The sequence below is a fragment of the Rhopalosiphum padi genome, chromosome 1 (genome assembly GCF_020882245.1).
Source record: "Rhopalosiphum padi isolate XX-2018 chromosome 1, ASM2088224v1, whole genome shotgun sequence".
In the NCBI taxonomy this organism is placed as follows: Eukaryota; Metazoa; Arthropoda; class Insecta; order Hemiptera; family Aphididae; genus Rhopalosiphum; species Rhopalosiphum padi.
This window is the reverse complement of record NC_083597.1, coordinates 54,815,853-54,878,636: the sequence shown is the minus strand read 5'-3', so window position 1 is coordinate 54,878,636 and position 62,784 is coordinate 54,815,853. Positions and strand designations below refer to the sequence as shown.

Here is a 62,784-nt window from a genome sequence, read left to right as displayed (position 1 = left end):
AGTGAAACTATATAGTCACAGGCGCCATCGCGTTAAGTCATTGTATTCAATATTCAGTGGCGTGGCAACTGATAGCAAGCATAATATTTCAAACCCTAAGTAAAGTATTTAAATAATGACTTACTCACTAACCCCTACAAATAATACTTAATTTAAGACTATGCTATTTAGAAATTGTGTTATATGACATACGCTCATCAATTATTTAATATTAAAATGTACATTGATAGTTAATTATACGTTTATCCGCGCAAATTTGATTTTTAAATTCATTAAGATAAATTTCTAGGGCTAAACAATTGCATTAGCAAATGTCGTTCACCATGTCACTGATGGTATTCGTACAGGTTAGGTGACTAGCCGGAGCTTCCGGTAACTTCCGGATTTGCACGTATAAACCTATATAAATATTATATGACTATACGGGTCTTGTTAGTTGTAACACCATAAAGGATACCAATCCGGGCGTATAACGCTGGCCTAAGAAATCGTCAGTGGCGCGTACATTTTGCACATATGCCGCATAAAACGATAAAACCATTTTTTAATCTCTGCAAGTAATAGGACTACGTGGAAGCACCGAGTTCCCAGCCGACATTTTATATTAAGATCAAGCCCAGCCGTCTCCGGAACCGGACGACACCAAGTCTCTACAGCCGCCGTCTGCGCCATAGTCGAAAATCTTCGGCGTCCGTAATTATTATTAATTATGTAATATTATGGTAAAAATTGACGCCAGCTAAAAGTTTCTATATAACATAAATATATAACGCCGTTGAATAAAAAAATTTAACGTTTTCGAGTTAAATATAAAGGAATATATTATTATAATAAAATAAAATTAGGTACCGATGACTAAAAAATTATTAATGTATGAGTAAATCTACGATTATTCCTGAGATTAAATGTTAATATTTATATTAATATTTACTCGCATAAAGTGGAATGGCACTTTGACATATTTTGTAAACACCTATACAAATACAATATGCCTATAAGATACGAATTTTTCTTCGCTCACAGTATACATAATATGCGTAAATCTGAGATATAATAATATATTATATTGTATCGTCGTCGTTGTCGTCGTTCGTCAAACCCGAGCGAAATATTATATTTAATATTCGCTTTTACTAAATCTACACTCGTCCGTGAAACTGTTTTCACTAGTTTTAATATACAACTTCGGGCATATATAGCTCAACATTTTTGCATCCATATCATTGCCGCATATAAAATTGTCTTACTTTCTTTATCAAAAAATATTTTTCTCTCATCCCACACACTTTCAGAGCAAAGCAAAACAATTGAAATAGTTTAAATATCATACACTAACAGCGATAAATGTTCAAAAGAAAAAACATGTTATAAAGCAACTCATAAGGCATAACAATTAACAGTATAACACAAATGGATACGGCATGCATATAGGACATATAGGTATATAAAATATAAAGATTGTAAATATGCACTTTATGAGCAGGAGAGAAGTCCATCCCGAAAATTTGCAAATTATTTTGCACTTAGAAATTAACTTTTCTTTTTATATTTTAAGACAAGATTCTAGATTCCTCATAGTTTTTCTATCTATATAATAAAAAAAAGTTTGCCGGAAGTCATATTAATTTGTTATCAACAATAATTTAAAATTTGTATGAAATTCAATATTCACCCATATAATAACTATTTCCTCTCAGACGAGTTTTGATATTTTTTTTAAATTCAAAAACAATAAACTATAGACTTAACATTTTCATCAAATGTTTATGTTATCATTTTATATATGTGATCCATTTTTCAAAATATACTAATTATTTTTAAGCTATTATAGGCATGAGAAAATTTTTTTTCAATCGCCGTTGACAAAAAAATTATTTGTTAAGTTAAAAACCTTGAAAATTAAATATTATAGATTTCTCATAAGTTACTATCATTGCAGGTATTTAAAAATATTAAAAATATATAAAATTAATATTTATTTATAAACATTAACAAGTTCAAATGTTGACAAAATTCGTAAATCATGAAAAAAAATAATTATGTAGTTCCGGCTTATTATCTTCTCAACTTGGCGATTTTGGGTATTAATTAAATTCAAACAAATTAATTTTGGAACAACTATCTTGTTAAACAAAAGGTAGTTTCGTTAGGTGATTCAGATAATCGTAGATAGAGATTTTTGGTTTTTAAATATATTCAAACCCAAAATGACGGTTCGAAAAACTTAAAAAAAATTTAAATATTTTTAATACATGAACTGTAAATGTACAATAAATAATTAAACACATAGTTTTTTGTTAGTTTTTGTTTCTACTAGGGTTTGAACCACAACCCCCACCCATGTATACGGACTTGAACATCACAGGCAAAATAAATAGAAATGCTTATTGATTAATGCTATCAATTTGAAAGAGATATAGTACTATTTTGAAAAAACTGCAATATTTTGTATCACCTGGGTGAAGGAGTAAGTTTTACATATTTTTTAAACTTTACATAAACGAATAGATATGTTGCCTAAATAATATACGCATATAAAAACGTAAAAAGGTCCCATTTTTTGTTTTTTTTTTATAGGTCCCACAGTCACCTGTTGATGGTTTTTTTTAAAAATAAACTAATTCCTAAATTCCTTCACCTAGATAATGCATATACAATATAGTTTTTTCAAAAATGTTGAAATGTTTATATTTTTGAACAAATTATTTAAAACGAAACGTATATAATGTGAATATGAATTTATTTTCATTACAATTGAATACTATACATGTCTACATGTATTATAAATATTTGTACAAATGTATATGTTACTGTGAATGTCCGCAATTGCTGACAATTGCCTAGTGAATGTCGACATACACCTACTAAATGTCTAAATTGGTGAATGTTGAATAATTAAAATAATATATAGACATGTACTAGTGGATGTTGACATTTACATTGGAATTTTGGTCAATGTTGACACACTACACAACACGGTTTTGGGTTAATGTTGACATAGGTTACGTATTCGCACATAATATTATAGTATAGTACTATAGACAGTGTTGAGTCATATCTAGATAAATTTATCTAGATAAATTATCTAGATGAAAATTAAGTATCTTCATCTTATCTAGATGAAAAAATAAATTAGTATCTAATTGGTATCTAAGATTTAAATTATGAAAATCTACATAAATATCTAGATCTTGTGTAATGCATGTGTATTTTTTTCAATAATTGTTTACTCATTTAGCCATTTTACATAAAATATTATGATATTATTATCTACAAGAGTACAAAATAATAATAACATTTGGGTGCTGTTTACTTGTAATAATTTTATTCTATCATGTTACCATAGTAATTTTTAGATTACAATATTGAATGTTCGATAAGACGAAAACGAATTAAAAATAGCAATAATGTACCCACCCGCCAAACGACCGACCATAACGGTTGTTTATCAATACAAGATATAAATATAACAATATAACACCATGTACCCGACACCTGTCCTGTCTATTGGTAAATAATATGAAATATACTAAAAATAGTTCTCGCACAGCATAGGCATAATAATAATAATGTATATCATATTATTTGTATACATTACTATATTATAATATTTTGTACAATAATTTAATTTTATCAGATAGTAAATAGTCACTACTGCGACTGCCTGCAGACTGCAGAGTAATTTTATTGTTAATTACAACTTCGTATACTCGTGTCGTGTACTTTCTTCATTTCTTGTTTACTGCAAATATTATCAATATGGATAGATTTTTAAGTACAACGTCCAACAAAAGAGTTTGTCTGGAAAAAGTTGATGACCCACCTGCTGTTGACGTTTCGGCACCATTGTCAGAATTTAAATTTCAATATTTATTCGATACGTTTTATAAACTGGTGTCAATAAATGGTGATAAAATCAAAGCTTCTTGTCAAAATTGTCATAAAGTCATTACTGCATATAAAACTTCAAGTGGCAACTTATTAAGTCATATTAAGGTAAGTTTTCATAATATATCTTCTTTAAAAATAATTTTTCACTTTTTTTGTTAAATGAGTAGGTACGTCATTAAAAACAAAAAGAACATCCACATTTTGTATATTAATCAAATTGGATTTATACAATTAAAGTTTTGAAATATGTTTGGTTTATTTTTAGATTAGTTAAGATTTGCTCAATTTTTTTTATACTTATTTTAATGTCTTTTAATATTGATATTTTAGTTTTTGGTTTGAATATTATATAAAAAGTATAAACCAGTTTTCTTAAACTAGAAATATATTTATGTATGTATTTTATACGTATATTCATGACACAAAATAATCCTTCCTGGTTTGCTTTCCTTTATCAACTACTAAACAATGAATCCAATAACATGTCAAGCATTAATAAAAAATTAACTATTGTAAGATAAAAATTTAGATGAAAAAGTTTTATCTACATATTTATCTAGATAAAAATTGAATATTCTATCTTCATATTAATCTAGATATTAATTTAGCTAGTAATCTAATATTTACCTAGATGTTATTTTTGCTATCTGAACTCAACACTGACTATAGAGTATAGACAATAATATAAAATAGAAATGATATGTTTAGTTAAAAATATTAACTATTACTTTTATTAATTATGATTATTATTATTGAACAATACTATACCTGTATTATTAATTTAAATTATGATTATTTTGCTATACAAAAATTATTTTAAAACAACGGCAAAAATTGTTCTACTATTATTGCAACATGACAAACTGTCATGACATTTTGAACTGCATAAAATGCCAACATTTCTACAACCACACTTTTTTGTGGTGCACTTTGTTTTACAATTACATCTTGTATAGGTAGGTACTAGAATTTTATATAAGACCAGATTAAATAATATCGGCATTACCAACATTCACCATTATCGTTATATAAATGTCGACATTCGCTAGTAAATGTTTACAAACAGTACAAATTTAATCAATATGCCAACATTCTCCAATGACTTTGGTGGTGTATGACGACATGTTGACATTAACCGGTGACTGTCAGCACTCAGAAATCGCGGACATTCGCAGTGACATATTACAATAATGCATAAATATTTATGCCACATAAAATATAAAAAATGATATACAATGATCAGGGTCGCCATTTCAATTTTTAAATAGGGGTGCCAATGTTTAAGGTAGGCCAAATCATTTTTTTCACTGGGTTACTTTAAATACACAATTATAGTTAAATATTTGATGTAGGATTTTTAACTATGTAATTATTTAGTACTAACAACTATTATAATATAATAGTAATAACTAGTTACTAGTACCATTTATGTGTGACGGGCAATGTTGACATTGACTGGCTATATTATGTAGGTACTACATTTTAGTAAATATTTAGTTCTAAAAGATTATTTTTGAACCATGCTTTAATGATACTTAATAAATGAGTAGATTTATTATGTATATGATTTTTATTTATATCACAATCAATAATTGATGTCATCAGCAAAACAAAAAATTGATCCATCACAGTTAATATTCAATAAGTCATTAATATTCATAATAAACAGTAGAGAGCCCAATACAGTACAGCAATTAATTATAAAAATAATTTTATACATTTCTGGTATTGAACACACGATTTATTTAATCAATAGTTGTAGCGGGTATTAACTTAAAATGTCAACATATTGTTATAAAAAATACAAGATTTAGATTTTAACATAAGGTATACTTATTAATTATTATTTTAAAATACCCAAGTGAAATATTGTAGAAGTTAATTAAATGTTAATAAATTTTAAATTTTAAGTGATATTTAAAGAAAAAAACTAAAAAAAAGAAATTAATTAATTTATAAATAACTAAATTAAAGTTAAAGTTTTATCATATAATAAAAATGATAATATAAATGTTTGGTTAAAATTTCAAGTATCTATTATTGTTACTTGTTTTTTTAAATACAATTAAATATCAAAAATTGTTTGAAGAGAAATAATTATTTTACGTGTGAATATCGAATGTTGTAAACATTTTTGTACTATTAAAATACTCATAAAAAATTAATTTAACCTTCCGGTAGAATTTTTCTTCATACGAGTAATTGGTTGAAAAACTAATAATGAACCGATTTTATTACATTTTTAAATCTTTAACTAAAAAATCATTTGTACATTTATAAGTTTTTATGACTTATGTCAAAATTTTAACTTTAAACGTTTATAAAAAATTATTGTGACTACTATACATTTTCGATATTTTTAATTGAGAAATTATTAACGTATGAGGAGCTTTGTATTACATTTTCAAAAATTTCTTTAGCAAATAATTTTTAAACGACATTTATAAAAAATAATTGTATGCATATAAATAGCATATCCATGGTCAACATTTTATTGTAAATAAAAAAAAAACAATAATATTTGGTGAACATTTCAAGAATTTACGGTTATTTGTTTTCAAGTTACATAAAAAAAAAACAAAATTTATTTTGTCAAAAATTAGATTTACGTACAATTTCCTGTTTTTTTTAAATTTTTTGTTTGTTTTTCCGATTATAAAAATAAATAAAATAAATACTGGGAATTTTTAAGTTTTACCTCTTCAGAGTGGATCTAATTTTATATCCAAAACCACTCCTATTTTTTTAATATATAGTATCGCATACTTATCAACAACAAAAAAACACATTATAGTAAAATCAATAGGTACATTCGTCGCTCCGCTGAGAATATAAAATAAATAGATAAAAGTATTGATTAATAATAAATTATTATTATTTAATTTATTAGTTTTCTTCTGTTAAATTGGTAATAACTAATAATATTATAACATGAATATTTTGGATTCTCACTGCAAGGCCTTGTGGATATGCAATTAAACGTACACTATATGTATAAGTGTTGCTCGTCATTCCCTTAATAATATTTATTTCGATTTCGGTCAACACACTAATGTCGCTTTCTCGATTCAACGACGAGTACCACGCACTTCACACGGGCGGACCGCATCGCGACGATGCGACGCGCTTATTCTTGTACACTCGTCTCGTTGTACCGGTTTTCGTCGTGTACTTTCGTCGCGCATACTCATCGACCATCGTACACTCTAACAGTAAATCTAGTAGGTAGTTAGGCATGGGCGCGGTAATGCCCGGATTTCGGTTTCCTGGATTCGACGAGACGGCTGCAATCTGGCCTGTTTCCGTGTTTTTTTTTTTAACCAAAAGTTTAATTTTTTACAGTTTAATATTTATAAAGACATATATTACAAGAAAATATTTAACAGGAGCAAATCCTTTAAAGTTGTTACAAACGACATAGACTGTCACTGTCATAATAATTATAATTTATAATAATTTATATAAGTAATAATACTGCGAATCTGCTATGATGGCGTCATGGCGTGGAATGGACTAGGGTAGTGGTCTTTCGAGTTTCTTTCCTTAAATTTTGATATTATTTGTCTTTATTTTCAATTTATATTATTGCAGTATGCCGAAAAGCCGTATCGTAAGGTATGGATGGCAGCAACAACCCAATAACTTGTGTGTTATAAATGATATTAATAATAAATAATAACTAATAAGTCGATTGTGTTTGTATCAAATAAATGCAATGCAATTTAAAAAAATTCTTAGAATAATAAAAATGGACTGCGTATATAAATACAATACGATAAGAAAATAATAACACGCATAGCGTTATCAATTGTGCAAAAAAAAATACTCTCAATTTATTAGTTTCTAGATATAAATCCAGATACTTGACTTTAAAGAGTTTGTAGGTACAGATACATTGTTTTAGAAAACATTTAGATACGATAGTATTTTACGAATAATCGTTGATAACTTAATGTATCAAGTTAGAAAATCACTCGTTCCATAATCGATATTATCCTAATAATCGAGACATCTGGATGAAAAAATTATGCTTTAATAAAGAATATCTCGCTTACACAGTTTTGTAATGCGTTTTAGTAGGTAATTTTTTATTGATATCCCCTAATTATTATGAAATAATAAAAATGTATTTCCAAAATGGATTTGAACAACTGTTTAGCAAATTTAAATTTAGCAGAACAGACATTGTGATCTTTTTTTTTCGTATAGGTTGAAATGGTTGAATTAGCATAATACAGCGGAACATCGATAACTCGAACTTCTATAAGTGGAATTTTCGATAACTCGAAGGAATGCCATGGCGCTGCATTTCAATTTATGATAGCTTGAACCTCTAAAAGTCGAATTTTCGATATCTCGAATTTTATTTTCGCCCCCAACCGATTTAAGTTATCGAAGTTCATGGTATTATCAAACTTAAAATCATGAATATTCTTTGTGTTTGTACGGTGGGATTGGGATATTCTTCGGTATTTCAGCTTTTATGCAAATTGTGAGCATGTAATATGTAAATTATTGCAATTTAAAAACGCTTATATTATCATACAAAATGTGTAGGTACTAATGGTACTATTATAAGATACACTAAACAGATAAATATGTTCTTATAACATTCGATGATAGACGCGCGGGTACACGGCCCGCATGGCCCATCATAAACCATTATAGAACTTTCATTGATAAAAACGAAATATCCTATAATTATTTGTAATTTTCGAATTCTAGATAATTTTTTGAAAACCAATAACGGCCTTTCATCTGCCTTACACCACATTACCACGATGCAGGCATTTCCGTATGGATATATTGAAATAAATACCGAAGACGTGAGATTGTTTACAATATGTCCTCGTCAATTTTCCGACAAAATTCGTTTCGATGACACGAGTTCCCAATACCCAAATAGAGGTACTGTAAAAGCGTGCGCACGATTTCTAGGTTTGAAAATTGGCGGGGAAAAAATGTCTGGGAGATATTATTACAAAGGGAGAGAGAAAAAAAGGACGAGAACGACACGTTATTTTCGCCTCCACGAGGTCGCCGCCGAACGGTAAACGCCACGGCCCCCCCGCCCGTCGATCGGGCCAACGACCTACCGCCGCCAACGCTGCATCGGTAGTGTGCCACGCACGCACGCGCACGACCACCGGACGCGGACTGACGACAATAACACCATTTTATGGTTTATAGTGTTTACACGATTTGTTCACCATTTGTCGTTTACTTGTTTTCGTCCGGTCCTATTCCGCCTTGCAACGAACGAGTCTCGTGATTTGATTTTATTTGTGTACGATTTCCCGGTTTACCGTTTTGTTTGTACCAACCCCTCCTCCGCGCGGCCAACAACGATATTATTATTATTATTATTCGCGCACGCGCGTTCGCGCACGGTATATTTACACTACTACGTACTGTTGTAGTGTGCACTACAATAACACACTTGCGTTCCACTGTAACTACTGACCACAGCGTCCACAGCTGCCATTGCTGCCGACTCGAGTTTATCAATAACGCCTGACCAGGGAATCCCGTCCGAAATCACGATCGCGTAGTGTTGCGTCGATCCTTCCGAAAAAATGGCGAAAACCTTCTCGTGTAAGTATAATATCATAGCAATAACACTAAATTATTACTGTCGGCCATCGCCGCTGTCGATAATGTCTGTCGTATTTTGACGCCGTCGGTTTTCGAAAACGATTTTCCGACTTGTTAACTGTGGTTTTCGACAGTTTTGGATTTTTTTATATTTTCGAGCGATCGGTGAACCTAAGTGGTATCTGTGGATTTTTGTGGATCATTCGAACTGAAGTTTTCTCCGTTTCTAAATTTCGCCGGCATAATCTTACAAGAATTCACTACACAACAATGTAACTGTTGTCACGTAGCTCGAGATCTGTTGTTGGATGTTCCTTTTAAATTTTTTCTAAGCTACCTACGGATTGTTACTTTGTAGGTACTTTGATGGTTGTCTCTGTCGGTTTTACTTCACAATTTTGTATATTAGCTTTTTCATGGCAAATTTTTACATTTTAAAATGAATAGGCTATTATTCAGTAAGATCACAGTTTATTATTTCAAAATAAAATTACTTAATAGTTTTTATGTTTTTTAAATTTTATTTATAAATAATTTTCTATATACCTTTTCTTAATTAGTCTAAACTAAAAACATAATATATGTTTATATAGTGAGCACTATATAGATAACAGTATTTTAACCTGTAGATAGACACTAGACAACCTTGTACCAACAAATGACATGCATTTTTTTTAATAATAGTATTATGATACAATTTAATCTTAACTTATTTATTTTTGCTTACTCGACAATAACACTATCTATTTGATAAGTAACTTTTTTATATTACAATGTTGATATAAAACAATCTCCAACGTTGCTGTAATATTAACAGATAATATTCATTGGTCTTTGATAAAAAATAATATTAAGATTATTCATACAGATACCATTATGTAGGTTGTATCAATCTTGGTATTATATTTGACGATTTGTTACATCTATAAGACTATAAACAGTTTTTTTTTTTAATTTCTCTTATAAAATAAATGATGAGTATGGCTAATTACTGTTAAAAATAATTTTTTATTTATTTTAAAAAGTCTTCTATATCACAAATCTCGTTTATTCAGTTTGGTTCTTATTATTATTATCTAATTAAATGCAAAAATAATTATTTCATATTACAAATAAATATTTACATATATTAATACGGAAGCATAGTTATACTTATAAAAATCTTATATTTTAATAAATTATTCCTAATTTTTTTTTAATTTTATTGATACAAATTCCTATTAATTAAATACTAATTTTAATAATAAATGCCACTTAGAATAACCTTAAACTCAATAATCATCTTTAATTACACTGCCAATTCTATAAATACTGTTAATTTTCACTGACATCCATTAAAAGATTCTTTATGTTTATATGAGACTACAGAAGTTTGATTATTTTATTTACCTACTTATATTTTAATATTATAAATTATTATTTTACTGGTATATTTTTGTTATTAAAGACTGATTATTTATGATACTGCTGCCCGACTATCCATGTTTTAGTAACTGTCATGATAATATTTTTTTTTACATTTAAGATGTATAATTTAATTCACAGCAATTGTTTTATGAAAATAACTACAACAAATAATCTAAATCAATTATCTCATAGTAGTAAACATAAAGTCACATGTCACAAATAAATGTAATTAAATTTCTTTTTTTAATATCTTATACATTTCTAAATGTAAATAACATGAAATAACATATTTCATCCCCATTTTATAGTATAGGCACTATAAGAAATTTATATTTGCTCATAAATTTCTAACATAATAGTTTATGATTGAGCAATAGATGAATACATTTGATAATAAAACTAATTTACCGTTACTGTGTCCAATGGAATACAGTGAACCAATAAAAGACATGCACTGGATGACAATGTTCATCGTCTTTGTTGAAAGTTTCTAAAAATACCATCCTTTTATAAATTGTTGGATTAGCTGCGCATAAATTCTGTTTTGTTATATTTACAAGGGTTCAAGGTGAACACTATACATCTATACATATTGTCCTCTCAATGAATTATGTCTTGGAATTCTTTATAATTTGTTTTCTTCATAGTTAAATAGCCAATAAGCTATACAGATACAATTATGTTAACTATCAAGTGTGATAAAATCATATAAAAAAAAAATGAATATACCTAATGAATAATTAATTATGTGGCATCCAACAGCCTGGTGCATTTGATTTATGACTATGCCTAATTAAACTAGTATCAATAGATAGCTTTCATGTGAAATGTGTATATATTGTATAACATTATTGTAAAGGTATTATACTTATTTTAAATTAAAAATAATAATAATGTTTTGTTGTATACACTTTCTGGAATATAAGGTTTTTATATTTTAGCTGTCATCAGTCCCAACAATGTATTAAAATTCCGTGACGCATTCTTCAGTGATGCCAAAAATGTGCTAGCCCAAAATGCTTGTTCTCGTGTCAGCCCGACAGAAGTGAGCACATCAAGAATTAGAGTACAAGAAACCCATCATTATTACACACACAAGGTTTGGTTGATTTCTGACTTTAAATCCAAATAACCTTTTAATGTATGTTTTTGTCTTGTATAGATTGAAACTGAAGGCAAACCAGTAACTAACCAAAGGAGTTCAGGTCGTTGTTGGATATTTGCATGTTTAAATGTGATCAGAGTTCCATTCATCAAACAATTCAACTTAGAAGAATTTGAATTCAGCCAAGCTTATATATTTTTTTGGGACAAGGTATGGTTTGTATAAAAATGTACTGAGATATTATTCTTTATGCCTGAAAAATATATACTTGTATGCTTATAATATGACCTTGGCCTGTTAGACTATGTTAACAATAGGTGGTCCCTTTTACACACCTGTTCTTCATTTATGATTTGTATTGTACTTCTGTCAATAGGACTGGTTTTTTTTTTTTAAGGGGGCTTAAAATTTCAACCCAAACACAATGGAGGTTTAGGTATAATAAACAGAATGCTGTTCAGATTTTTCAAAACTACAATCATTTTTCATGTGCAGTTGTCATTATTATTTGAGAGTATAAATGTTTATGAGCTCAAATATTGTACAGCACAAAATCTGTTTTATATTTATTCAGTTTTACCATTATTTAGTTACAAAATATTTGATAGGAGGATATAAAACTATTCTGTAATTAATAATTGTAATATTAGTTATTTATTAAACTATGCTGTTAGGATATAACAATAAATGTGATGTTGTATACATTAATTAAAAGAATAAATTATTTACTTTAGTTGATTAATATTACATTATATTAATTAAGTGTACCAAAGTAAAATTTGGAAATTTGTTTATTAAACAAAATAAAATTATATTCATAGTTAATCATTTTAACCTTAATTCTAAGTAAAACATGGAAAGTAATTGGTTATACAAACATTTTTTTGTGTGAAAACAACTTTGAAAAATCATTTATCCCTTTCTTAAAATCTAAAATGTTGTCAAATTAGTATACTTATATAATTTTGGTATTTAATTTATTCTTAGCATTCTTCAAAATTGTAATAAAGATAACGGGAAAGATTGTTAGTCTAATATATTATACGGGATATTATATATATTACCTTTTCCCATAGGAAGAAGTACTATTAGGAGGGTCGTAAACTCTAATTAATTCTTATAACATTTATCTAGGATGGATATAATTATTCTTCTAAAAAGTAATGCTTGCCAACTATTTGAAAGTAAGGATTGATTTGCCAATTTAGCTAAATGGTCTTATGATTTAATTTCTTACCTATCGCGAATAGTAACTTTATATTTGCTCTGCAATACACCAAAGATAAAACAATCCTCAGAGCTTTGGAATGTTGAGGAAACAGAAATCATATATTGTTCGCTTAATATTTTTAATATAATAATGTAAATATATATAACATTGGTATTACGACAAAATGTAGAAAAAAATTATAAAAATATAAACCAAAATATAATGTAGTATATTTATAACTAAATTGGGCTGATTAGTAATAATTATTTTTAAGCTTTAATTTACTTATATTTAGAAAAAAAACCATTATATTAAAGTTAACAATAGTTTGTTGTTTACATACATTAATGTTTTTAAATAGTTTTTAATTTATATATTGTATTTTTAGATTGAAAGAAGCAATTATTTTTTAAATGCAATTGTACAAACCGCTAAGCGTGGTGAAACTGTTGATGATAGAACCACTGCTTGTTTACTCACTGTAAGTGTAATTAATTAACATAATTATATTATTAAATAAAAAAACTCAAAATTATTTTTATTGGATAAAGAAACCTATTGAAGATGGAGGTCAGTGGGATATGTTGGTCAACATCATAACCAAGTATGGGTTGATGCCAAAGAAGAATTTCCCAGAGTCGTTCAGTTGTGAAACTAGTAATACTATTAATGTTATACTGAACAGCAAGGTAATATGTCGTAACTAACAACATATATATTAATATAACAAGATCATTTTTTTCATTTTAAGCTTCGAGAATTTGCCATAATATTGCATAAACTTGTCAGTGATCATGCTACAGACAATGAGATTACAACTAAAATTGAAGAGCAAATGGAGATCATTTATCGTATTGTTGGTATTTGTATGGGTATACCACCAGCCACATTTGAATGGCAATACTATGATAAATCTAAAGTGTTCAACTCTGTTGGACCTATTACACCATTGGATTTCTATTTGACACATGTCCGCCCCGTGTTTGATGTCGTAGAAAAAGTATGTGCTTAAATTACCTATAAACTGCGACATGTGAAAACTAGCCTCCGAGTATTGTGTCCCGCACTGCTTACCCCATCTGTTAGCCACAGGCTCTCAACCTATACCATTCATTGCACATATTTTCAAAAAATGCTAAGTATAAATTTAATCCCATCATGGTCGAAATGACCAGTAGGTTTCTGATGTTCAAGGGCCAGTTTCCATGTCTCAGACTTTAGAATTATTTTAATAATATGTAGTATATGTATTCAATTTTGTTATTACTTAGGTGTGTTTGATTTCGGATCCAAGACCAAATAACCGTTATGGTAAATTGTATACATTAGACATGTTAAATAATATGGCTGGTGGACGCAAAGTTCTCTATAACAACCAGCCAATTGAAGTATTAATCAAAGCAGCTCAAGAATCTATTGTAAATAAAGGTGAACCAGTATGGTATGGATGTCAAGTGAGCAAACGATTTTCTGATAAACTTGGATTGGAAGATTTGAAAATGTAAGTTTTTCAAAATAATCTATAATATACTCATATATGAAGACATAATTTATGAGTATATATGATTTTAGCCATGATTACCAGCTAGTATTTGGAACTGATGTATCAATCCCAATGACTAAAGCACAGCGTATGTTATATGGTGAATCTGCCATGACTCACGCGATGGTACTAACTGGAGTCAATGTAGAAGTGAGTGATCGTATGAACTGTATGAATAAAATATATAACGCAATGATCATTTTACATCTGTTTAGAATGGTAATGCAACAAAGTGGCGTGTTGAAAACTCTTGGGGTGAAGAACGTGGCGACAAGGGTTACTTGATGATGACCACAGATTGGTTTAAGGAATATGTGTTTGAAGTGGTTGTAGACAAAAGTCTTTTATCTGAAGAGGTATTATCTGTATTCCAACAAGAGCCTCAAGTACTTCCTATTTGGGATCCAATGGGAACATTAGCTTAATTATTACTGAATTATTATTTTTAATTTTTTTTTTTTCATACTTATCTTATTATGTATAAATATTATATAATATGCAGTTATTTATAATATAATAGAGTTTGAAAATGTCATACCATTTTTTTGTATTGACATTTTCAAACTTTATTTGTGTATTATATAATATTGTGTTCTATAACCATATTATTATGTGTGTTATTTGAATTAAATCGCATACATACATATTTTATACAATATACACAAAAATTATTTTTTTTTTTTTCACACCTAAATTCCCCCTAAAAAATCAAGAAATTTTGAATCACTTTTTATTACTAGATGGTCACTGTGAAAATAACAAATTTTCATACCTAATCAATTAAAAATAAAATAAAACCAATATGTTATTTTGTATCAAATAAAAATGTTCCTTTAATATATTTAGGATAAGGACAATCTACTGTTTGACAGACTCTATTGACAAAAACTGGTGAATGGAATTTATCACTGATAAACCCATCGAGTAGTGAAGTTAGAAGACTTAAGCACCTGCTGATCTGCATATTGAACTTTTATAACATAAATAATATGACAAGATGATGCTTTAATTGATTTATTTTATTGGTATTTAAACAGTTATACCAACAGTGGGCATGTAAATTAATATTTTTTTTATTTAGTCTTCACTCAGACTGACAACAAAGCACAAATTTGATAGACTTTATCTCTATCCTTCAAGTTTGTTAGTTTGTTAATAATTTCACCAAATAATCTGTCTAATCCTCATCTATTTTGGGATAGCCAATACCCATTTCCCAGAGAGGTGTATAGTGTCCTAAATGTGTTAATCAAATCTCAATAGTTATTTAGAAATTCTTTATTCATTAGAAAACTATAAACGTGGTTAGAAAAAATTTAATTATACTATTGACTACTAAGATGCTTAACAAAAGAATTCTTTACTATATGGATGTTAATATAGATTATATTATACATTTATAGAAAAACCACTTAATTTGATGTGGTAGGTTGTAGCCGTTGTAGGTATAGTTAATAGTGATACAATTGCCGTATTAAATGCTTCAATGTTGTATTCTTTTTACTGAATACTGTCCAGTGTCCGGACTATTTCTTCAATGGATACGTCTTTATTACTTTATTAATTAATTTATATTTTAACTTAAAATATTCAAAATGAAAACTAGTTTTCATATTACAAACGCTAAGTTATTTTCCTAAAAGCTAATGGTAACATCTTATTGTAATAATGTATATATTAGGAAGAAAACGTTTAATTTGTATATATTTTCGTTTTAGTATACGATCTTATATAATATAAAAATTAAAATGTGTTAAAAAAGTAGCATTAACTTTTTTGCTAAATTTCATCATGGGTATACTGTATACATAAAAAGGGGAATAAAGGTTTAGGAATTATATTAACAAAAAAGCACCCACTATAAACATATTCTAAAATCTAGATCCACCACAGGACCTATCCCACTACTATTATGTTTAATATTTTGGCACGATTTATTACCTTAAAAATTGTCAAGATTTATTTTAGTTTGTTAATATTATTTGTGATAATCGGTTTCAGGTTTGATGAGTACATTTTTGGAGTAGTAATAATGCTTTGACTTTTGACTTCAACCCCTCTTTGAAAAAGAAAATTCATCTAGTTGGTACTTTGGGGGATCAAAATTAAAAAATTTCCAGTAGTTTTCAAAAGCGTCATGAAAAACCCTGAAAAATAACGGAAAAACGGGAATTTTTACGCATAACCATTTTTTGACAAACCACTTTTGATTTTGCTGTAACTGAAAAACGAACCATTGTAAATACTTGAAATTTTCACAAAATGTTTATATAAGCGTTATCTATTTAGTATTTACGATTAAATTTTTGGAATTGAAGATACAGCGTTCACGAAGAAAAACATCATGTTACAAGTTACAATAGATAATATTTATTCAAATCAAATATATAGATATACAATTTTCATTTAGATCTAAACATTTTATAAAAAAAAAAAAAACAAAATAATACTGTGCAATATTTTGTACTGATTTTTAAATAACTAAAACATTAAAAGTAACTTTAATGTACAAAAAAGAAAATGTATTATTTTGATAGTATTTAATAATAACATACAAAAATGTAAAAAATGATGAGGCACTTTTTAGGTAACTAATTAACACAAGTAAGCACAAATGTGTGTGTACAATATTAATAATATGTAATAATATAGGTCCTATAACAAAATAATAGGCAATCGAGGCTGTAGACATGTAGGTACATTTATTATGTTTTCTATTCAGTAGAAAAACTGGATAATACAATTACATACGGCCAATCATTTTTTGGCACATCAAGTCTAAAGTTAATCAAAATTCTTAAAAACTAACAATTGAACGTTCCTAATATTTATGGCGGTGCTAAAATAACAGTCTATCGGCCATGATAATATTACAAAATGTCTTATCAGAATAATATTGTTAAATCAGTACATTTATTACAACGAAACAGAAGACAATTACAAAAAAAAAGGTAAACCTGCAGGTTCACAGCTACATCGTTTGTCGTGTCGTATCCATGGCAGTTTTAATCGTGGTATCGTTCATTACAGACGACGTAGCTGTGAACTCGGCCCGAGCTATAATATATTTTATGGTAATCCTAATTTTGAGTAGGTACCTACCTATAACATTAAATATTGACCGGAGCATAATAACCAGTGAAACTACTGTAAAATATTAAGTGCCTTATACCCCGAATTGATACTGAAGTCCTATACACATTGTTTTTCATATTATACATGTATATAAATATTGTATGCTTAAAATTAGCAAAATCTATGCGAGTTGTGTAACGAGTGTTAAAAAAAATCATGTTACCATTCGTAGTACACATATATAAAAATAAAATTGGCACAAATAAATAAATATTATAAGGTAACGATACTAAATTACGTGCGCGGAAGGTGTCCAAGTAAAAATCAAAGAAACCGGGTAAAAACATTTGACCCTGTTTGTAGTACCTATTATATATTATATTTTGAAGACTGGCGAATCACGGCAATGGAATATGGCGTATAATATAATCCTGGATGAAACCCTCATTCCCGAATTATTACAAAGATATTTATAGGTATCAAAATATTTGCGTTGGTCAAAACAAAAGCAATTTTTGTCAAATTCTAATATGAACGAAAATTTTTCGAAATCGGTTAACTCAACCGAAAGAATTTTAGAACAATATCTGCAATAATTCTTCCCTCTCCCCCCCCCCTATTAGTAATGACTGGCAATACATTTAAGGTTTCTTTCTTTTCCCCAAAACCGTCATACTTGACACCCTTCTTCCCGCTAGTATATAATATATATAAATATAAATTATAATAGAAAAACATTTCGTAATGATATTTTTGTGTGTTTTCGTATTAGATAAGTACTAAATAATGTTTGTATTGGTTTTGACATGGTTGGTTTTTGATTTGGCTGTCTTCGCGGCGGCGGCGGCGGTGGCTACAGCAGACGGCGACGCGGAGACCGACATGAAACTCGGTGGCGGTGGCGACGAATACGACGACGTACCGTTAGTGCACCTCGTGCAATTCGGTTTGTTGGCAGAGGCGACGCTGCCTTGCGACGGCTGTGTCTGTTCGGAGGACGAGGGCAGTGGCGATGGCTGGTACGGAGGCAGTGGCGGTTGGTACGATGACGACGCGGTGGCCGCGGTGGCGGCGAGCGAAGACGACGCGGAGCCCACCGTTTGCGTGGCCTTGTTTTCGGTGACGAGGGCGTTGGTCTGTTTGAGCAGCGTCTGGTCGTTGCACAGTGCCGATATGAGCGGCAAGTCCAAGTTACGACTTTTTTCCCGCAACGACTCGATGTCCAACACCGTCGTGGACGACGCCGGAGCGGTGGCAGCGGCGGTAGTGTTGGTGGTGGTGGAAGCGTCCACGGCCGCTGTGCGACGAGGGTGGACGACGGCCGCGGGTTTCTGGAGTCCGGTTACGGGTGGCGGTGGCGGCGGCGGTCGTCGGCGAAACATCTGCACTTTGGGGGGCACGGCTGGCGCCGACGTGGTGGCCGCCAGCAAGTCGTCGTGCGAGTACGTCCGGACGGGCAGTGGCAGTGGTAACGGCTGTAACCGGTGGTGGCGGTGATGATGGTGTTGCGCGGCGTAGTCGGCGGCCGCGGCCACGGTGGCCGGGAACAACAGGTTTTGATTGGACGCGTATTTCAGGTGCGGCGGTAATGGAGGCAACGGCGGCGGCGGTTGCTGTTGCTGACTGAGTAGGTGATGATGGTGATGGTGGTGGTGATACTGCTGGTGGGACAACGACGACGAAGACGCGGACGACGACGACGGCGGTGGCGGGGGCGGCGACACGGCGGCTGCCACGTTGGGCGTGCTGCGGTACAAGTGCGCGTTGGCCTGGTACGACGGCGGGTCGCGGCCGTAGTACCTGTGGTACTGGTGTCGACGGCCGCGGGCCAGCTTGGCGTCCACGTACTCTTGGCGGCTGACCGCGGGGTCTTGGAGTGGGTACACGACAAAGTCAACGTCCGATCGGAGCTGCTGTTTGTATTGCTCCAGCTGCAAGTCGAATCGCTTGGGTCGCGGCGGCGGCGGGGGCGGAGGTGGCTGTCGGGCGTGCAGCATCGGCGGCGCTACGGAGGCGACAGCCGCGGCTGCCGGGTAGATGTGGTGGTAGAACGCGGCGCCGCTCTTGTGCACGTCCAGGTAATTGTTGCTGTTGACCTGCACGCACTGGTGATGGTGATGGTGATGATGATGGCCGCCGCAGAACTTGACCACGTTGGACAACAGGTCAAATGACCGACGGACGTCCCAGTGGGCGGCCGCGGTGCCGGTGCCGCAGTCGAAGTTCGCCAGCGACAAGTTGGACAGTGACGGGGCACCGGTAACGAAATTCATCGGCGGCGGTAGCGTCACGTAATCCGAGTCCGAGTCCAATGTCGAGCTGGTGGTCGGCCGGGACGGGTAGAAACCTTTGCGCGGCGTCTGCAGCGATTTGCGGCCGACGATCAGGTCGGACAGCTCGACGGCGGATAGGAGTGCGCCGCGCCCGCCCTCGGACGGGTCGCTGCCGTCGCCGCGAAAACTGCCCGAGTTGCTGACCACCGAACCGCTGCGGCTGCGCCCGCCGCCGCCAGTCGCCGCGCCACTCGCGTCCGCGTAACCGTCCAGCGCGCATCTGTTACCGCAGCCCGTTTCGCCGCACTTGGACGACGACGCCGACGACAGAGCTACGTCGGACGCGGTCGTGGCGCCTCCGATGCAGTACGAACTGTCGCTGGTGGCCGCGGCCGACAGGTCGTACAGCTCGTCGGTGCCACCGCCGCAGCCGCCGTCGCAGTCGTCGACCGCGGCGACCTGCTGACCGCCGCGGCTGCTCGTCATGTCTTCGTCCGCGGACGTCGTGGACGCCGCAACCGTTTCCGGTGGCAGCGACGCGCTGTACGCCGAGTCCGCGTCCGGTTGCTGCGCCATCATTGACGACTTCTGCATGACGGCCGCTGAGGTGGTCTTGTAACCGCCGACACCGCCGCCGTGATTGCAGTCCACGCTGCAGCTACAGTTGTCTGTGGTGTACGACGCGGACGCCATTTCCTTAGACGCTGTGCTGTAGCTGGCGCACGTGTACACGCCGCTGCTGGTGTTCGCCGATTGGTTGCTGTTGTCCACGTACGCCGCCCTGGCCCTCGGGTGCCTGTACATCAGGTAAGCGTCGCTGCTGTCCTGCGCCGACTGCACCGAGTAGTCCAACTCGGACACGGTCGAGTTCTGCGCCGTGTGGCTGTATCCAAGTTCCACGCTGGACGATATGCTCCCGTTCGGCACCTGCGACACATTCGTGATGTATGATGATTAGCAAATACTAGGCTATAGTAAATCGATTTAAACGTTTAAAAAGTTGATTTCTCTATAAACCGTTTAACTTGACCAGTTGGCTAATTTAATAATTTACTTCGTATCATATCTCGTTATTTATAAAATTTATTGAATCACTACTTGACTATTTTCAGATAATTTTAAAAATAACATGAAGTTAAATTTATGTTTATACGTGTCTATAGGTAATATTTGAAGTAGTTAAAACGAATTAGTTATCATTATCTTTTTTTTTTTTTGCTTATTTTTTGCATATAAAATTATTTCAAACCCATAAACTAATTAAATTAAATACTTAATTTAATGTATTTTAAACAAAATGTTTAGTTATAAATACTTATAATTTTTAAAAAAGTGTAATTCATTTTCATTGAGTTAAGTTAATATTTTCATTTTATTAACTTCAAATGTTCATAATTAAATATATATTATTTCTTAACTAATAAATTATAACTTTACGTTCTTAACGTTGATTTAACTATAATATAATTCAAGTTAATTAGTTTCATTATCTTGTCTGACACCGGATGTGAGTTTGTATACTGACATAGATGCAGTATAATTGTGTACAAAATATAATACGTATAATGCTCTCTAGTTTGATTGGAACACAACTACCTAAGGTAATTAAAAAAAAAATTAAGATATGCAATAGAGTGCATTATGTGTTGTATGAAAAGGTTATAAAAATGTAAAATATCCGTTATAAAACAATTTAAAATTGTACCCTACTTACATTTTTCAATTAAATGTGCAAATAATATACATTTTAAGAGTTGAATAAATTTATTTTTTGAAAACTAGTGTACGTCATCATATCAAAAGGAATTTTAAGATTGCGAGATGATGATAAAACTTAAAACGCGTATGTACCCATTGGCCATTATATAATATAAATACCTTGTCCTTGGAAATAGAGGTCTTCGGGTCGGCCGTCGAAATACTGGAATCGGAGCAACCGCCATTCTCACATTTTTTCTTTTCGATGGCGTCATCGTCGTTTATTTTTATTGATTTTGATTTCTTCTCGTTGGTCCATTTCAGCCCATCGAACGCGTTTTTATCTGCATAGCACAAAAATCAAAAATATTAGGTAATCATTAACGTGTATAGACACGGCGACAGTTTAGAATTTTATTAATTTTCTCGATTCGTCTCGCGCACTCACCAGATGTGTTGTTGTTCAAAAACGTGTCCAAAAGCCTCGGGTGTACTGTCATACAAAATTGATGCGTGTCTCGACACAGTGCCAACAGCCTCTTGCTCTTTTCGTCCGAATTTGTGTAGTACACCAGCCGATCAGCGTTCGACGGTCTTAGTTCGAATTTTTTACGCTACAACGTCAATACCATTTCGTTAAAAACCAATTATGATTTGCACATATAATTATATAATTATATGCTATTATATAGTATATCGTTATTATTGACTATTTTCTACATAGTATACGTAATAATGGCTAAAAACCATATTTATGTAGCTTATTATTGTTATTTATTATTATACTCACGTCAAAACACAGCTTGACGATGTTGTTCCACAAGAACAAACAACTGAGCGCTTGCGATAAGCTTTCCTGTTTATAAACATTTATTGGATCAATTATTATTAAAATACATATCACAATATAGGTCGTTGGTGGAAATTGGGAATTATCCCTAGTCAAAAATAAGTTTTTCTAGTTCAGTTAGAAATAATTTGAGTACTTTAGATTTACGAATTTTGTCTATAGAAAATGGTAATAAATATTTATAGTTGAATTATAATAAAAATAATATGATTATATTGACTATTTAAATAAATATTTTAACGGGAAAAAATTGCCTATTTTCCACGAATAATCAATGTGAACCACAACCACTAACTAATGTACTCTAAAAATAAATTGAAATACATATGAAACCTTATCACTACTAATCATCATAAAGGTTGCGAACTACTTATCGGAAAGTTTGAACTTTTAAATATTTTGGTTATTCAATTTAGGAATTATTAATAGGAACCTAAACATAAGCGTGTAAGTGTTAAAATCAATTAATATTTTATGAATTTTTAATTACAGAATATTTTTCAAATTTTTGTGATTAATATGAATATCTATTCACAAAAAAAACTTAAAATTTTCGAAATATTAAATTTTTATAATTTATTATGAAATTAACCGTATTGGTGAATAGTAGAAACGACATAACTATGAATTTGAATAATTTTTCTACAGACCCGATATCACAAAAAAGATTAAAAATAGAAAACTAATGTGGCAAGGTCATACGAGGTGAAATATAGGTTTAATAGATGAAACAATAATTATAGAGGAGAACCCTGTCGATAAGATGCTATTGAGAAGACCACCACCACGGCGGGAACACTATGTGAAAGCGGACGTAGGAAATGGGACGGATTTAACCAGATTTTACCATGGATGGTAACAACAGAAGACCAAATACATTTTATTTTCAACATATTTAGGTATTTTAAGTTCATAGCTCCCCAATAATTTTACTTAATTTCTGCCTATATAATGGGTAATAGGTATTATTGCATTAATAAAATAAGCAATGTATTGGTAAATATCATGAATGTTAGATTTTTAAATGAAACTCACGTGGAACAACTGTACGCCGTTGGTACAAATAGCCAGCCACACGCTATTGCATATGGACAGCGCGCTTCCCTGTGTTTGTTTCGGCTGCGACTTGTTCAACCGCAACCGGTACAGATGAGACTTGTGCACCGGTCCGGCCTCCTGGACGAACATTGTCTGCGCGCAAGTCTTGGACATTCCTTTATGGCCCTTGTGCAAAGTGCACAACGTCTGTTTTACCTTGTGCTCGTTAATTTTGTATACCTGAAACAAAGAAGTGTACACGATATAATATTAGTATACATTCAATGATGAGTGATGAATCAAACATCGTTTAGACGAGATGATTACAGTATTATAGATCTCGAAATCTTACCCAAAAGTACCTTTGCGGATTACATTAACCATAATAGATATTTTTAATAATTATCATAAGGCTTGGGAGAATTCTATACATATGTATCTCAATGTTTTTATTAATTATTTTTGAAAATAATTCTCAAGATAAACTATAAATATACATAGCGATTCGTCGTACATATTTACCTCCATTTTTTCCTTTAGTAATAAATTTAATCAAATTCTAACTTGAAAATTCTTAAGTATACTTCTTGATAGACTAATATTAATAACTATAATAATTTCAAATCATCATAGCTCTCATACGTTTCAAACCTATATTACCGTGTATCTGCGTTACACTTACGTATTGCCCACCTTTAGTACACAAAGTTAAATAACTTGAAAACTTCTTGTTAAAATTAAGTTAAAAATATTAATTTATAATTTATTTAAGTCAAATCATGATAGAATTTTGTATGTTTATTGAAAACGTACTAAGTTTATACAATTATATAAATAAAAAATTAATTACCTAACCATTAAAAAAAAATGTTCTCAAAGGGTTAGTAAAATAGGGGCACAAAATGTCCCATATTCTAGCTCAACGATTCAATGGAGAAAATTATAATACACTGTAGCAGTGTAGCAGTACCTATATAATATATAGGCAATGCGGTGAGTTACGCGAGTGATACATATTTTTACTAGTCAATACCTTCGACGGGAGGTACTGTTCGAGCAGCTCGGACGATATGTCCGTGTCGGCCGTGTGATCGCCGAGGTCTGCCTGTAGGCCAAGTGCCACCAGCGGCAGTACGTTCTGGTCGCCGTCTTCCGTGGTGCCGCCCCTGTCCGCAATATTTTTGCGCAGCTGAAGATAATAATGTTGCCGGGTGATGTCATCTCTGCAAAGCAGACGTATCTAATTTAATATATATTATATGACAACAATTCGATAAATTTACGCATTCACATATATTAATTAAATCTATGCCTTTCTCTTATTTAAAAAATAATCACGATCTATACATTTTTATGTACAATAAGTAATTTTGGTAATAACGCATTTATATAAGCAGAATACTAGATGGGTAAGCACCCAGTGCCCAAAAAACAGGTAAATTGGGCAAGACTAGAGAAGTAATTTATTCTCTGTAAGCCAGCAGAATATTTTTACCTGTCTGTTAAGATTTTGGGTAATAGTGTGAGAGGAAAGAAATATTTAATTAGTGAATCTTAGCGATTTTGAACTCTTTGATGAAGTGACTTGGGTCACGTGGATTTAGATATTTAATGTTTGAATTTTGAGATTATATGGAGATTATTATTAATCATATAATTATATTGCAATTCACGGACACCGCGTTTAGGTGCATTATTATTATAATGTATAGTAGTGTAGTGTTTAGCGAAGACGAGATGAATGAGAGGTATAAGATGGGTATTATCACATGGTATGTATGGACGATCGTATGTCCGTACTGTATCACAGCTATATATAATGTTCAACTACTCAAACGCACTTCAATATTAATACCGAAAGCAGTGGAAATAGAATAAGTGCGCAGTTCAACCTCATCCGGCGCATAATGTAGCACCGATATCTATAATTGCCGAGATCCGAAAAAAGCCACGGGACCCTGCCGAATGGCCGCGATTATCGTTTGATTAGGTCAGAAATTAAATAGTATGCGCGATCTCCATTTCACGAAATGTAGCGTTGCCATCACACTTTCTATTGATGGCCCACGTGGCATGTGGTACATGTGTTTATATAGTAATTAGGTATACCTATATTTACGCGTGTATCTATGTTTAGATTTTGTTTTTAATCCGACATTAACTCGTTCGTTAAAATCACGCCCGACGACACATGGATATTATATTATTCATAGGTAGCTAAATATCGTCTACAATGTCTACATAGTTAACGTGGTATAAGGATTAATTCCACGCTTCTATAATAACCTATATATAATATACGCATTACACATTATATGAAAATATTCGAACGATTTAAAAGCCTTTAGCCTGTATTTCATAATTATACGCACTACTGTTTATCGAAAATATTATTAATTTTGTTTCTCGAGCAATAGCAGTGAACCGTGAACGCATTTGTTCGAATTTTCATCATTGTCTTATACGCGAGATTCTCTTCTCCGCACCCATCGCCGTCGTACCGAATTGACGTCGGGAAAAAATTCTACGCGCAGTGACAGCTAATAAGTCGTAAATATTTTTATAATTATTTTAATGCATAATTTACTGTCGATCACATGGTATTTATTTATGTATATACTACGGATACACGAATAATGTATATGTATATATATATATATATATAGGTACACATACGATATACGTATACAAATATAAAATGTATATAAGCGCTCGCATAACTATAACTATATGTACATAAATTCCACGAATGCATTAAACTGTACGCACGCAAACGCTTCGTGCTACCAGTCGAATAATATGACTTTTAAATAACTTAATGACTCGTTTAATATTTATTCAAACATTTTTGTCCGGCGAGTTGAATAAGTATTAATGTATAATGTAATAAAATATGTGCACACACAAACATATCATATATTCTCGGCGGCTATTTAAAAAAAAAAAAATACGAATTAAAATTATATATAATATATCTATCGCTCTATATAATATATATGTGAGTGTATATATGTGCGTATACGTTGTAATTACCGCAGAGATTTAGTAGTGTCGACGTAGAACTTGACGCGTAAATGCAACTGGAGTAGAGGTTGGCCGTTTTGATCGAGACCCTAAGGCGTGATAAAACAAAAAAAAAAACAAAATTAAAATACCGATGTTGACTTGTAATCAAATACACGAGTGTACGTTATAAATATAATATGTAAATAATAAACGAGGAAGACAAAGAAGGGATTAAACCCGTTTTCATTTGGCATTATGTAATACTTTCTTGCAATCTTGCACAGGTATACTTATGTCTTTAGCTGGAAGGAACACAATAATCTAACGTGACCTTGGACTGAGACGAAAATCTACAGATATTACGATAAACTATATATATAAATATATATATATATATATATATATATATATATATATATATATATATATGTATTGTATATGTATATGCGTATTTGTTGTTGTACGTATCAAAACAACATATCATTTTGACAACTTAAAAACCAATTATTGTGTATGCGCGCATATATATATATATATATATATTCGTCTGGAATAAATTGAGACAGTTACATAATAAATTTCCCTTCTCGCACGGGTTGCACTCATAATTATACATACGTATACTAACCGACATGCCGCGGCAGCCTGAACGGAACAACAAATTAATATTTAAAAAATAAAATTCCACTTTTAAGTATTCTCTCTCAGTCCACCTCACTTGTAAGAGTAACAACGATGTTAACCAACTACGAATCCGTGTTATAGAATAACAAAATTATAAATAATTATTAACATTGCACAACTATAAATATGTTTGGTATATTATAGCGATCTCAAATTAAATTGTTTTTAATTAATTTCAATCGTATCGCAAGACGTCGGTTAACACGGGGGTCTACAGTTTTCTTCGTAAACTCTAGAGCGCAAGGTAAAGTAGCAATGAATAAATTAGTTTTTAATAACTTTTTATTAAAAAAAAAAAAAAAAATACTTACAAATGTCGAAGAGGATTTCCAACTTTTTGGCGAATACTTAGACAGTTTACTTTCGGGGTCAGTGAAAAAATATTCTTCGTCTAAAACATAAAAACCAAAAAACATCATAATCATTCAACTGCAATGGTAATGTAACTATGCGCTTGAATTGTCTACACGATGCGCCTTAACATATTGTATTATTTTAGCTTATATTAAATATATATAAATAGACGATCTACATTACTATACTATATTATCTATTATTATTATCGTTATAACATAATATTTGTTGAAAACTTATATCCGTTGGTCACGTTTATAGTTCTGTACAAAAAACACGTCATATAAACTTTAATTGAATTTTTTTTAAATAAACCGGTAAGTAGGTATTGGGTATTAAAATATAAGATCGGATTTATTTTCAAGTATAATAATTAAAACGATAAATAACATTATTATGCATAAGATATTTGTATATAAATTAATTCAAACACTTATATACAATCGAAATACACATGTATTATAATATACACACAGGTAAATTACAGACTACCGTATACTGGCATCCATAACGGATTTGTACATATGTATAGTATAAACGGTATTTGTGAAATAATAAAATTAATTGAAAATATTATCGCAACTGTAGAGTAATTAAATAATTATGTTCTATGGGCATAGAGGTAAAAAAAAATGTATTTTATTTTATTTTAATATCAATCATCTATTCGATTATAAAAATATCGAAATCAAATTATACAATAATAATACATGCGATAAATCGTGTTACATTCATCTTATTAAAAACGCATTTAAATTAGTAATTACCATTACTATACTTTTCAGTTTTGTATTATTATTTATTTAAATGGTAAGTATGCTTACAAAATTGTTTGAATAGCGTATTATACACATTTATATATATACATCATTCATACTGGTATAGTAAAATGTGATCGTGTTTACCGTGTGTAATGTGGTCGCAGGTTGTAAGTTATATATATATATATCATTAAACACTGGTCGTAGAAACAGAAAATTTATAATATTAAATAGACTACTATATTATAGTTTATATACTATATAGTATACATTGTATTAAGTAGTATATAAATGTTAAGTACAATTATGCAAACATTAATTACATTGCAATATAATTATATTATATCTTCCCACAGGTAGTAGGTACCAATGCACCATTAAACTATCGACATAATATCTATGTATAGTGTATAATATTAGACTTACCTAGAATAAATGCCAGTGCGAACAATTCGACGTCCTGCATTCCTTGAGCAATCATGTAAGTCGTCAGCTGTGAGAAGACTTCTTTCACCCGAGATTTACCCTAATAACATCATAAATATACTAAACGTTCACATACTTACATATAAAGTTTATGTTATAGTACTAGAAACGAATATTGTATAATCCAAAAAAAAAAAAAAAAAATGATTTATCTTATACTCTGTGTTTATACGAGGTGAACCATTTAACGTAGGTATATAAAACACTCATATAGTTAAAAATTTCAAGAAATACTAATGTTTACGAAAATATATTTATGTAATTTTTAGTCGTCATATTTTCTGCTATTTTAAAGTTTTATTTTGAACTAATAAAATCCAATTTCGGACAAGTTGTTTATTGTAGTTATACGTATTCTATGTTTATATAAGCGGAGGAATGAACCGACTTTTTATGGGTTTTCCTTGTTATTATACCATTCCACTTAGCTCATTTAAACTTTTAACATATCTCATAAACTACTAGTCCAAAATTCGTTTTTTATACATTAAAGTAATCCAAAAATTATTCTACTTTAGAACAAGGATTTCAAAATGCATCTTGTCATTGAAAAAGGCAAAAACTTGAAAATATTTTCAAAAACGATAATAGTTTTTGAAATAATGTGCCTTACGTTAAATGTATCACCCGGTATAAATTTCTTTCTCTCTCACTCACACTCTCTCATGCATATACACGCACTAACACTTTTTTATTATACACACGAAGATAAAATCGATTTGTTGAAATATGTTTTGAGCAATCCAAACGTCGGCCACGACCAAATATAATATTTTTATACATTAGTATTTATATTATGTAGGTCGGTCGTATATTACAAAAAAAATATTTTTGTTTTTTTATTGTTTTATATTCACGCACTCTGACAATATAATATTATTTATTCTATCGTGGATGTACCCGAATTCCATGCCGGTTTCCAGTGATCCAGTTATAACACGTCTACCACAAAAACGCATATTGTTATATATTTTAGTGTTATACGCATGTATAGGTATAAATAATATTATATTTTACGGTATGTACCTACTATGGCGGCCTCATAAATCGTGTGAGACATATATAATATATTTATATAGGTACCATCATCACAGTCGAAATTCGCGGACTTAATAATATTTGGCCAGTAAACAATGTATAGAAAAATACAAATATTTTCTCCTCTCTCTCTCATACTCTCTCTCACTCAATATCACTCCCTACACCGTTGTCTCTCTTTCTCTCTCGTATTTAATCTTTTTTTCTTATTTTTCTTCTTCTTCTTCTTCTCCACCGCCGTCGTAGTCGTCATTTTACACTCACCTCGACAATGAAATACAATAATTGGCCAGTGAGCAGGTGGACGGCAGCGAACCGGTTTTGTTGGCTGGCAGGCGTTGAAACAGACAGTAGAGGGCCGCTCACTGTGCTGGCGCTCCGCATGCTAGCTCGCCCGACGCCTACATTTCGCGCGCCCACATAATATCTGCAACTGATTAACATGCATACATTATTACACGAGCGTAATCGACACGCCGCCGACTCCGGTACTGTCGGTATGGCGGGCAAGAAAAATGCATGAGTTTTCGTTGTACTTTGAACAATATAGAAACATATCAACAGTTATTGCTTATTATATAGATAGTTAAACAAAAATAATAAACTACATAATATCTCTTGTACAAAGGTCCGTATGACATCATCATAACTACGACATTCGCGTAGCGTATATTCAAGTACTTACATTAGTTACATTATATAGCGTAATAAAATGATAATATTAATATGTGGATACTGTGCCTATATAAAAAACCTAGCTAAGTACGTTACCCGACTTCGGTCGTGTTAAAATTAATCCATCTCTATCGATTTCCATCTTTTTTCAGTTAAAATACATAATATTATACAAATATAAATACAATGATTAATTCTATGATTTTCTACTTCTTAATTCTTATACGTCATATACCCACCTAAACACAAAAAAAAAAAATTGGAAAAATATTCATTATCTAATGATTAAATGCTTACGGTAAACCAATTGATGCTCGTCCTTATGTGTTTATATCAAAAATATGTCGATAATCAAGAAAAAAATCATAAAAGTAATCATTGTAATTGCGTTCAAAGTATTTGATTTTAAGATTTATTATTTATTTTTTTAATTATATACTTGTAATATAATCTGTAATCAATTAAATGCAGCCAGTTAAATAAACAAAAAGTATTCGATTTTTATGATCCAAAACTTAGTTATTCCTATATGTAAGCCACCCCATAGCAATCTATAGGGGTTGAAAAGAAGCTAATGACACCTCCCCCCTCCGATTTTCCAAGAATCTATTATATAATCAATAATATATTATAACTTTGATTGAAAACGGTCCAGTAGTTTTTAAGTGTAAGAGGACAAACAGAGAAACATTAATGTACATATATATAATATATATTATAGATTATAATAATATGCGCAATGTACAAATATTTGGACGCTTACGTACATTACTCCGTAACTCCGTTTGTGATTGCAGATAACCTACACCAACCTGCACATGTACGAAAATAAAATTAATCGTTTTATCGTTATTTAGTGTTATTATACTTTTACACAATATACAACATAATATATCATGCAATATGTGTGTGTGTGTGTGTGTGTGTAAGCGTCAAACGATGATATGAGCAGTTAACTATATAATATTATTATAATATTCGCACATATTATTGTGTACAATATATAATACGAATGTTATGATAGATATAGGTATATCGTATATTATATATTTGTACACATATTACACAACGACACGATGTACGAAACGCGGCGGACAAACATTATTGCCACGGCAGCGCGTTTTTATTTCCATGCGCACTGCCGCTTCCATCAAATAAAACGTAGGTATTTATACGCATTCGGTACTCGGTGGTATGTGCACGACGTGTATACTGTATATGAGGTACCTACAATATTATATTATGTACTACAAATACACGGGGTCCCGGGACGAAAATATGTCGGAACCGAATGTTTTCCGACATGATGAATTCTAGTTTATTAATTATATAGTTTACTCGATGTATGTGTGTGTGTGTGTGTGTGTGTGTAATAGAATAAATTACACACAGTGTATATAGTTTTCGTCGGTTCAAGGTCGGGAGATGTACCTATATCTTGGCAGGAAAACGAGACCAAACCCCCGAACGCGCGCGCTCTCGGCAGCGCTGCACGGCAGTCTTGTCGAACGCGCCCGCTAATACACGATACACCTATATAATAATAATAATACCGTGTACATAATATATAATATTTTTATAATGAACGCATCGGACCCCAAACAACGACAGCGTCTCCGCCATACCCACATAATATTATGATGATATACTCGCTGTATAGTACGCGTACGCATACACAATAATATTATAATCTAATGCATATGATATACGCGCACCAGCCACCGGGCATACCCGCAGCGCACGAGCCGTGTTCGCTGGAAACGGACGAAATCCAAAAAAATAAATAAAATTACGAATTCCCTCGAAAGTACAAACCGTTGTTTACCCGCCCGTTGTGTGTACGTACCTATATAATATGTAATACGATGTGTATACGACGTGCATCATAATAATATATATACCTAACCCGTCCGTTTCTCTCGCACATTATTATATATCTACACCCGCGTGTGTAATGAAACTGGTCGTCAACAAATCTCCGAAAAAATTTCATTACACACGGCGACGGCCGTATTATAATAATACTCGGCGTCCAGTAATAATAATATTATAATATATACGCAGCACTGCGACCAACTACCATATAATTATAACGACTTTACATTATATTATATATTATATAGCTACACTACAAACATCACAAATATACATACCTATATAATAGCCTATAGGTACCTACAATGTTATTATTTTATTAATTTATTACAGGTTTTTTTTTTTATTTTATTTTATTTTTTAACTCGTTGCGGAATCTTTAAGTTAATGGCCGCCTGAATATTTGGTGATTTACGTGTGGCACGACAGCGATCTTGCGCTAATCGCAGAGATATTAACACGAATTCGAGCCACGCTAAACGATGCTAATATTCTTGGATGAATGACCGCTTGGAATTTTGAACATATATACATACCTACCGTGCTTTTTCTCCATACGGCGAATCGTCGTCGTCCGCGCTGCGGTGCAGTATATAATAATATTATGTTAATTACATTATTTATACGTACTACATTTTATTCCCCGCAATAATATACTGCACAGCTCGTAGCTTACATGCAGACTACAGTATAGGAGGTACTCATCTATACCCAACACTGTTTTTTTAAATTCCTAACTGACTTTTATTACATATATTATAATATATACGTACCTAAATTGTTTTTTAAATACGTAACATTATTAATGAATAACGTACGTTTCGATCGCGTTAAAAAAGACAATTAATTTGATTTTAGCAATATTATATACAGTTCATTATAATAAAACACATGCATCACTAGAAACAGCATATACAAAACATAATATTTATCTGCGATATGTACAAAAAAAATATCTTTATCTTTTTATTTACATTACTGCAGGTTTTTACAACGCTGCCACGGTGGGATACATTTTGGAATGCATCAGATGGTAGGTACAGTGATTTGCCTGCAATGCGAAATCAGAACTATGCCCAAGACCACCACCGTACGCATAGTAAGCAATAATTACCAATTTTTTTTTCTCATAAAAACAGTATGTTATGTGTCACGCATCAATGTATATATAAACGTGCAATTAAAAATTTCAAAAAAAATTGAAATTTTACGTAAGATTATTACGATTATATATAATATATATATAGTACGTGAATGACTGTTTTTCCATAAAATATTTTAATATAATAATTATATATCCCATAATAAACGATTAAATAAAAACGAAAGTAAACCCGTATAATATGATATATATATATATAATAATAATTAATAACTAATAAAAAATACTAAAAACTAATATGACTGGCTAATTTACACGACTACATTATGTTGATGTTATTATGTGATCGACCACTATTATACGTAGTATAACTGCTACTACAGCTACTGTGAGCTACAGCAATGATGCCGACCAATTATGTAGTATATCTATCGAAATGCGCGCTCCGTAATAGCCGTTATTAAAATACCATAAAAATTGTTACATTTTTTCCTACTCGAACCAAAATCGTTTTTATTTCTTATTTTTATCTATCTCCGAGTATGCGTGATGTATAATACACATTATGACAATGAAAAAAAAATCACAGCTAGACAACATCGCCGAGTTGTCGCCACAGTGACGACGTCTTTATGTCCGTACAATGGTCCACGTGTGTATATATAGAGATTATATTATAGGTACACACACATAATATTATTATACTTGGTTTATAGTGCGTATAATATAGTGTTAAAATACGCACTAGCTGTCGTATCCGGTCAAGGAACGTGGTTATTATTATTTTCGGCTAATTATTGTTATTAATGTGACGACCGACCGCCGCGGACGAAGGGTCGGGACGACGGGAGACCTATATATTATATTATATTATAATGCGTGCGTATAATATATTGCTGCGAGATCTTTGTTCGTTTTCTTGTGGAATGTATCATGTATATGATATATAGGTGTTTACTGTATATATAATATGATTTACGTATATGATGATACTACTAGTGTAATAACACAATGTTAGGCCGCTGAACACTCGAGATCGTTGAGCTTAACCGGTCGAGTCGTACTTGGTACTATATAATACACTAGGTCTGGGTGATTCTTTTGACTGCAGTGAACACTCATTATATCGTGAAGTATTAAAGTTTTTGAAGTATGCTTAATACATGATTTGTAGTCATTAAGAAAAAATATTTTTTTTTAATCATATCTTTTACTAATTCTAATAATTATCAATGTTATGATGCATTGTTAAGGTTCTTTACTCTTTCGAACGAAAATATATATTTATAAATTCATATACCATGATATAATTTTTTGTAGACAATTTCTGTACATAAAAATCAAATTTCAAGCGAGTATTGTTTATTTAGGTAGTTAAAAGTTTTTTAAGTTTACATGAACTGCGTGTATCTTATTGTATAATATATAGCAAACGATATTTTTCGTGGTACCCCTGGTCCACTCCATCGCTTCATCCACACTATACGGTATACTGTATGGTATAATTATACACGTCACACACCCTGCACACACGAATGCGATGACGTAGTATATAATATATTATATACAAGTGATTTTTAGAGTACGATAATACTTCATTTTAGGATATTATAATTTATAATATAATATATAAATGTATAAATGTGTGTGTGTGTGTGTGTGTGTGTGTGTGTGTGCATTACTTCGATTTTAAATAACTAACCCTCACCCGCTCCCGCCTATAAAAACAATTTGACTAGGGGCGCGTCGACTGTCCCGTATACATATATGTAAAACGATCGCCTCTGGAATGACCGCGTATGTGCCCCAAAGGATCCACTCGAAAGAGGTATTACACTGCAGGTATGTGTGTATATATGTATATATACGCACGCCATTGTTACGATATATTATATTATCGTATGTTTATCGGGTGTATATATACGACAAACGTGATAATATAATATGTATATATATACATATATTATCGATAATGTCTCTACGACTCTACATAATATAACCTATAGGTTATAGCCGGTGAGCACTGTGCATATATACGTATATATATATACACGCACAGATACCTCAATATTATGTATTTATGTACCACCGCGGTCCGAGGAATTCCGTTATTCTAGAACTAATTTTTTTTATCCGCGGCAACCGGTGATGATGCAACGATCGTATTATTATTATTATTATTATATGTACACACGCTTATATATACACGTCAAAAGGCGACCGGATAGGTTTATATGTATACGTTATAATATTATATGTACGCATACACACACACACACACACACACACACACACACTGTAACCGCTGACCGACAACAATAAATTATTATTAAGTATTCCGGGCATGTCATCTTTACACGCGAATCCGTAGTACCTATATACATATATTGATATATGTATATATATATATATATATAAAATACCGCGACTATAATAATAATATAATACGATCGCTGGCGACCTTAAGCGCGTTTCGTGGCCGTCCGCGGTGCAGCGATAGATACACTACCGATGGATCATGGATGTAAGTATATACGCTCAGCCGATCGAGTATAGTAGAAAAAAAAAATAATGATCGTCTCGTCGTCGATATCGGGTTTATCAATAATAACCCATTGTCACGTTTTGTTTTGTTTCGTATTTTGTATTTTTTTTTTTTTTGTATTATTTTTATTGTGTCCAGGAAGTGTCTGAATACTAATCACGTGGAATTAACTATATACATACTTTAGGAGAAAGTAAAACACCGGCATTTCACAAATTCCATCGTTTAACCGACACACACATACACAATCTCGATTATAAATATTATAATATCATATATTTTATATAGGTATACAATATATTTGCGACCATGATCGGATATAATAATAACATATCATTATAGTATTCTAGTATTCATAATAATACAACATAAGTAAATATACAAACGATGATTTTTTTTTAAAAAAGCTTTTAGTCATACATTTTTTTAATAATATAATTAATATGATTGGTATAATTTTAAAAATTATTACTTTACTATATACACTATTATTGTAAGAATTTAAGATAATAAAATAAATCATTTTTACTATTTTCGGTAACTTTTTTTAACTTGGACATGAGACGGGCTTAGCATGTGTAGACTGTATATACAAAAACAACCCCAGTAAGACACACTACACTGTGTATTTTAAACTTTTAAACGCGAATAATAAAGACTATTACAGAAATGTTTAATGCCTATAAGATCTGTATAACACATATGATAAATTACTCTGGCTCTTGTAAATGATGATGTATATAAATAGGCAATATTACGCGGGCGTCTAGGGGGTTGGCGAGATGATACATATGCTCCTACCCGAACTTCATGTATAATTTGGAAAATTTTAACCTTTATTATTGTTAAAATAAATATTTCATCAATATTTGACATTTTTAATTATTTTTTAATGTTAATTGTTGCATTGATTTTGTAGTTTACTAAGAATCGACATTTTTTTTTAATGCACTCTTTTTGATTTGATTTTATTATGATGCCCTTCGCTGATAAATTTCCCGCAAGCATCCATTGACTACACAAGCATAGCCGTTACTTTCATACAGATCCCTCTTAATAGGAATAACGTAATTTGATGCGAGAGACTTAACCGCATTGCGTTGTGGTACGCATTTAATTTGAATAAACATAATATATAAGACACATTATACACGTTGTATTTAATATTATTAATTATTATTATGTTCAGATCTTCGCGTTTTCCGATTATTCTTATAATGTATCGAGTTACTCGATTGATTTTTGGTATAAATGCATTTGATTTGCTTTAGACTTGCAGTAGCTATATTTCTATAATATATATTACGCGAATGATAATAATATATTTATTAACCGTTTTGCCGAAAAAAAACTCGTTGTACTCTTACACTGGTGCACGGCATTACTCGTGCATGCATGAACGGGTTATCGATTCGGTAGTTCTACGAAAAACACGTGAGGAAATTATCATAAATATTTACATTTTACATTGTAATCTATAAGGAAATACTAGCGCGCCAAGCCGAACGCAATCCTCTGTTAAGTTTCGTTATCGTTAAAAGGAAACCGTTCCCACTTTCCCAGCACAGTATTATTGATATAGGTGGGTAGGTATATTATAGTTGCTGTTGCATTAATTGCAAAAACTCGAAAGCGCGTGGTGAGTCCCAAAACACGTCACCGATGCCACGCAATCGAACCTTAATATATTTTATTGTAAATTTCAACAGCTGAACGAATGACGTTGTTGTGCTTGTGTTTATACAACAAATGTAAATATGTGAATTCTATACGCAGGTTTCAAATTCTTAATCAGTAATAAGAATAAATTCTCACGCTCTCAAATGTAAATATTTTTGCTTGGTATTGGTGTATAAAAACCGTTTGGGTGACAATATAATAATATTATTAGTGTCGTTTTCCAAACGAGTACAAAATACAAACTTAGACAGTATACATAACAAGCTTATACGAATAGTTAATATACCTAATTGAATATGTTCTTAAAGTATCCAATTAATTTATAGAGACATAGAGTCTCTACCGACTCTACCGTTAACTCGAAAATGAAAAATAATTTTTCGACTTTTTAATACAAAATCTTATACGACTTCGGATCGCTACTATTCATTAACAGTTACTCGTCGTGTGTATTGTATGGAAATAGTAACATTTTTATTGTACGATTTAACTCGTTTCCAATTTATTCGAAATGCATCACTTATTACAAAATGCCTAGTATATTTTCCTATCCGATATACAGATTAGGTTATTATTTGTTAATACATCATATACTATAGTACTATTACTACTATTTATCAGTTTAAATTTGAATAGTTTAAAAGTAATATAATTGCATTAATATAATATAAATATATACACATAATCTATATTATTTGGACCATTTGGTGTGTTGAGAAGTACATTTTTCGATATTGTACATACGTATCGTATTTTTTACGTCACCGAAATCCGCGGAAAAGCAATTATTAAAATCAAAAATATACATTAGCAATTAGCCTTCAATATCAGCTTATATAATGTATAATATTATAATGATTCTCCGTTAAGTGTTATGCGATCATTGCGCCTAATGGCTACGCGTAAGGCAAAATGCTCAAACATACCTATATATATATAAATATATATATACCTTCACATATCACATATAATGTATAATATTATAATGTGTATGGACTACACCATTTATTTATATTATACTTAATAAACACGCGCATGGATCTTCCACTTGACCAAGGCGCCATCGACTCGACGGATATTTCCAACTAATATTATTGATGTATATAACACATAATGTACCTATATCATTTACTTTCTAGTATATTCACATCGCACACGACATTCCGATCTGACACATTAAACCTATAACCACGGCCCGTGTAGTGTGTTCGAATCGATAGGACCGCGATTCGACACATCGAATCAATTAATTTACACGGAAGTTTCTTCCAAGTAAATATTGTGATATGATATATTTTGATCCTCGGGGGTTGTTATCAGTCAAAGGATTTGGATCGTAAATCAAATGCAGACTATAAACGTACATTGATTATATATAAGACGCGTTTGGTCCATCGGTGTTATAAACCATTTTTTTTACTAGTTAATTTCTTCAGTAACATTTGAAGTAAGGAAATAATAATATAAAATTTAGAAATTAGACCAATATTAGTGTTTTTTTTTTCTCAGTTATAGGTGAATATCTAATTATTTATTATTATATTAAAATGACAACACCTAATATAAATATACTTACAATAATTATTATAAATAATCAATAATACAATGTTTGAAAAATGTACTACTTAATATAATATTATAAGATTCGACGTTAATTGTGAAACTTGAGTTATTTTATTTTTAATTATTTGTATTAGATATTGTCGTTTTCGTAAAATCAAATTCTTTTAAAAATTAAATAACTAGAAATATAATTTTCTAAATTTACATTGACTAAAAAATGAACCAATACTAAAATGATTTAAATTGCTGAGGTATCAAACTTTGTATAGCTAGGCACCCTGCAGAGGCTAAAATATGTACTATATCTTGAGAATGCCTCACCCATACTTGTAGTCAATATCTAAATAGTGTACAATACAGCAAATTCGCGTTCAACAAAATCTATTTTAAATTATTGTTGCGGTTAATTTTAATATTAAAGTTATTATACCAGGTTATAACTTATAACTAGGGTATATTATGTGATTGTATATATATGATTTTAAAGCGAATTATGAGTATTTTAAAATGATATGATATATGTTACATGGCTATAATTCACCTTTAAATGAAAGTCTATACAATGCCCTAAGATATTCTTACTTTTAAGTTTGATGATAAGAAAATTGACTCAAATATTCAAGCTAAGGAGTAACAACATAAAATTAATTCGCTGAATATAAATTGTACCATGATGTACTAACACATTACACTTAGTAAAGCAGATACAACATATGCGGCGTCCTCTTAATATTTTTCAGTGACTAAACGTTCATTAACTCAATGTTATGATGGAGGACCGTTGGTTTACTCGCGAGTTCGTATTAGACGCGTTCAAGCGCGGATTTAGGGTATGGATGTTTGCATCATACAAGCTCGTTTTAATTTGCAAACCGGACGAAAAAAAAATATTTCTATAACGATGATATCGTTGTTCTATGACGTAGGTCGAATATCTCTTAGGAACCGTTCACACTTTTCGAATTTCTCCGACAAATTCGTTTACGGCTGCAATAATAAAATGCCTACAATAATACTTATACATTACATTAACTGCCGTAGACACAATACTATATACTTGCGCGATATTATAATAATTACATTATTGCTGTATGGTAACGGCCGCTGCAGTGTGCACATGAACCATATACCTATTTATCGAGTACACAACGAAAATATACAAATACACGAGTATAATATACATCGCGCGTACCGCTGTTGAATAAAAATTATTATTACCTATTCCTTCTTTCCAAGTATGCGCGCGCGTAATATACGCGTCTTCGGCCGACTCGAACGTACGCGTATATATTTCCCCCCCGTACCGGACCGAACCGGTTCTTCGCGGTTAAAATGTAATTCAACGCGTTGTTTTCGTATATTATTGTTGTTGTGTGTACGATCATTCTTCGATTTATCTACCCCGCGTGGAATGTCATTGTGTGTGTGTGTTTGATTAATTATTGGCACGACTTTTTGACTTTTGTCTTTTGATTTCATATTATTGTTATGCCTACGCACGCACCTAACCTAGTGCGTAGACGATGTATGTACGCGTACAATTATATTCGTCGTCGTATACGCGCGTGTAGAAAGACCGTGATTTTTGTGGTAAAAAAAAAAACACGTCTCCACGGTTCTCGCCCCTCGTCTCGCCGTCTGCCGGTAAAGTCCCGAAGAAAATACAAAAACCTCTTGTGTGTGTGTGTGTGTCGCGGATAGGGTGGGAGAGGGTTATATAGTTAGTAGCGCATACACTATCTTATATACGTATAGCAGCCACCGGTGGTATAATAATAATAATGATCGCCTCGGGAGAGGAGATGAGCGCGTTCGGAAAACAAAAAAAAAAAATTATTAATAATAAAATCAGAAGAAAAAAACGTATATATATATTATATTATATAGTTGTAGGTACCTTCCACTGCAGCGGGTATCCTATATATATATGTGTGTGTGTGTGCGTGTGCGTGTGCGTATTATTATTATATGTTTATATCAGATCGACGACGATTGCGTTGTTTGATCAGAATATGTATGTGTGTATAAACACACGGTGCGAGAGTGAGAGACTTAGTATGAGCGAGGAACGGGTGGGGCCGTCGCGGGGGAGAGGGGTTGGCGGTTGCGGTCGCGGGGGTGTAGAGGGGGGCGGGGTCACGAGCCGACGACATTCCTACGCCGCTTTGGAGGGAGCGATCCGGCCCTGGAATGCGGTCGACCTTTTTCCCGCCCGTCTACACACGCACACAGATACACACACACGCTTGTACTCACGCCGGATCCCCAGAGACCAGGTGCGTGACCAGGTGCCGACTATACAATACCTATACATGCACACGCGGACACGCGTAAATACACGCACTCAAACGCAAATATGTATGTGTGTGCACGGTAAACGCGATATATGATGTACGCGAAAGCTATGTGTGTGTGTGTGTGTGTGTGAGTATAATATAATCTTTATATGAAAAATTGTTTAAATCGCAGCGCAGAAAAAATTCGCCGCATCGCGTGTTGATGACGTAAACTGAAATCGATTCGGAGACGGCGGGTACAACCCGGTGGTATTATATACGCACAGGTGTATTTTAAGTGCACGACAGTGGATAATAACATTACAATATAATCCATTATACTCATAAGGTTATGTTATATTATATTATATAAAAAGGTTGATAAGTCCGCGGTCTGTCGAGTAAAGGTCGTCGTAGTATAGTACAGAGCTATTATACCTATATACAGATTGTCATCTATCCGCAGCACAATATTATAAATTTGATACCACCTACAGTCGTGTCTCACTGTCTGGCGTGTGTGTAAATCTGCAACATTTTGATAACTAATCTTCCAACGTTTGTAATAATATAATGTTCGTTTCTTATTATCTGCCCGAAGTAAATAAAAAAAAAACACCAATAACTACTTAATGGAAACACAATCCTCCAGCTCCCGAAACACGAAAAACGTTTTTATTTCAACTGAAAATTTTAGTACCATTTTACCCAGTTGTTTGGATACACTGGATTCCAATCTTATAAACCTACTTTAAGTATCCCATAACAATAATATCAATTTTATTTCAACCAAGAAAAAACACCTCGATGAAATTCCTAAGATTCTCAAATATATTCAACTATATGATTATTACGACAGTCGTTAATAATTTGAACACCATCTAATTGGCCAAGCCGCCAAGGTTATCTCAACATTTAAAAAAACTACAAAATGCAAAGAGATTTGGCTTATTGGAAATACATAAAAAGTTTGCTCTTGTCACATATGACCCACTGCAATAAGTGAACTGCTTAAAAAATGTTAACTTTTCAGTTATTTTGTTTTGCTAAACGTCATTAAACGAAAGTATCCCGTAATAATATAGTCGCGACTAATGAATCTCTTATTTAGTTATTTCCTGATAAATGACTATAAGCATTAATAGCTATTCTTTATATACCAAACTTAAAAAACTGTGTATTTGTCTACGTGTTAATCGTGGATGCCGTAGAAAAAATGTCGTACGGATACAAACAAAATATGTTACCTAAATACCTTATCATTTATTAATAAACATACATTTTGTATGAAAAAACGTTAGCTAATGCAATAAAAATGTAGAATATTTAAAAATCCAGAATTCTTGATTTCGTGCATAGGTACAAACTAGGAAATATTTAAACCTAACTAACAAAAAATAACTTTAAAGCTACTTATTGTATATAGGCACAATAATTTATAATTGAAATACCTATTGATTACTATTACAATTTACGTTTTGTAAAGTTGTAACTTAAATAATTTTTATTTATTATGATGATTTTTTTTTCAATGAGCGATATTTAAGCGCAGAAAAATATATACTTCAAGATAGTGTTGTTTTTTACAGCCGCTTGATGGAGCGACACATTTCACCAGCACATTAAGACAAAGGTTTGGTTAAAAAGTCTAAACTTTAGGATTCTAAATATGCATGTACATGGTATATTGTTATATCAAAAAAAGTATTTAAGGCGGGAAGGGGATGCACCTTGGGGGGGGGTTTCACCTTCCACCAGAGATTGATTAACGAAGTCTGTCGGGTCAGCTAGTTTAGTAAATAAAAATAGAAAGCTTGATTTAATTTTATAATTTGAGTATGTTTATACTCATATTTATTTTTATATTTATTTATACATATAAATATTTAAGGTAATACATTTTTCACCCCACCCCCACCTTCCAAAAAAATAAGTTGTAAATACGCCACTGAAAAGAAGCATAGCTAGTATATTCGTTATAGGTATCAATAACTCAGTATAATGTAAATTTATATTATATATATGTACCTATATGTTCCGTTATAGGTCATTCATTATAGTTTTAATAATATATATAATATTATTGTAGGAATTTAGTATACTATTTATGTATATATAAATATATTATTATATCTTAAAAATGCTATCTCTCGTTAGACTAATAATGCCAAACAGTCAATTGCCTAATTGAATAGTGGTAACACTTACCGATGATTTTTTTATTATTTCGTAAATGAATAAGCTACTACATAGGTATCAATAATGTTTATAAAATGAATTATGGGGACAGAACCACAGAAAAATGTTTAAAATCTCGATGGCACAAAAGTTAATCAATATTACTGTAGTACGACGATGTAATCTGTAACGGAAACTCAGCGTCGGTTATTAATTTTTTTATTTTTCATTTATTTATTGTTAATCGCGCATGTACCAGAAGTATTACTCGTATCGTGTGTCGAATTTTGTGGACGTTAATGTTAAGTAAACAATTTTTTTTTCAACTCTCCATTTTTAGAGACAGTACGTCCCATGGGTCATGACTCGCTTTTATATGTATAATATATATATATATATATTAAATATGGTATTTCTATGCGAATGAGCAAAAGAAAAAAACCACAGTATACATTATACGGTTCTCAGTAAATTATTACACATTTTTTTTTTGTCAACAGCGACAAAAACGGTTTTGCAGTCTCTTACAATATAATATTATTAACATAATATACTACATTATGTATTATATACTATACAGCAAATAATATGTAAAATATCGTATACGAATGGCCTTGAAAAATCGATGTTATCCAACGAGGAGCATTATAACAATATTAAATCGGTTAATAGATCCGAAAAGCGACATTATATGAATATGACGCTAATTTCGGTATAGCCAAAAGGCTTAAAATAATGTTATGTTTGCATGCGTTATACTATTGTAACATAGTACCTACCACTATATAAAAACCAACAAACCGTAGAGCACGTGGCTAATTAGCTATTCTGGAAGAGCAAAAGCGGATTTATGAGACAACCGTACTACGCGATGACAACAACGCGTTGTTTTCCTTTTTTTTATTTATATCATATATATGATATACATAACATGTTATATCCATCTTAAGTGTATATAAAAACACGTAGAAGTGTGAGTGTGTGTGTAATGTGTAAGTACTATGTGTATAGTGCATAGTGTTATAGTAGCTGATTATGACTATATACTATATAGACCTGTCACCACCACTCTCGTCAAGTTTTACATTATCAATGATTCTGTATATATTTGTATATTTACGTTTTTGAGTTGATATACTTCAAGCGAACGAAGTATCGTCGTAAAAAACAATAGGATAACATTTGAATTATTGTATTGTAAGCTCGTGATAGAATCATGTGATTTTATTTTTTGGTTCATATTGAAAAACAAATCGTTTAACTAATCATATAAATAATACCTATTATTATGATGTGAAATGAAAAAAAATTATTTTTATAAAGCAGATTTTACATTAACCCTATTACGCATTATATACGCAATCATACACAATATATTATAAATTATTATGAATCGTATAAATGTGCGTATGTTATACATTTTTTGTGGTTACAACGGGGTGTACGGGGCAGCAATATAATGGGCGGTGGTGGAGGCGGTAACATGCTCATACATAACTGCGTGCAACAACCAGCTCGCGATAAGGAGAGATGCAGACCATAAATCTCCATCAGATCGAGTTACCACGATTTACTGCCAAAACAGGTATTCGTGTTGAATAACTATTTTTCCGTCGTCGGACCACGCGAAGCATCCGTCGAGAAACGACCTCTGAGAGGCGCGACGACGGTCGTTAAATTTTGGGATTTGGGAGTCTCCAACGCGTTTCTTATATTACAACAACTATAAAACGAAACCCATTTATTACCGGTGGAATTTTCTTGTGTTTTTAACTGCAGGCTTTCGAAAATATATTATACGGCGTGTAGGACGTACGCAGCAATGCAGGTACACAATGCGTGCACGGACGAGGTGACGGTGCGGGCCACGCAATACAAGCCCGTCGGTCCGCAGAAGTATAATAATATTAACAATATATAATAATAATAACAATATTATTATAATTATTATGAACATTTTGAATTCGCAACGTTGTACGGCGCATATACGGTTTAAAGTGTGTTATACATCTTATACCTTGAGGTACCTCCGCGTATTATATCGGCAATCGATACGCTATCCGTTGAATTCCAAACCCTTTACACTATCGTGGAGAAAACATACAATATAATAATATAAATTTATTTATCCTCTCAAGAATATAGTTTCAAACCCGCGAGCTCGTTTCCCGTGTATATAATATTATAATAATAATATTATGATAATATTTTAGAAAATATATCTGTTAATAACACCACATGCGTGCATACACACACATTTTTATATTCTCGTACACGCGCGCTACATTATATACACACACTCACGCGCGGCGCCAATGGATATTGTATTTGTGTGCGTATAATATAAAGTGAGAGTTGACACCTTGTTATTGAGATTCCGACGTGTGTTTGATATTATATATATATATGTGTGTGTGTGTGTGTGTGTGTGTGTATATGTGTATATGTGTATGGAAACGAGTTTATCTCTTTTATGGATTTTGACATTTTGCTCGCAAATGGGCCTACTAGTTCGGACCGACGACGTTTTAAAAAATACTATAACATTAATAATGTGTAAACACTATAGGTACTACCTACGGTAAAAGCGTCATATTATTATGTTATTATGCTGCTTCTGACAACAATATAATATACCCGACGACACAAAACCTTTTTCCGGAGTTCGTAGAAATAGGAAGACGAACGTGTATATTCCATTGACAACGACCCTATCCAGTTTCCTATACCGCAGGTACCGAAAAAAAAAATACCATTATAATGTCAACGGCGTCGTACGTATGTTTGTTATATTAGGTACCTACGTCTCGTCGTTTTCGTTGCAGGCTTACACATAACACACGCATTAATACATGTATCATACACTTACAATAAGCACGCTCGAGTGTCGAGTACAAAAGACGGTTTTTGAAAAACAAGATTTACTCAAGTCTCGAAGAAGAGGTTGGAAATGCAATACGCGTCTGTTTTCCCGAGGACGTAGGTACTTATACAATATCATGACAGCGATATTATGATATGCAGAAAACGTACGGCGACAAACGTAGTTATTCCGTCAATTAAATTCGTCCTGCTTGTTTGTCCGCGTGTTCACCGAAAACACAACAACGCGTGTATATTATATTTTAGTATCCTCGTAAGTTGTATATTATGTGTAATGTAATGTACTAATATATATTATACACAGCTTATTTTTTTTTTGTGCTTCGTAGTCAAAGAAGAAAGGGGGTTCACTCGGACCAGCCCCAAGCCCTATATTGTATTCTTACCTTCATGTGGGTCCTTCAGTGACGGGGATGATTTCGACGTCGGCCGCGGTCGTCATCGTCGTCGTCCTGCATCATCGCAGCAATCGGCTGTCACGTCATACAAGACTATGACGTGAATACCGGTAGGTAGGCGCGCACCACTGTGCTTGTCAATAAACGGTTTTCTCGCGCACTTGTCAGAGCGAAAAACGAAATGAAAAACAAAAATAAAAACCGGAACACGCGGCACTACAATCTCGTACGTGCGTATGTATAATTATATATTAATAAATCGGTCAGGCGTAATAAAACTCGGAAAAACGTCGTCACTGATGGGTATTGGGCGGCGGCGGGTGCAACAGGGATCGAGAGGAAATGGGCGCGAAACACCAAAATATGGCGACGGTGGACCGGAACGAAGCGGATGACTGATACAACGCGAGAAGCTAATGTTTCTGCGACCACGGCGAGCGGTCGTCTGGTGCGCGCATCGAACTGGACGGACGGGCTCGGCGTTGCCCGACGACGAGGTGATGGTGGTGGTGTTCAATGAGGTGGCGGTGGCTGCGGTGGTTGTAGAGTAGGAGGAGGACGACGACGACTACAACTACTACGACCGGTACCAAACAAAACTGAAACCGAACAACTATAATAATACGCGACGACTGTGCGTATATTATACCCATACGACTGACCGATGGTCCCGTCAGTGGTGGTTATGTCGCTGCTACATCAGAGGTTCTCAGAATGGATTTAACTGTCGGACACTGTGCTCGGGATACCGTCTCCTGCGGTATGCCCTAGGTTTGTGCATTACTTACATATCATTTTACATATCATTGATTTCTTATCGTGTATTTATAATTATAAAATATAAATAATAGAATAAATACAAGCATAGTATTTATAAGGATAGTCCTGTATAGGTACAAACTTAGTAGTTATTGAATAATTACATTTTTTATAATAATCTAACCTCTAACCTACTAGGGAGTAGTATTCATAATAATGAGTTTGAAGAGCTATGATGAATTGAAAACTTTAATAATTAATATTAATACAATATTGCTAATATTATGAAGCTTTATGTTTGTAAAAAAATCTTAGTTAATTCTACTAAGAATTATTTTAATCTTAAGTATATCTATTTTAAATTTGCAAATGTCAACCCATAAAGATTAATATTCTTAGTACATAAAGTTTAATAATTCAAAAATTAATTATAGAAATTCTGATTTAGACTTTAAATGTATCAACTTTCTCAAATATGTGCTTGATAATTTATAGAAAATAGTTGTAGTTTTTTTTTGAGAAAAACAAGTTTGTATCAACATACAAATGGGCGTTCCTTAAAAATAGTTAAATTGTATAGGAATTTAACTTTTTTTTAAATATAGTCTTTAAAGTTTAAGTATACTTATAAATGAAAACTTTTAAAAATCATAATCGGTATTCATAGCTGTAATTTACTGATAATTAGAGACACTTAAACACAGTTTTAAACTTTCCACTTATTGACTTACAATTAAAACACGGGACAAGCACCGATGCCACATCCACAATCCGTCGCAGGCGGGTTGCCAACACAGAAATCAATTTGCTGACAGAGCTATCCAGCAAATTTGTGGTAGAATCTCAGCTGTTTAAAAGCTAGTTTATATAATAAATTTTGAATTGTGGTAGTCTTTACACGCAGAAAAAAGTCAAGTTCACATACATATAAAAACTATTAACGTTGTATACCTCTACTTGAATTGTGTATTATTTTTAAATATTTATTAAAAACTTTAAAAGTATATCAAACCCGAATACCCGACCTGTTTCGATAAAAGTTTTTTCACATTACTGACAGAATATGAATACACTATAGTTGTACTTACCGTTAAAAACTTAAAAATTCAAATATATATAATATAACATATATAATACAAACGTTTTACGTGCTAGTACAAATGGTTATCTACCAAAATTTTTATTTTTGGCACAACAGGTCTATTACCCAGTCATTTGTGGGCCATAGGCCCAGAGATAATATAGTATTTTAATATATCTATCGATTACCGTGTGAATACGTTTTTTACTTACGCGAGTTACAACGACTGAAGGTATTTGTGTCGCGTACGTGAATTTTATAACGCATTGAATAACTATAAACACGAATTACGACGATATAATAGTGTAAGTCAAGGATAAGCGAATAATTTATATGCGTTCGCATGGTGTATTTATATATATATAATGTATATTATTATACAGAATATTATGAATGTGTATATTATATAGGAGAGGTATTCTACAAGTAATAATATTGCTACTATAACGCGCTGTTTATACTATTATAAATATATAATAATAGTATATATCTAAATGTATATTGTTTGTATATAATATATAATAAGATTTTTTAAATTTTTTTTTATGTAATCGACTTTGTTTATTAACAATTTTGTGAGTTATGATATAGAATAATATAGATAAATATAGATAATTCACTAAAATGCTACTTAACAAAACTCATCGGTGTGTAATGAGCTCTAAATTATATAAGTATACCTTCTACGTCTTCTCGTGGAGTCTTATTCGCTTGTAATGCTATGTGTGGGTATATCTATCGGTTGTGGTCGATAATTTTAAGATAACATTTTAAGTTATCTCAGTAAAAAATTATAATAATAATATATATATATATATATATATATATATATATATATACCTTTAGTACCTATATAATACTATATTTTGTATAATTTCCTTAAACACATATTATATAAAGACAAATTAATAAGGACCGTTGGAAAGTTTTAAAAAAATTTCAGCATTTTTCAGTAGTCTTTTACGGTTTTGCTTGATGATATATCATCATGCACTCGTAAATGTTTAATAAATAATAATATGCACAACTATTCTCAACTATTCTTCCGTGACTACTGGCAAAACGAGTACTCAACTCATAGTATTTATGTATATCGTACCTAATTCTTTTTTCCAGTAAGTAATAATCGTATATAAACGCATTATACGCACGTTGATCGTTTGTGATATTGATGTACAATGTACATGCCAAATTTGTGTGAGAATCCGATAAAATATTGTAGTCCTCTGCGTTAATCGAACGATCGTTGCCCGTTGGTGATATAGTCTTCAGTCGTTTTGTTCTTTGCATGTACACTGTATACAGGTAACGGTCTTACCTACAGCTATATGTACGTAGACACGCGGATTACCTACATTGTGCGCACACTGCGCAGCGATTATGCACTATGTGAAGATTTCAACCAACACAAAACAGACATCAAACGACATTTTTAACGCACGCGTTGATGTCGAGGTCGCTTATATTATAAGGAGAAATTAACTAAACCACTGTGCATTCAAAAAGGAAGATAATAATTTATTTTCAACACGTATTTTTATTCATTGAAAAAAGAAAAAAAATTTAAAATAAATCCATAATTGCAGTCAAGATAAATAAAGACGTTCAAAGACAACGTCGTCATTGATGAATACATAAAATAAATTCACTTTTATAATGTATAGGTACCCATATTATAAAAGTACTATTATCTTAATTCACACGAAATAATATTGAATAACTTGACTGTAGTTTGAAGCTGTACATCACATAGGGCATGTACCAATTGCTTAAAAGTACCTTTTTATATACCAATCCCCTCCCCCAAACTACCTAGCGAAAAGGGCACCAGTCGCATTCAACCAAATTTATCAGTTGCCCTCACATATTATTATACATATGATTATAATACCAGTCCGTAAAATAGGGGAGGTAAATATATAAATAATAATAATAATAATAATAAAATACTATATATGATAAAAAAATAAATAAAAAAATTATAAGCGGTACACAATGTAATTTATCAAATATAAAAAAATAGTATAAAATGATAAAAAATTTTGATATTTGCAATTATATAGATACACAAAGATATGTGATGATTAATATGAATTCTCGTTTTGCATCAGCTGATCTATTATTATTAATACAATTTTTATATTTTTTTTATATTATATGTTAATTATTTATTACTTACATATTTACTTCCCTTATTTTACGGGTTGGTATTATAATCGTGAATATAAAAATATTTAAGGGCAACTGATACATTATTAGAATGCCGAAAACAGTGATATCGAGGGCAATTGGTCAACCAACACCCATACTATAATATAATTGAGATATGTGAGTGTTTCTAAGTTACACGATTAAATATACAAATTTTAACTTTCGATAAGTAAATCTTCCCGGTTTAACCTATGTCCTGCAGTTGTGACATCAGTATTCATATATGAATATAATTTATACATAATTTATTAATATATTTTTTTTTCAATTCCACGTAATAACAATTTATAGTTATCATATTTTGAATCTTATACCTATAATATAATATAATAATTACATTTAATGTGTAAATTATAAAATGTTTATAATGTATTTATTGTAACTTTCTAATTACTTTTTTTTCATCTGCAACTGTTTATGCTATGACATATAAAATTTGAACACTACTGATCTAATCATGACTTTTAACGTTGGAGCAATAAATACAAATAACTATACCACATTTATTTCTGAGTATTATCGTATTATCGAATTGAATGTGTCATAGAAAATAATTATTTAAGAAACTAGATAGATGCTAAAAATGTTTTTTTAATTTATACAATCATGTCTATGCTTTAAAATTAAAACTTTTTATATTTAATTGCCTTGCGTTGAAGTTCCTGAATACAATAGAATTGACTTTTTTTTAGAAAAGTAAGTCTTGAGTAGGTGATAATTTATTTTGTCAAGCGATTTTATTAAAATAATGATCTTTTAAGTATAAAAACTATAGTTAAAATATTGTCTTTAAAGTAATTAAATAAATCATTTGGAAGTATTGTATTATAGCGAATTGCGTCAAAATTTAAACTTCTAACGCTTATAAAAAAAAATTGTATTTATCTACTGAATTTCATGTTTTTTGACTTGTATTATAAAATTTTCGACTATATCCAATTTGCTACTAAAAGCCACCCTCAAAGTTGAAGATTGGAGAATTTTTATGCTAATTTTAATAAGTACCACCTAGCTATTAAGCATTTACAGAAAATATACTACTTACCAAATTTAAAAATAAGAATATTATTGGGTGTTCTCACGTTGATTTTTTTAAAATTATACTATAATATAAATTATGAGCTTTTTTTATATCTTAATATTTTATAATATATACTACTCGTATACAACTCGTTTTAAAATTAAAACATCAATTAAATACAAAAAGAAGCAACGCAGATAATCGTATTATCTTCAAATTTAGTTAATTTACTATAGGTACTGAAATATTAAAACGAATGACACAAAATTGATTCTACTTCACATAAATTTGTTGTGTTGTATAAACATAATAAAACCTGTTGCCCACTAAATTTTATTAACACAATTTGACGCTTCTTTACACAAACGATATCCTATCTTAATTAGCTTTTCGGGATCTAACAAATGATGTTAAATGTTAAAATATTATAAAAATAATGTACAACAATATTTGACCTAACTATTGCCAACTTAATTTTAAATTGATCTTGATTAGTCTGAGCGAAACGAAAATTATATAATATTAATATTTGGGCAAAGACGGTGAGGGTTATTTTTTTGGCAAAACAGGTCACACCCATTTTAATTTGTTTACGATAAGCTCAGTATATTAGAAATACATTCGTATCAAATATAATTATATCTTGTTTTTATTATTTACTAAGACGTGTTTTCCATAATATTATTATGTAATTTAAATTTTAAAATTAAAATACTTTTTTAAAATAGTCTATTATTTTAAATACTATTTCTATTTGATGCATTTAGAATTTTATATATTTGTTGATTGAAAAAATAATCTAAGTATACTAAATACTTTTCATTTTCACCCAAATTATCATTAAAAAAGAAATTTTTTTTCAACTTTAGGTATACTGCAAGTTTATTTAATTCATAGCTCCAGTTGAACGAATATTTTCAACAATTGGCTTCATTCATGCTCTGACCAGAAAACAGGAGCACATCTAGACTAAATTTACGGCAGGGAGGAGGTAATACCATGTGCGTATCGTATTTTATCGGCTGCCAAAAACAGAAATCCTAAAATGTATCTGTGTGGCAGAATTTACGGAGTAGGGGATGGCCCCTTAGCCACCCCCTTGGATCCGCGCCTGCTAGATAACAATTTTCAGACTATAATTTTGAAAACTTAGTCTTTTTTAATGAAAACCATCCACCAATTCAAAAGACTTTATTTAATTTTTAGTCAACCTTATTTTACTAAGTTTTAACTAATTGTATCATTAATATCAATAATTAATTCTACTTGTATACATGTAAAATTTGTTTTTATTCAAATATGTTTTGCATCTTATATATTTATTCAATGAAAATTAAAGTATACCTAAAGGTATCTATTTTATATTAAGTATTTATGTATACTTTTAAAAGTATATTTGGGCTAACCCTGCTTAGTACTACGACATAATATTAATTTATAACATATAGTACCAACAACCTCTTGTAGACTGTATACAGTCATCTATAGATGCTATATACAAAGTTATGACTTATGAAAGATTATCATAAGCTATACTAAAAATATTGTTGGCTGTTTTATTTCAAGGTTATGTCAATGGCTCAATGCTCAATTATTATTACTGGCCTTATACGTATTTTCATAAATCGTTTTAGACTGTATTCCTACATAACTATCTAAATACTTAATATTTTAACTTAAATAATGCATATAGATATCGTTTGTTCGATGTTAATTTAATTAACTTTTAGTTGACTTCTTTGAAAAATATTTATAGTAATAAAAATGTAAATATATTTATATCGATTAAAATAATATTTTTTAAAAATTCTTTCCTAGAATTAATTTTAGTACTATTAAAAATTATGATATTTCATTTAGTTTCCAATTTATAGATAAACTGTTATTAATCATTAATTACATGTATTTATGTATATATTATAGTGGGTTAACTCAACGAATAATGTAGGAGAAAATTTGAGTAAATACTATTATAATGTAAATTCTAGAGAAATATACATAAATGTATCCATAGTTCATACATCGACGTACGACGTAGTCATGACGCATGACAATATATTGCCACTATTTTTTTTTTATTAATTTCTATTTGAAATTTTACTATAAAATAAATAAGTAGCCAAAAAGGTACACATAAGTAACCTATCACTATATATAGGTACGTGTTATTATGTTAACAGTATACATTAAAAATTCAATTGATAATTGATAAAATCATTGATGCAAACACTGGGACAAAAATTAAATTAAGAATCGAATATAAGTATAACAATACATAAAGTTAAACTTTTTATGATTTCGTTATTCCTTTTGTCTAAAATTAAATAAAGGATACAAGGATACAAATTGACAAAGGTCAATAAAATATAATTGTGTATTTGCCGTCTATTGTTTTAAATTGTTGTGCAACCGTTACACGTGAAACTTCCTCGTGTGTCAAATGAATCAAAAACATAAGTATTATGTTTTTCGTCTCTGCATTTCTGCGGTTAAAGATCGATAGATCCAGTATAATATGAAGTTTTCATTCTTTTATCCTAGTCCATACTTTTTTTAACATATCTTTAACATAAACATTATAGGTAATGTACTATGCTCATCATATTTATATTGCATACCGATAGGCGATAGGTATTGTATCATCTTTGTTTTTTCCAAGACACTCGTTTCATTTTTTTTGTTCAACTTTTTGAACCAACAAAAAGTGATTTTTGTTAAATTAACCTCCTCTCCTGCATTTACATGATTTGTATCCTGTAATCACACTTGTGATGTGAAAATATGTTCTTAAAGTCTTAATCCACTCCTCTCATTTTTATTCGTATAATATTCTGTCTCATATTTGTTCCAATCGAAATTTGTTTTTCGACATTTAATCATATCGATAATATTATTTAGTGCTTAGAATAAAATAATATTATTTATATATTATGAAAGTTTCTTAGTAAAATATGTTTGTTAAAAAATAGCCGTAACGCGTGCAAGATAGGCAACTTAGTTTGCATAAATGTTCCTTAAAAAGTCATACTTGCAAAATTATTTTTAAACTAGTAAAATGCTTAAAATGCTTAATAGAAATATAATAACATCAATGTTATAAGTAATTACCAATTAGGTTTCTTTATTACGTATTATATAGTTAACTACAAGCATTTTAAAGCTTACGTTTCAAGATATAAAAGATTAAGTTAGAAAAGCTATAATTATAATATTATACATACATATATTTACATATAATAAAATATTATTGTTTATACTTGTGAGCTACGGTTATAAAACAACGGTCGGTTGATAGAAAAAATCGTTTAATGGATGAATTTGCAAATAGATGTTTCGATAAGAATAATTGGGAAATGGAACGATTATGAACAGTTAACAAGTTAGCAGTTACATTACTGTTCGAAGTACGATCAACTTCATCGTTAAATGTTACGTATTAGTCAATAGTTAGTTCTGTATATTAATATCATAACAACCTAACAACCTAATGATAATTGATTCCAAGGACCTCATTGTATAAGTATAACTGTGTTTGTGACCTTGAATGGGAATGGATACAAATATGAAATAACACGATACATTTCTAAACAGTAAACACATGATGGGTGTCAGATTTATAAAGGTTTGTTTTAAACTTCTACAAATTGTTATATTAGTAAGAAAAATCTTTATTAGATATGATTATATAGGTACTTTATAAAAATTTTAATTGGAAGTCTCGTCATTACGGACGATGGACGCAGACGTCTGCAATAATAAATTCGATGATAAACAATTATAACGTAAAAATAACGTTACACAATTATGTATGGTAAACTGCAACGAAATAACAAGAATATGTACGTACGTTTATATTTGAACGGATTCATATCCGAAATATTACTAAATTGCAACAGGGACTAAAATTATATAATATATTATATTTTGTAAAAATATCTTGTCTGCATAATATATTATATATGTGACAGACAAATGTCAAAATCGGAGTGATCTCAAAACGCAAATTGCTTACGATATACTTGTGCAAAATTTCATTTTTCAGTATTTGTCCTGATATATCTAGTGTATTATTTGGGAAAAACTGTAGTGAATTTTGCTATAAGATTTTATTGCGATTATTAATTACCACACAAAATCAATGTATAACCTATAAAATCTACCTGTGACCTATCCCATATAATATATAAGTACAGAATATATCAGAATAGATCGGTCACAAGTATATTTGATCGAGCAAAAGTCGAGATATGACATTTTGCCCAAGTATCCGCGTGGACAATTCGCGTTTTATCCGGTTATTTCTGAGGTTTGCCCATTACATATATAGTAACTGTTAACTATGCAAATAAGATATATAGATTAGTATTAGTAACATACTATATTATATTATAGAAACTTTGACTCATTCGTGTTTATATTTATGGTATAAATACATTAGGGGAGCAAAGCTAACGGCAATACAAAGTTTAATATAAATTGCATAGTATGAACAAATATTTATTTTAATCTATGCTCTGTAGTCTACAATATATTATACTTCTTCGTGCATTACCTTTAATGCCAATTGCCAATATTACATAATATTATTATTTTGCTCCAAACATGAGTTGTCTCTATAACTAATTTGTTTTTAATATTTCCATGCATTTGATTTCTTTAGGTATAGCACATTGCAGTTTTACAAAACAATTCACGTCATGAACATTTTTATACTATATTAATTTACTCGTATAATAACATAAAAATATAATATAGATTTAATTATTATTGATTACATCTCGAAGTGTTTTTGCTATCAATGACGACAATATTCAATGTACAATATTTACCAATGAGTAATGTCTGTTTAATAATATAATACCATTGTATTAACCTATTAATGTTTTATGTATTATATTGTTCTAGGTGTATTTAAAGTAGAATATATTCGTATAGAGTATAGACTTTAGATAATATTTATAATCAATGATATTTTATCTTATGTTTTTGGATAAATTTTATTGTGACCCACATGATTTTAATCGACCGTCATACAAGGCACGGTATAGTTGTATTTATATTATATTATATTAAATTATTTAAATTACAATAATATGCGTATAAAAAAATAATACATAAATTTTCAGAACACGTCATTACCAAAAAAATGTAAGGAAATAAATTATTATTTGCTGTATTTTGTCATTAACATTTAAGTTTTCTTTCTTTTTTTTTTGAGAATCTCTATAAATAAAAATCGAATTTGAACAAAAAATGTTAATTTTGTAAAAGAATTTAAAATTTAGATGAGCGGGGTAAAGAAATAGTGGATCTACATTCTACACATTTTACGGGGTATCCTCATGATATTTCAGTATACTCAACTTAACGCCTTTTTAAAATAAATACTAATGAAGTTAAAAACCGATTAACTTTAAATTATGTAAAAGTTAATATATTTTAAAATAGTTCAATACTTTTTTAAATAATGAGTATTTTTTGTTCAAATACCTATCTAAATTTAGATTTTGTATAACATTTAAGGGGGGTTTCTACCATAATATACAATTTTTTTAATTAAAATAACTTTAATTGCTGCATATTTTTAAGCAGATTATTTTTTTAATTATATGTGCATGTATCTATAAATCAAAATTTGAACATCTAATTTTTAAACTATTAAAATTTATATATACTTAAGAGTAAAAATACGAATTATTTATTTGTTTATATTAAATGTAATATTTAAAATATAATCTATAGGTTTTATTATCTCAATAATTTTTTATAAATGAAATCTACTCTAACGAACACCTCTAAGTAATAAGTATCAGGTGTTTTTTTTAGAAACAAACTACAAATTTTCTACAAACTGATCTCTATGAATGGCTGACACAATTTAGCGACTAAAGTACCCACTGTCCACTATTTAGACATTTAATGATATACATATTAATAATAACTACCTACTGGCTACTATGACAATTTAATTTCAAATTATTAAAGTCACTGTAATTATTAAACTTATTATTATGGTATATTTCTATTATAGATATGTCCGTTAGATTAAACTTAAGTTTAACAATAAATTTAAAAAAAATCATGATAATTTTAAAAAATAATCTGCTTAAAATTTACGATAAAAAACTGTAGTTTTATTTAAAACAAAGAAATTTATATTTCCATAAAGAACCACTCATTGAATTGTATAAAAAAGTTAATTATTTTGAATAAAATTAAAATAAAAAAATTCTAATAATCAAAATTTTAGAAAAATAGTAGTAAGCATGTACTTGGTAATACCTAACCTAATCTATTGTATAATATTTATGTGCGTATACATCCAACTATGTTTTATTTTTTATTTATATTCCATAACAAATTATATACATTTAAATATTCGAAAATAAGCCTTGTATATGTTCTATAATGTATATAGTCATAAAGAAAAATATTATATTTTACCATGAAAATAAATATATTTCTTTGTATTTATACAAACGAATTATGTCCATCGATTTTATCGTTTTAAAAACAAATGAACTATGCTTAACTCTTCAATTATAACTTAATTTTATCGGTCCCAATTGTCAATTACCACTTAAACATTAAACAGACTTATAGACTATACTAGACTGCATGCAGTGTTGCAATCACTAGGTTAGAAGAGAAGGGGCGATTAACAGGGCGACGCCCTCTCAAAAGGGTGCTAATAAATTCGATTACAGTACAGCTCTATAAACATCCAAAACATGTATACATGAATACAACTATTATACGATTACTGATTATTTTGTTAAACGTTTGTTTGGCTAAACATAATTAGAGATAATTAGTCATAGTACAGATAATTGTGCATTATACACTGTCTGTTTAATGTAATAGTGTTTACTGTAGACAGTTTTTTCATACCCTGCTACTTCACCCAAGAATAATAACGAATGATAAAATATTAACTTGAACAATTATGTTGTCAGTTACATTATCGCATATTTATAACATGTCACATGTGTTTTATGCAAATGACAATAACCAAAAATAGTTATAAATTATATGAAACATGCAATACAAATCGCAATACATTTGAAATATTTTGGTAAATATTGTTGTTTATAATTTAAAGTGGAGTTAAATAATTGTGTATGTGTATTAGTTTCACTTTCACATTAATGTTTTTTTTACAATTATAAAATATTAAAATATAGGTTTATAAAAATGTTATCATCATTATCAACAAGTGAACAAACTTAAGATTCGAAGAGAAATAATATACTGATGTCATATTATGTATAGTTGCTATAAGATTAACTTAAATTTAAAAAAATTGTTAACTTTCCCAGCTTTGATTTGAACAACATAGTTTAAATAATTATTGATAAATTAATTAATTTTGGTGGGTATACATTAAGATATTTTGTTTTTATAAATATAAAAATATATAATTTTTTACGTAACATTCTAAAAAAAATAATAAAGATAATAAATGTGTTTATATTTTTTTAGAAAATAGAAATGCAGGAATTTGTATTACACGTATCACTTTTTAATATTGTATTTATATTACGTATCTGTGTATTATTATATTGTATAATACTTACTTAATATACATAGCATATCCGTTAATATTATTATTTTTAAATTTAGGTATCACTACTACATAATATTATAAATTACATTTTATGATCTGTAGATAAATTCCGTGAAATTCAGCTAACTTATTTTCATTTTATACAATATTATTATTATGTAAAGTTTGTTTTTCCTAGAACAACATCACGCTTTGTTGCACATAAAGCTGCCAGATGGTATTAATATAATATAGCACGCCAACACAATATCATTTTATATATTTTCTGAATCTGAACGTTTATTTCGACTTTGAAATGAATTCACTACGTGCATGTTTCAATTAAATTGCAGTTCAAGGAATGAATTGTCAATTGTTTACATAATAGGTTTGATTAATTACCCGTGTTCTATACTACTGTTACATAAATTGTATTTTTGAAATGCCAAAATGTACTGAACTACTGAAGTAATAAAAGTTACATCTTTAATAGTTGTAATAATTGTAAACAAAAGTATGTTTACCCATTGATGTATCCGAGATATTTCTATAATTTTTGAAGGCTGATAAAAATTATGAGTTACGGATAAAGAAGCTAAAAAAAATGATATTGAGGCTGTATAGATGTGTCATCAATATATGCAGTTAACGGTACAGTCGGCGACAAAACGTCGTCAACACACCCGTCACGCCCGATATGTAATTTGGTTTTACGGATGATGTAAGTGAAAAGAGCCACAAAGTTAGCCGAAAGGTAATATCATCATAACATAAATGTGTACAGTGCACACAGTAATGCGGTAGGTATATGTATCTCACCGCATATTCCGTGATCCGAAAAAGGGATCATTTGTATATTCCCATATTCTCTCAAGGCCCTATTTTCTTAAAAACTTAATATTTTTAAATTTTAAATTTTATTTTCAAAAATTTACCTCGGAAATAGATGAAAAATAACATAGGTATACCTATATATAATATAATATATATATTACTGCAAATGCATACGCATTATCCGAATAATGTTTTAATTAGCCAATAATGGATTTTAGCCACGAAGAAAAATTATTGATAGAAGTAGTGGTCAAGTGGATATTATAATGTATATATTATCCGGGTAAAGTAACTATTTAGCTGTAAAGATTTTATGGCTAATGTAAAATAATACCTCATATATTGTATTTTATTATATGTTTATTAGGTAGTTTAAATTTCGAAACAATAATAATAATAAATATCATATCATTTTTTTTGCAATTTATTTTTCGTAGTTAACACCAAACCACTAAGCTTACATGTATTATTAAATAAACAAGAACATGAATCGTATGATGGTATGAAATATTATATATTTATACCTATGGGCTATGGCAGTCAAAATATAACACTATAAAATATTTTTGTGTTATGGTATTCCTATTATTATTATTATTATTAGGTAGATAAAAGTATAAGAATCTTTGGACGTTTTGCATGACTCTGATAATTATCCAGTTATCCCTGTTTTTATAGCCCTAGTTATAGCCTATAGGTGATTTCATGCATTTTTATTTTGATAGTAATACTTTTTCTCTCTATCTAGATCCCCGAATTTGGCTTTTAATTATTGGTTATATTTTATTATATTATAATAACTTATATAATATTAACATTATAATAAGCAATAACCTTATCAGGGACAACTATATATGATCAAGTATAATCTTCGACTTTCATAAAATTTACGACAGCTATTGTCAATTTGTCTTATATAAACTAAAAAAAAAATTAAATCAATTTTTGATTATACCAGTAAAATTTTAAAAAACGTGTTTCCTATAGTAACAAGAATAGTGAAAACTCAAAAAGATCAAGTTAATCATAACTTATATATAACTAATATTCTTAATTCATTTAATGATCAACTTACTATAGGATTCGTATTTGCATCCACATTTAGATATGAATTGCTTTTTTCTTATAAATGTTATTGAAAGGTTTTAATTAAATTCAAATATTTAACTTCATTGACTTCCTTATTGTTACCTTTTAAAGTATTATATTTGATGATATTACTGAGTTCTAATTTTTATTAATAAGATTTAAATAGAATTCTACGAGTATATATTAAAAAGAGAATTTGAGTTTTGGCATATTTAATGGTCAAATGGAAAACGGCGTTAACTATCAGAGACAGCAGCAATAATTGAAAAAAGCTTCTATATTATAGTCTATATTATAGTCTATATTATAGTCTATATTATAGTCTGAATTCTGAAGTAAATTAAAATATATTTAAGAAATTCCATTAGTGAAAATCAAATAGTTAAGAATAAGTTTATAATATATTTATGAGGACATTGAAATAAGTATATTGAAAACATTGCTTTTATTTCTTCTTATAAAATAAGTCGTTAAGAATTAAAAATTCCCAAGGTAATATTTTGTAGGTATAGTTTATTTTTATTTTTATTTTTAAACAAAGTATATTAAATTTACTATCTGTAATATTATTATATGCAATAAGTAAACTTGATAGCATTGGATAACAATAATATAAATAACGCGAAGAGGGAGGCCCGCCAGTGTGAAAACCCCCAGACTTGGAGATAGTTTATTTAAAACCATAGTGTATTGACGTAATGCTCCCTACTATAATATCGTGTTTAAAATTTTAAAATAATTATATTTTATATAGTTGGCAAATTAATTAACAATCCTTTTACCCTTAAGTATTTATCCGACGACTGTTACTACAAACAATCATAATTTTTAAAGCAAACATACATTCTTCGATATAAAATGTTACTAATTTATTATACTTTTGTTTAATATAATCTTTGTAAAACTGGTTAATTAATTTGATTATTTGAATGAAATAAATAACCCATGATTATGTATTATTATTCTAGTCATTTTAGATATAATATTAATTATTACTAGCCTTAAGTAAATGCATATATGTTTTTAATCCACTAAAATATAAAATAAAATTTAA

At 30.8% G+C, this 62,784-nt stretch overlaps 2 protein-coding genes and 1 long non-coding RNA gene across 3 annotated transcripts; 2 read left to right on the top strand and 1 right to left on the bottom strand.

The window, feature by feature from the left end:
* Positions 1 to 9,150: 9,150 nt before the first annotated feature.
* LOC132932155 (bleomycin hydrolase) lies at positions 9,151 to 15,409 on the top strand. The gene is made up of 9 exons (XM_060998392.1): positions 9,151 to 9,486; positions 11,835 to 11,992; positions 12,056 to 12,208; positions 13,597 to 13,689; positions 13,760 to 13,897; positions 13,960 to 14,208; positions 14,480 to 14,709; positions 14,781 to 14,901; positions 14,967 to 15,409. The coding sequence occupies exons 1-9, from the start codon at positions 9,468 to 9,470 to the stop codon at positions 15,174 to 15,176; spliced, it is 1,371 nt and encodes a 456-aa protein (XP_060854375.1). The 5' UTR covers positions 9,151 to 9,467; the 3' UTR covers positions 15,177 to 15,409.
* A 1,689-nt stretch (positions 15,410 to 17,098) lies between these two features.
* Positions 17,099 to 47,320, bottom strand: LOC132918654 (protein expanded). The gene is made up of 11 exons (XM_060980045.1): positions 47,178 to 47,320; positions 30,279 to 30,447; positions 28,917 to 29,016; positions 27,687 to 27,766; positions 26,719 to 26,798; positions 24,719 to 24,908; positions 23,683 to 23,925; positions 22,588 to 22,653; positions 22,246 to 22,411; positions 21,978 to 22,141; positions 17,099 to 21,026 (listed from the first exon to the last, which is right to left on the bottom strand). Exons 2-11 carry the CDS (start codon positions 30,396 to 30,398, stop codon positions 18,606 to 18,608), a joined length of 3,630 nt encoding a protein of 1,209 aa, XP_060836028.1. The 5' UTR covers positions 30,399 to 30,447; positions 47,178 to 47,320; the 3' UTR covers positions 17,099 to 18,605.
* LOC132918656 (uncharacterized) lies at positions 46,802 to 53,452 on the top strand. The gene is made up of 3 exons (XR_009660530.1): positions 46,802 to 47,044; positions 47,121 to 47,960; positions 53,131 to 53,452. It is a non-coding gene; the product is annotated as an uncharacterized LOC132918656 (long non-coding RNA).
* The last annotated feature ends 9,332 nt before the right edge of the window (positions 53,453 to 62,784 follow it).

What these genes read in the sequence shown, in the direction of transcription:
- LOC132932155 (XM_060998392.1), top strand. An exon ending in ATATATTTTTTTGGGACAAG is followed by an intron (nt 12,209 to 13,596) that starts GTATGGTTTGTA and finishes TTGTATTTTTAG; the next exon opens with ATTGAAAGAAGCAATTATTT. An exon ending in TAACTGGAGTCAATGTAGAA is followed by an intron (nt 14,902 to 14,966) that starts GTGAGTGATCGT and finishes ACATCTGTTTAG; the next exon opens with AATGGTAATGCAACAAAGTG.
- LOC132918654 (XM_060980045.1), bottom strand. Translation starts at nt 30,398, where the DNA reads ATGCGGAGCGCCAGCACAGTGAGCGGCCCTCTACTGTCTGTTTCAACG. An exon ending in TATTGTATTTCATTGTCGAG is followed by an intron (nt 29,017 to 30,278) that starts GTGAGTGTAAAA and finishes TGATGTTATTAG; the next exon opens with GGTAAATCTCGGGTGAAAGA. An exon ending in CCTCTATTTCCAAGGACAAG is followed by an intron (nt 21,027 to 21,977) that starts GTATTTATATTA and finishes AATGTGTCGCAG; the next exon opens with GTGCCGAACGGGAGCATATC.